Here is a 69,850-nt window from a genome sequence, read left to right on the forward strand (position 1 = left end):
AGTACAAGGGAACCACAATTCGACAATGGCCCGCCAAGGGAAACATATATGATCTTTTCTCTCATCACTTTTACTTCACAATTCACTTCACAACTCGAGCCAATGCTCTAGAGGTTCAATTATCACTTATACTTTCGCAATTCGCTATACAACTGGAGCCAACGCTCCTCAATATCCATAAGTCACGATTTCTTCCACATCATTGCACAACAAATAGAAATAATCACCAAGGCATGAATAATACAAGGAAGTCATGGAATTCACAATATAGGACCCACGGTCATGCTAGACACCAATGTATAGATACTCGTCACCATGCCTATACATCGTACTCGACAATTAGCAAGTAGCAAATAAGACTCTACTCCTATTCCCTCAAGCCAAAGTTTAGACCAAACACTTACCTCGAAAGCTCCAAACTCAACTAAGCCTCTAGTATAGCTTTACCCTTCCGGATTCACCTCATGACCGTTCGAATCTAGTCACAAATTACTCAAATGTATCAACAAATGCTAGTTTAAACCAATTTGAAGGCATAAGAATGAATTTTCCAAAGTTTTGCCCAAAAATTCCCAAAAATGCCCCCGGCCCACGTGGTCAAAACCCGAGGTTCGAACCAAAACCCAATTACCCATTCCCCCACGAACTTAGATATATAAGTTATTTTGGAATTGGACCCTCAAATTGAGGTCCAAAAACCCCCAAATTTTGAAACCCTAGTTCTACCCTAAATTCCCAAGTTCCCCCATTAAAACCTTTGTTTTGAAGTTTGAAATTATGCTTAAGGATGTTAAGGAGTATAGAAAATTAGTTAGAAATCACTTACCAATCGTTTTGAAGGAGAAGGATCTTTGGAAAATCGCCTCTTATGTTTTGGGTTTTGAAAAAGTGTAAAATGACTGAAAATCTCAGATTTATATACTTTGCTGAAGGACTGGGCGCGGACCGCGCAAAAATGCCCCCGCGGCCGCGCCGGAGGGAGGAGGGAAAACAACTCTCTGAACCTACCCAGCGCGGACCGCACGATTTTGGTACGCGCCCGCGCTGGCGTCTTGCACCTGGGGCCTTCTCTGAATCTCCCAGCGCGGACCGCACGAACTTGGTGCGCGGCCGCGCTGGTCAAACCAAGGCTGATGACCCCTCTGAATCTGGCCATGCGGTCCGCGCGGACTGCCCCGCGCCGCGCTGGGGCCTACAACACTTGCAACATCTGATACTTTAAGCCTAAGGCCTCCCAGGACCTACTCAAAAACTCACCCGAGCCCTCGGGGCTCCAACCCAAGCATACACACTAACTCAATAACATCTACGAACTCATCCGTGCGATCCAATCGCCAAACAACATCGTAATCATCAAATTAGGCCTCAAGACCCATGATTTCCTTCCAATTTTCATAAGACAACAAGTTTAGAGTTTTAGTCCAAAAAACGTCAAACGACATAACACATAATTCGGGGTTTCGAACCCTCAGAACCAAGTTTAAAAGTGTTACTTACCTCAATCCGGGCAAAACTCTACTCCAAAATGCCTTTGCCTCTCAAATCGGTCTCCACATTTAGCAAGTAGCAAATAACATCCTAATCCTATTCCCTCAAGCCAAAGTTAGAACAAACACTTACGTCGAATGCTCCAAACTCAACTCAATCCTCTAGTATAGCTTTACCCTTCGAATTCACCACCAAACCGCTCGAATCTAGTCACAAATTACTTGAGTGTATCAACAAAGGCTAATCTAATAAATTTGAATGCATGAAAAGTGAATTTCCCAAAGTTTATTCAAAAATCCCCAAAATGCCCCCGGGCCCACATGGTCAAAACCTGAGGTTCGAACCAAAACCCGACTACCCATTCCCCCATGAACTCAGATATATAAGTTATTTTGGAATTGGACCTCAAATTGAGGTCCAAAACCCCCAAATTTTGAAACCCTAGTTCTACCCTAAATTCCCAAATTCCCCCATTAAAATCTTTGTTTTGAAGTTGAAATTATGTTTAAAGATGTTAAGGAGTATAGAAAATCAGTTAGAAATCACTTACCAATCGTTTTGAAGGAGAAGGATCGTTTGGAAAATCGCCTCTTATGTTTTGGGTTTTGAAAAAGTGTAAAATGACTGAAAATCTCAGATTTATATACTTTGCTGAAGGACTGGCGCGGACCGCGCAAAAATGCCCCGCGGCCGCGCCGAGGGAGGGAGGGAAAACAACTCTCTGAACCTACCCAGCGCGGACCGCACGATTTTGGTACGCGGCCGCGCTGGTGTCTTGCACCTGGGGCCTTCTCTGAATCTCCCAGCGCGGACTGCACGAACTTGGTGCGTGGTCGCGCTAGTCAAACCAAGGCTGAGGGCCCCTCTGAATCTGGCCGCGCGGACCGCGCGGATTGCACCGCGGCCGCGTGGCTTCCAGCGCGGACCTCGCGGGAATGACCGCGGCCGCGCTGGGGCCTACAACACTGCAACATCTGATACTTTAAGCCTAAGGCCTCCCAGGACCTACTCAAAACTCACCCGAGCCCTCGGGGCTCCAACCCAAGCATACACACTAACTCAATAACATCCTACGAACTCATCCGTGCGATCCAATCGCCAAAACAACATCGTAATCATCAAATTAGGCCTCAAGACCCATGATTTCCTTCCAATTTTCATAAGACAACAAGTTTAGAGTTTTTAGTCCAAAACACGTCAAACGACGTCCAAATCTAACCAAACTTTACAGCAATTGCTTAAATCATATTTAAGACTTGTGCCGGGCGTCGGAACCAAAATACGAGCCCAACAACACAGTCTTCTAAACAAATAACACTTTCAAATTCTTTAATTATTTTCAGAAAATAATTTCACACAATAATTCATTTCTCGGACTTGGGACCTCGGAATCTGATTCCGGGCATACACCCAAGTCCCAAAATTTCCTACGGACCCTCCGGGACTGCCGAATCACGAGTCCGGGTCCGTTTGCCCAAGACGTTGACCAAAGTCAAACTCAATCAATTTAAACATCAAATTTTTTTTTTTTTTCACAAATTCACATTTAAACTTTCCGGTTACGCGCCCGGACTGCGCACACAAGTCGAGGCAACCCCCAAGTGAGGTTTCCAGGGCCTCAGAAGTACAAAGGGAGTAGGAATACAGGTGATGACCCCTTTGGGTCGTCACACAAGGATAAATTATCTCAAGTAAGAAGACTGGACGACTTCTTTTAGATAGTTGACGTCATAGTCTAAAAATGTTAGTAGATCGCAACAACAACATAAAAAAGAAAAAACGAAAAAAGTGATAACCAAATTGAAGAGGCCTAGTTGTATTAGTGAGTCTCTCACTAATGGGATCCTATGCGACGTGAATCCGAATATAGTCGTACTTCAATACGGGTACCGAATACCGGGTGAGAAACCAAAAAAAAAAAAAGTCTCTCATACAATAGTTGTGAGTTCAATTCTCGTTGCCCTCCCCTTCTTCTCCCTTCCTCTTCCTCTTCCTCTTCCTCTTCCACTCCCTAATCCCCATTGTAACGAAAATTTAAAAAAAAAATGAACTTTTTTTTTTTTAGACAAAATGAGTATTTAAAGAAGATATATTGTGTGTTTGTAAAGAAATACTGATAAGCACTTTTTATGTTAAAATGATTGAATGCCCTTAAAACTATCTAAAAGAAATATACAAATTTAGAAGAATCTTATTGAACACGACGAATTACGAAAATAAAAAAAGAGTTAGAACTTTTGATTTCGCGAATACAAAAAACAATTAAGAATAAGACAATAAGAAACTTGATCAAAGTAAAAATGCTTATAAGCTGAAAGCGATAAAGTAGGGGTGGTGACCAACTTATGACTTAACAATTTTGAGCTTATAAACACTTGGTTATAGGCACTTTTAGTGATTACCAAATGTATATATAAGCCAAAAAGTGTTTAGCTCATCAACATAATTTGCTTTATTGCACATCTATTCGTAATCCATTGCTGGTTGATTGGAAGGCGAAGTTCTTTCACCAGCCAAATATAGCACAGAGATAGCGTTGCTCAAGTGCCTGGAGAAGAACAAGAACTACGTCCAAACATATTGAAAACTTGAAAATCCAAGAAAAAGATATGAAAAACTTTAATAGGTTTCTTCGCCTCAAAGTTACTATTATTATATTTCTATGGTTAGCCACAAAAAATAGAAAGATTTCACTAATTATCTCTTTTTTGCAAGGGATAATATATTATGTTACCAAAATTTCCTGAATGCAGGAGTGTGGGCCTTTAAAATTCAGGCTAAAGATTACACTCCAACTGAGAATTCAACTCTCAAAACAGCAGCACTCTGGAACAAAAAACAAAAATATCAGCTTGGTCTTCTACTCCCAACAAAGGACAGGCTGTATCAAGCTACAAAGTCCCGGTTATCTTGAGAGGAGATGCTTCTTACATATTCAAGGCTTCACATATGACCCTCTTTTCGCACATATAGCTACGTACCTAGAGCTCATGGGTTATTTGAATCTGGAGTGCTGCATCAGTGCTTCGAAAAAAAGTAGCTATTGCTTGTTTCCTTTTAGCTAACCTGGTTTTCACTGGCCTTGTAATACAACATTTTCTGCACATAGAACATCATGTATCCTTGCGCAGCTCTCACAATGTTTTCGCTCACTTGAGTGATCCAAGCATCATCACATTTGTACCATTGATTACTTAACCTAAGATATGTTACGTAATGGCCAGCATCAAGTTTACCGGTATGGGTGATGACAGCAAATAGCTCAAACTCTGAGGACGATTCACAAGACGCATCTTGCTCGTCCCCATCAAAGGAGAAGATTCTATTTCCAAATCGACTCCTCAAGATAGATGAAGAAAGGTAAGGCGACATGTCCAAGGAAAAAGGAAACTGTAGGTAGTGATCAACCTTCCTTGACATTTTCTTAATCACAGAATGCTCAAACCTTTTGATATGGAAGCAAGAAACCAAAGGCAATTTTCTTATGGACATCTGTTTAAGAGATTCCTGTCTCACTTGACAATGTTGGCAGAAGAACTTCTGATCAGAACCCAATTTCTCAGGTCTTGTGAAATGATCTAAACATCCCATCAACGAAGAAATTCGACCGTTTTGGCTAAACTTTCCAGATTCTGCTTCCTTCTTGTGAGTATTATGAGACTTCTTTGATGTCATCTTTGAGGAACTCCCCTGGCTCAGTTCCAAGTCCAAGGAGATGTCTATACATGGATCATATGTAGTAGATGTGAAGCCACAAGCTGTACACATGACATCAGACCGCAAGACTCCAGAAAATACTCTATGAGCAATGCAACAGTCTCCGCTACCTGTGCCAAAGAAAAAGATCTGATAAAATGAGATCACAGCTGAAAAAACGCAGTGTACTCCTAATAAGTTACACAGTAACATACTTAATATGCACAGCTTAACGTGCTCCTCGACACACTTCATAACAAGCAAAAGTACAGTTATGCCATAAAGTTCTATGAACTATTGCATTACTAGACAAAACAACAATCTCCTATCAGGAATGGCAACCAACAGAATGAGTAGCTAAAAGCAACGGAGTACTATTGACATAAAAGTAAAAAACTCAGTAAGAAATGTATCCGCAACACATTTATTGCCTCAAAAGCTCTATTTATTCCATTTACACAAAAACATTCAGAATCATAGATAATGTGTATTCATTATTTAAATGCAATACCCAGGTGTTAACTAAATTTTGCAAACTCAGGGCAGATAGCCCTGTACCAATCTTCTAATTAAGAGGAATGAGAATAGGTGTGAACTCTCACAATTAAAGTACGTGTCACTTAAGTCAGAACCAAATCAGCATATTTACAATGGTAGAAATGAATTGTTGCTAAGGAGTTACCCCTCTAATGATTGCTCTGCTAAGAAATGCGAGGTACCGAGGAGCTAGACTCACAAGAATAATAAGGCACATAGGGGCTTATAGAAAGGAGTAAGCAAAAGGCTGTCAACCTAGTAACGAGTTCAAGCTTTCTTGAAGGTTGCGATCAGCTCACTCGAGAGTAATACCCTAAAACATGGTAAAAGTGCGAGTTAATATGAGAAACTATTGTACCAGAAGAAAACTCCTATGCTGAAATCAAAAAGACTAACCAAACTGAGACTTACTGGGGAGAGTAGGAAGAAATCTTTTTCCTTTTGAGAAACATCTCTAAGCCTGACAGCAAATATCAACTGGTAAATCGCCTATCGCAAAGAAAAGACCTAAACCATAACCTGCATTCAAATATTACTATTTTTTCTCAGTGACAATGGAAGTTGGGATTGCCATGAGAGATGAGATGCTAGAACAAAGATAAGCCCATCAAGTAGGCCCTGAGTGCCTTTAAGTCAGACGTTACTAGACATCACAAAGATGCTTGAACACACTATTCTGCTTCTGACATAAATTGCTTCTTCCACCCCCTCCCCACCAATAAAAAAAATTCAAAAAATTCACCTACTGAAGGACTTGACCTTTGCAAGTACCTGTACAAGTTTCAGTAATCCACTTATTTGAGGTATTTACAATACTAGCGTCCCTTGGCTATGTTGGATTTATGTTACTTTATTAAAAAATATATATAAACAATGTTGTCAATAATTTTCCCAGTACAACAACAAAAAAAACTAATCTCAATGATTGGTCTAATTCGGAAGAAAAGGGAAAAGGGAAAATAAGATACTAATATAGGCAAGGTGATGGGCGGAGAAAAGATGGGCAACTAATAGATACTCTAATGCAACAAACAAATTTACCTGGACTCAACGCCTTTCCCTTATCGTTCTGCATCCTTTCATGAATCCCATCAAGCACGGAAATGAAAAACTCATGAGCATCCTGCTGTTCATAACTTGCAAGATTTGATGCATGCTTCCACCAGCTGTTCCAAAGAAAGGTTTACATCCATCTGAATGAGATACAGCACAGACTGCAACTAGATACTCAAAAAAAAAAAAAGAAATCCACATCTAATAAAACAAATTACAAATGTATTATATCACAACCAAGTTATACACCACTGGCTAATTTCACCTCTATGAAGGGAAAAGGGTGGTACATAGAATCCCAATAGTAAAAAACTTAATCTTGTCTCTACATCATTTTCAAAGAAGGGCATAACCCAAGCTAAATTAAGGAATCTTTTACAAATGTATTGTTATCCTTATAAAAAAGAACTATATACAACTATGCCTCAATCCCAAGCAAATTGGGATCAGCTATATGAACCTCTCTCTCTCACTCACACACACACACACACACAAAAAACGCATGCGCATTATAACAAAGCCAAACATGATCTCAACAAACCAAGAAAACATGATCAAATGCAGACCTGTAGAGGAACTTTGCCGGACTAATAGGGGTCCGATCACCAGAGAAAACAGCAGAAAACATTGCATCCAAATCACAAGCCAAACACAACATTGTTGAGTTCTTATTCCCATTATCAATACTACTCCTTGTTATAACACTACTATTCTTTCGCTGGCAAAAATATCTGTTATGCTTATCACTTAGAAAATAATTCCTCAATGGTGGTGTATGAAGCAATGCTTGAAGAACTGAGCTCATAAAACACGTGTTCCCAAGATTGTTAAGGCCCCTCAAACCCCATTGTACTTCTGGGGTTGTTGAGTCATTGCCGAGCTGACTCGGCAACGGACTTGAATTCCCGACGATCAAGACTTGCTCTTTCACATCAGGCGTCCACGGCTTATACTCCACGCGCCTCCTCTTGCGCGTGTTCTCTGGCTGCGGCGGAGGGTCTTGTATTGATCCGATCACGGTAGCCTCCGTCTGCGCTAGTACTACGGCGGTGTCGAAGTCGCGATCGTACACCTGGTCCCTACACCCGCAGCAGAACAGCTCGGCCCGGTCGATGTCCACGGCGATGCTGTGCAGCGAGGGATCGGAAGCGTTCCCCGCCGGATGCGACGGGGCGTGCACACGGCAGAATACCGCGGCGCACGTGACGCAGGCGTACAACCGCGGCGGCGCCTGTCCGCACGCACCACATCTCACCAGCTCATTCGGCGGCTCGCGGCGGATGGACGCACGCCCCAATGGCTGGACCTTCACACAGCCCCGGAAATTGATAAACGGGTTCGGCCCAACTCTGGATCGGAGCTCCGACAAATGCTCGCATGCACCACTAGCGGTATAAACAGGCGACCCGTTTCTATTTTCGGATCCGGGTTGGATCTTACCGATTGACAAATGGATCTTAAGATTGTTCCTAGACATGGCAGTAGCTGGAAATGCAAGAAAAAAAAGGGAATAATTAGAGATTGAAGATAGTAATCTAAATCATATATGTAAATGCCAATCGGAAACTTCATGGATCAATTCGAACAAAATATCTACGAAATTTTCATAGTGGTATTAAGTTCAGATCTGAAGCCATTTTCAATACTAGGTTTCATTGATAGAAACAACAATGGAGGAGAAGATTTGTGGTGGAGGGGGGGGGGGGGGTAGGGGTTGGTTAAGGGTTGATTTTTGGTGGTATTTGTGAAGAGTTTTGATCCAAAAAGGAAGGAAGATATTTGGGTAAAACTTTATTTCTAGAAATGGATAGACAATTTTACTTTTGCTTCTTTTGGTGATGTTTTCTTTTATTTTAATTTTATTTGTCCTTTTTCTTTACTTCTTTTTTCATACAAAAAGTGTAAGTATTTAATTCATGTTATTTGTACGTAAATTTGTTTTATAAGGTTTCGATAATATTAAGGAAAGCAACTATCCTTTGCATATGTTTAGAGAACATCTGTGAGTACTAAATTCGATAATCTAAGTATGAATTATTATAGCTCTATAATTTCGAGTTTGAGAAGTATCATCAAAATGTTAGAGAAGGGCAAAGTGCCATAATAAAACTCTAAAATCCTATGAAAAAAAAAAAAATCCGATGCACTAAACTCTCGTTATATGCGGGGTTCGGGGAAGGTCCAGACCACAACGGTCTATTGTACGCAGTATTATCCTGTATTTCTCCAAGAGACTATTTTTACCGCTTGAACACATAATCTCCTGATCACATGGCAGCAACTTTAGCCAAGGCTCTCCTTCCCTCTGATCACAAAGTACAAATTACTTACAAAATAATTAATTTTCTTTTTGTCGATTTTTGTGGGCAAATATAATTTTATTGTTTATGGAACCAAAGGACCTACTAATCCAAATAATTTTATTGTCCTATCAAAGGATCCTTATATGAAGTGCATGTGGCTTCGTTACTAGGAAAATGTGTTGGACTTTAGAGGCATTGAGCTTCAAAGACTTTAAGCATTGGGCTTTAAAGTATAAGAGTGTGAATTAGAAATGGTGGAAAATGAAAATTTGAATGAAGTGAGCTTTGACTTGCACTTTGTCCCTCATTGGTGAGGGACAACTACATTTGTGTGCTTATATATAGAATCACTTCTTAAAGCTCTTAAAAGGAGTTGAAGAGAATGAACCCTCGTGCCGTCGTCGTCGCTCGGCTCGGCTTCGGCTTCGTCAAATGATCGATAAGATTATTTTTTGGACAAAATTTATTTAATTAATTATTTAATAATTAATTAAATGCCAGAACCCTGCTGCAGATTCAGAGGGCCACTCTGGCCGCGGTCCTGGCGTAACCGCGGCAGGCCGCGTAAACTTCTGAAAAGGCACCTTTTCCAGAACAAACATCACACCTCTTCCAATAATTGCCTATAAATTCTGAGGCATGGCTTCGTTTTTACTACACCAAAACATTACAGAACTTCCTTCTTTCTGAAAATACTGCATTCTAATTCGCAGTCTCTCTCTCTCAAATTCGTAAGTGTGATTTTGCTCCGTTCTTTAAGTTCGTTGGTATCCTGCAGTTTGTATTGCCACTGTTGCAGGAAGGTTTATTCCGTTTTATCCTGGGAGGATTTAATCCATTACCTTGGCAACGTGTGAGGGGGTTAAAACTCATTAAGGACGCACAAGCAAATTGTGGACTCGGAATATTTCTTAATCTTTACTGTTTTTCCAGTTTCTTTTATTCTTCTAACAGTTTTCTTATTTTGTGTTTTAACACAGTAACAACAACAAAAGGTCTTCTCCAGCTTGTTCAATGAGCCTAAAAAGCTATTCATATGTTTAACTTTCCTTTTGCATTACATATATTTTATATTTTATATGATGGTATTTCAATAAGCATAAATCTTTCTTTATTAAAGAACTTCCGACATGTACCAAAATTCACTTAGAAAGTTGGTCCGAATCATGACAATATGACATGATAGTTTTATGATTCTAAGAGTATGTCATTAAGGTGAAATTTTAAATTTTAAATTCGAATATAAGGAGTCTTATAATATATAAAAAGTACCATTTTCTTGAATTACACTAAAAAGGAAAGCATCAATCTTTCTTTTTTTTTTTTTTTAACTTTTAGAGAACTTCCGATGTATACCAAAAATCACTTAGAAATGTGGTTTGAAACATGATGATGATATGATTGTGTACGGGTAAATCGGGGGTAATGTCTACCCGATTTCTCGGTGAGAAAAGAGAAGAAGGGCACGGATGCACGAAATTGTAATCGAGGTTAGAGACTCTTCGTATCGAGGCCCAGGAAGAGTGAACGATGTGCTCGTCATCATGTATGGCGAAGTGACACGCCCCGGGCCAAGAATGAGTTATAAGACCTTGGGAAACATGGTAAATGGTTACGCACGACGGATAGAGGGCCGTGATATTCGCACCCAACCGGATATCACGGAACGGATTGCGCTCAATGTCGGTTATGGATCAGTAATTAACGAGAAAGGAAGATTTTTACCTTTTTTAGACTTACACCGGGGGTAAAATTCTCCTACTATATAAAGGGGAAGTTTTTCTTTTGTAACACACACTGTAGCACGCGAATCAAAGCAATACACGTTTATTTTCTGCCTTTTAGCTACTAATAAAGTTTCTATTCACTTATTCTGCTCTTTATTCACGACTAGGCTCGAACTGAAGGTCCAATCGAAAGCGAGGTCACTGTTCAGTCTAAGTTCAGGCTTGGCCATAACATCACAATTGGTTTGATCGCTTATTTCGTCTTTAATTGTTTTATCTAATATTCCTAATTATTTGTATTGAATCAAACCACGAATCCTTAAAATCGCGTATAAATTTAATTGTAATCCAATTTTTGGTGCAAACAATTTAACGCCCACCGTGGGACTAAGGATAATAGTGGTGATTTGATACGAATCTTCATAACACACCCTATTTTACGCTTGCTTTTTGAAGTCTTAATTTCAGGTCAGCCCAAAAATATCAAACTCTCAGTCTGCTCACTTGAACGTTGAGGCTGAGTCTGGCCATCACGGTGAAAATAATAATTTGGTGCCCAGCAATGAGGTGTCTCCTGCCGATCCCAACAGTGTACTAGTTGCCAATCCGATCAATGTTAACTCGCATGTGGCCATCAACGTCAATTTGCCAACTGATTCCAAAAATAGTATTCGCGGGCGAACCCGACCGACAACCCGAGAAGCGCCCAAAGGCGAAGGTGATGGGGTAAGCCTACGGCTAATCTTCGAAATATTGCAGGCTCAACATGCGGCGATAGCGCAGCTGCAGAATCAAAGCCACGCCCCAAACAGGGTTGAGCCCAAACAATCCTGGGAAAGCACTCGAAGAAACGGACAAATCACCGAGAGACCGGGTGAAGCTGAACACAGGGTCAATCCTAAGGTAATGAAAATGATTGAAGCATTGACAAAACGGGTGGAATTAGGTGAGAAGAAAATTGAGGCAAATGACAAGAAGGTGAAAATATACAATTCCGGGGTCGGTCAGATCCCGGGGGCTCCCCCGATATGGAAGGGGCCCGACTCCAAGAAGTTTATCCAGAAGCCTTTTTCTCCGAGCCCGGCACTAAAGCCGTTCCCGAAGAGGTTTTGTATGCCCGACATCCCCAAATATAATGGGACCACAGATCCAAATGAGCAAGTGACCTCCTACACGTGCGCAATAAAGGGGAACGACTTGGAAGACGATGAGATCGAATCGATGTTAGTGAAGAAGTTTGGGGAGACTTTGTCAAAGGAGCAATGATATGGTATCACAACTTGCCCTCAAATTCCATTGACCCGTTTGCTATGCTTGTAGATGCTTTCGTAAAAGCCCATGCCGGGGCCATCAAAGTCAAGACCGGAAAATCAGACCTTTTCAAAGTTAAACATGGGGACAACGAGATGCTCAGGGAGTTCGTGTCAAGGTTCCAGATGGAATGGATGGACCTACCTCCGGTTGTAGATGATTGGGCCGTTCATGCATTCACTCAGGGGATTAACCCCCGAAGTTCTGGCCTCTCAACTACTTAAACAAAATTTGGTGGAGTACCCGGGGGTAACTAGGGCTGACGTCCACAACAGGTACCAGTCAAAGATCGGGGTCGAGGACGACCAACTCGGGGCCCCTTCTGGACTTGTTTACCCCATCAGGGCTGACGATAGACCTAAGAGGGCCACTGATCAAGAGCCAAGACCGGTACGAGATCAGTATCAACCATACAGTGTGGACCAAAGAGGAAATGGATCTGGGCGTCATCCCATAAGGAACGAGAAGAGAATCAATCGACGGCCTGTGGCCGAGGCTTGATGAGAAAAAATAGGTTCAATGGGCTACTGGGGAGCAGGGAAGCACCGAGATTGTCGGAATACAACTTCAACGTGGACAGCGCCAGCATCTGTCGGCCATAGGACGCATTAAAGAGACCAAGTGGCCCCGACCTTTGCAGTCCGATCCTACCTAGAGAGATCCCAATTTGATGTGAAAATATCACGTCACTCATGGCCACAGGACCAAAGAATGCCAACAGTTAAGAGAAGAAGTTTCCCCGTTATTCAACAACGGACACCTCCGAGGATTCCTAAGTGATCGAGCCAAAAATCACTTCAGGAACAGGGATGCCAACAAACAGGTCGAACAAAGGAGCCTCAGCACGTGATCAACATGATCATCGGAGGAGTCGATGTCCCCCAAGGACCAACAATTAAACGTATTAAAGTATCCAACACGAGGGAAAAGCACACCCGGTATTATGTTCCGGAGGGAGCTATTTCGTTCAGCGATGAAGATGCCGAGGGCATCGTACAACCTCACAATTATACACTAGTAATATCCGTACTTTCGAAAAATCTTGATTTAAACGTGTGTTGATCGATCCAGGTAGCTCGGCCAATATCATCAGATCAAGGGTCGTACAACAATTGGGGTTGCAGGACCAAATTGTGCCAGCAGTCCGGGTGTTGAACGAATTTAACATGGCAAGTAAGACCACTAAAGGGGAAATAACCTTGCTAGTAAACACTGTTGGGATGGAGAAATAAAGTTCCACGTTATCGAGGGGGACATGAGGCCTAATGCTCTATTCGGAAGGCCGTGGGTTCACAACATAAGGGCGGACCCTCGACCTTGCACTAGACGTTGAAATTCCCCACACCTGGTGGAGTCAAGATGGTCTACAGAGAACAACATACCACAAAGGATATGTTCTCTGTTGACGAAGTAATCCTGATTTCCCCGATTTCGACATCAAGGAATGTGGAGCTGACCAGAAAGGAAGAAATTAAATAGCAATCACTGGTTCGACCTCGACCGAACCAGAGGAACGAGGAACAAACGAGTAGGATGATTATGATGTCACGAGATCATTCATAGCTCCTGATGACACTGATTCCACCAAATCGGCGGTTGAAGAGTTGGAGCAAGTCATATTAATCGAACACCTGCCGGATCGAAAGGTATAACTAGGCACAGGATTAACCCTTGGGCTCAGGAAAAAACTTGTTGATTTTCATAAAGCTAACGTCGATTGTTTCACTTGGTCCCATCTTGACATGACAGGTATCCCACCGGAGGTAACCACTCACAAGTCGAGTTTGGACCCGAAGTTCCATCCGGTTAAACAGAAGAGGAAGCCACAGTCCGAGGTCGAACATACGTTCATCAAGGATGAGGTATCCAAACTTCTTAAAATAGGATTCATCCGGGAAGTTAAATACCCTGACTGGCTAGCTAACATGGTGGTAGTGCCTAAAAAGGGAAATAAATTAAGAATGTGTGTGGATTACAAAGACCGAAACAAAGCATGCCGTAAGGATTCTTTCCCTTTGCTTAACATGATCGAATGATCGACGCAATGTCCGGGCACGAGATACTCAGCTTTCTCGATGCCTACTCCGGGTACAACCAAATTTGGATGGACCCGGACGACCAAGAAAAGACTTTTTTCATTACCAAATTCTGCACCTATTGTTATAACGTAATGTCGTTTGGCTTAAAGAACGCAGGTGCCACCTACCAATGCCTAGTAAATTGGATGTTCGAAGAACAAACAGGCAAATCGATGGAAGTTTATATTGACGATATGTTGTCAAGTCCCTACGAGCAGAAGACCATTTGAAACATTTGCAGGAAACCTTCGACATACTAAAGAAGTAAGACATGAAGCTAAACCCGGAGAAGTGCGCATTCGGAGTCGGATCAGGAAAATTCCTCGGGTTCATGGTATCGAATCGAGGAATCGAGATCAACCCCGACAAAATAAAGTCCATAGAGGATATCACCATGGTGGACAACATTAAGGCCGTTCAAAGACTGACCGAGTGTATAGCCACCTTGGGCCGGTTCATCTCGAGGTCCTTAGACAAGAGCCATCGATTCTTCTCGCTATTAAAGAAGAAGAATAACTTTTCCTGGACCCCAGAATGCCAGCAATTGGAAGAACTCAAATGGTACCTGTCGAGCCTCTCCCTGCTGGACACTTCGAAGGCAGACGAACAACTGTACCTCTACATGGCAATTTTCAAGGTGGCGGTAAGTGGAAAATTAGCGCTCCTTTGCTAAGCGCTTCCAGGAAGCTAAAGCCGTATTTTCAGTGCCATCCTATATGTGTCGTAACCTCTTACCCGTTGAGGAATATCATGTCTAAGCCCGAGCTCTCGGGCAGGTTGGCCAAATGGGCCGTGGAAATTAGCGGGTACGATATCGAGTACCGACAACCACCATAAAATATAAGATTTTGGTAGTCTTTGTGGCCAACTTTAGGCCGGCCTTAATACTCGAAGTCGAAATGGAACTAGTGCTTACAGGGACTACTTTGGGGATCTGGACCCTCTTCACGGACGGTGCCTCCAACACGAAGGGGTCCAGGCTCGGTGTCGTATTAAAACCACATACGAGAAATATAATTAGGTAGTCTATTAAAACTGTAAATTGATTAATAATGAGGCCGAGTATTAGACCATGATTGTAGGTCTAGAAATGGCTAAGAGCCTTGGGGTCAAAGTGATCGAAGCCAAGTGCGACTCCGTCCTCGTGGTAAATCAAGGTAACAGAACGTTCGAAGTAAAAGAAGAACGGATGCAGAGGTACTTGGACAAATTGCAGGTAACCTTACACCAAATCAGGGAATGGACCCTACAACATATACCATGAGATTAAAACAGTGAGGCCGATGCACTGGCTAACTTGGGGTCGTTGGTCGATTCCAATGTATTCAGCTCGGGAGTAGTAATGCAACTGATGATTCGCTGATAGAAGAAGGCCATGCCGAAGTGAACTCAACGAGATTAACTTGGGATTGGAGAAACAAATATATAGACTACTTGAAGACAGGAAAATTGCCTTCGGATCCCAAAGAATCGAGAACCCTGCGCACTAAAGCCTCCAGATTTAGCTTGGTCGAAGGGGCATTGTTCAAGAGGTCTTTCTTTGGCCCACTAGTCAGATGCTTGGGACCAAGGGAGACCAAATACGCTATGAGAGGAGTTTACGAGGGCACTTGCGGGACCATTAGGGGGCAGAATCTTTGGTTCGGAAGCTAATCAGGTTAGACTACTACTAGATCGAAATGGAAAAGGATGCGAAAGACTTCATGCGGAAGTGCGACGAGTTACAAAGACACGCCCCGATGATCCATCAATCGGGAGAAATGCTCCACTCGGTCCTGTCTCCGTGGCCATTTATGAAGTGGGGAATGGATATCGTCAATCACCTGCCACGGGCACCCGATAAAACTCAACTCATACTATTCATGACCGATTATTTTTCCAAATAGGTTGAGGCTCTAGCATTTGAAAAGGTCCGAGAGAAAGAAGACATTGACTTCATCTGGGATCACATAATATGTTGATTTGGGATACTGGCCGAGATTGTTTGCGACAGCAAAAAATAATTCGTCGGCAGCAAGTAAGTAAGTTTCTCGAAGATCACAAGATCAAGAAGATACTATCAACGCCTTACCACCCTAGTGGGAACGGGCAGTTGGAATCAACGAAGAAGACTATACTCCAAAACCTGAAAAAGTGGTTGACCGGTTCAAAAGGAAAATGGAAAGAGATTTTGCCCGAAGTCCTGTGGGCATACCGTACGACTTCGAAATCAAGCACTGGGCCACACTGTTTTCTCTGGTCTACGGAGCTAAAGCCTTAATACCAGTCGAGGTGGGGGAACCGAGCCTCAGATTCCAATATGCTATTGAAGAGTCAAACGGTGAGGCCATGATCACGAGCCTGGAAATGTTGGACAAAAGGCAGGAAGTCGCTATGGTCCGGTTGGCTGCCCAGAAGCAGCAAGTAGAAAGATACTAAAATCGAAGAACCAACCTCCAACATTTTCAAGTCGGGGACTTGGTATTGAGAAGGGTAACACTACACACTAGGAACCCGAACGAAGAAAAACTAGGCTCGAATTGGGAAGCGGCGTATCGAGTTGTCAGAATAACCGAGAAAGGCTCATATAAACTCGAACGCGGAAATGGTGTACAACTACCAAACAACTAGAATGTGACACACTTAAAGCGGTACTACTGCTAAGGTACAGACTCAAGTCCCTTTTAATTGTGTTATAAATCGGACTAACGTATGCAGGTAATCGGCCAAGGACGGATGTGGCTATTAGGTCTGAAAGCACGTGTTTTACTCTTTTCCCCTTGAACCGATTTTTTCCCGTAGTGGGTTTTTCGTCAAGGTTTTTAATGAGGCAACAGTAAAATGTGTTACCTTAGATTTGAATAGTGGTCTCAAATCGGAATCGATGAGTGTTTGTATCAGATCAACAGTATTCAAGCCCTACGAGTTCGACCTTGGATACTGGGGGCCATTACCCCCGGATTAAGATCTTTAGCAAGGGAAAAGAAAATTTTATGTGCTAAAAACTAAGGCTTGGTGGTTAGGATTCATTGTAAGGGTCAAACGGCTATATGAACCGTGCCCACATAGTCCACTCTAGCCTCAACACAAGTTTTTATGCGCCTTCGATCATGTACCTTGCATATTAAGCAATGAAAGAAATTTCTACTTTCCTTACACTTTGTTACTGTGCATTTTGCTTCTTAGATCCTAGATCCTAAAAGCCCACGGGCTACCCCTACTAGGGGACTGTCAAGCCCACGGGCTGCCCCTACTCGGGGACTGTCGCCCGATGAAAATTTGGACGACCGGGATACCAAATCTCGGAGGCACCAAACCCACTAGGCGGTTCCTGAATATGAAAGGCTACGACCACCCTAAAAACGGCTTGGAGATGTCCGAAGTCTGTAACCAGAAAGTAAGCCCCTTACGAAAAATCGAAACCCATTTAAAGGTTACCCTCGACAAAAATATCATCTAAAAACACTTCAGCGTCTTAAAACCTTCGGTTTTACCGAGGATTCGAAACCATAAGTAACCCAAAGTTGCATCGAAGTTGGAATCCATTCGGAAGTTCGAAAAACGGATGCTCTAGAGTTGCATATGATTTTATGCTAAGGCATTAAAAACAATATGCAAATAGAAAATTGCAAGTAGATGCTGGAAAAGTAAAGACGCAGTATTCCCGAAAAGGGAAAAATTGTATATACTCCAAAATATATTTACAAAGGCACGATAGAATGGCCTCAAAATAAACAAAAAAATACACAAGGAAATATTGAAAAGAACTAAGGCATTTACGCTTGGTCTTCACCGTGGCCCGACTAGTCGCCAGAACCGTCGGAGCCCTCGGAACGCTCGGAGCCTTCGAGACCCTCAGGCTCGTAGAGCTCCTTTGCCTCGGCCTCGAGTCTCCTGGCTTTCTCAATCTCGGCCGATAGGTCGAAACCTCGGGCATGGATCTCTTCGAGGATCTCTCTCCGGGATAGTCGCTTTATGCACTCAGACTTCGTCTTTAAGCGGGTCTCGGCTACCACCATATCGTCCTTGTACTGGGCCAACATTTCCTCGATGTCAGAAGAGGTTGCACCCAATTTGGATCTCAGTGCGGCATTTCTTGCCCGAGGGCGTCCCGTTTCGTAACGGCCGAGCTCAGCTATGACCGGAGATCATCATTTAGCCGAGACCACTTATCGGCTCTGTCCTTCGCCACCTAGAGTTGGTTCTCGACCGATGCCAGCTCCGCTTTTGCAACTTCTTTCTCCGAAGCCATCATGTCCATCCTGCCCTTTCACACCTCGGTCGTGGCCTTGACCTAATCCATCTCATCCCGAACTTGGTCAATTAGGTCTATCTTCTTTTGGACCTACGAAGTTGTGTTATTAGTCACCACAACTAGCTGCTTGTTTTTAGCCTCAAAGATCTTTACCTTCTTAACCATGTCGGCGTATTCCTGCTTCAAGGTCGAGGCCTCCTTCTGGGCATTTTCTAGCTCGGCCTGAAAAATCGGGAGGTCCTTGAGGGCCTCATCCTGCTGCTCACTAAGAGCCCTGTACATGTCCTTTTTCCGGACCTGCTCTTTGAGCTCGAACTCAAGCTGGCTGATATCTAAGCGGGACCGGAGGAAGCTTTTGTGATGAAGCACTAAAGCCTGAAAAAACAATGAAGTTAAATAGAGCACATCAAAAACCAAGTAAGAATCACAAAGTGGTATAAAAGGGCCGACGCCTTACTCGATTCAGCGCCTATTGCGCCTCGTTGAAGAGGCTCGACGTGCCCACCTCGTTCATCTTCGCCTGGTCTTCCTTAGTAAATGGAGGTAGCTGACTATGCCCACCGGAGTAGATAGGACCCGAGCGTCCTCCGGGATTGTAAGAACAACTGTTCTCTTACGCTCGGGGTTCGCGCTTGGAGCAGGAAATTGCTTCACTGTTTCGGGCTCGAACTCGGCTCGCCCGCTCCCGATGGCACATCCTTTTTTGGGACCTCCAGGTGACCAAGCTCGAAAATCTCTAGTGCGGCCATATCCATGATATCGAAGAATGTGTTGAAAGTGTCGTCTGAACCCTGCGCCATCTCACTTGACTTTTCTTTGCCTGCATGGTCCTCTTCAAGCATGGACTCAGTGTAGGAGGGTGTCTCCATGATGTCAATGACACCAGCTGCCTCCTTCGGGTAGGAGCGGCTTCCCGGGGGGCCACAGCCTCCGTCCCTCCCTCTCGTTCCCGATTTAAAGGGGGATCGACCTCATGATCTTTTTCCTTGGTCGCCGCCTGCTCCCCCTCGTTAAGGGTCGACCCATGAGAAATAAAAAGGTAGTCGTCCTCGAGCTCATCCCTGAGCCGGTAGAGGGAATCAGAGTTTGATACCCTGGACTTGGTGCTCTTCTTGGTTTTTCGGACCCAGATGGTCACTTTCTTCTTCTTCGCCTCGGCATCTGGGGAACCCGAGGACTTTATTTACTTCTTCTCCTCCTCCTTTACAGTAGCCCCGGGCTGTCCCAAAGCGGAGGGTTCGACAAGCGAGGACAGATCCTCGTCCTCATCTAACGTCCTTAGTTCGGTGGTCTTGGGAAAACCTGTAAGAAAAGAGAAGGCATAGCAATGTGTAAGCTTAAAGTTTAAAAGAAGTTATTCGGGGAAGAACCTCACTATGGGAACGGGCCTCTCATTTGCCCTTCGAGAGCTTGCGCCATGCGCGCTCGGAATATGTCATCTGTTTGTAGATCCCCTAAATCCACTCCTTGAAGCAGGGAACTACATTAGGAACTTGGGCAACAGCTGCACGGCGACAAACATGGGCGATGAGAGAAAGAACAAAAAGAAATGACAAATACTCGAGAAGGAAAGTACTTACCGAAAACGTTCCACTTCTCGGAGAACGGCAGGAACTCGGAAGGGATGTGGTCTTCGATTTTCACCCGAACGAACCTTCCCTGCCATCCTCGATCTGGTCCTCGTCGATGCTCGAGAATGGAGCCTTGCTTGCTCGGCAGACGAGCTTGATCAGCCCCCCTCGGAAGATTTGGGGACTTTATAGGCAAAGTAGGTGGCCGAGGGTGAACTGAGGGGCTTCCATATTCACAAAATAACGTATGAGGATCACGATCCTCCAAAAGGACGGGTGGATTTGCCCAAGGCACACCTCGTACATTTTACAGAAAGCAATGACTATGGGGTCCATCGGGGCGAGCGTGAAGGGGTAAGTGCAAACACTTAAATACCCTTTCATGTGAGTAGTGATGTTTCATTGGGCCCGGGACGACCACATCCTTACCCTCCCAGTTACAGTCCGCTCGAACTACGGGCAGAGTTTCCTCAGTAACAGAGCATATGTATCTCCATGCTCCCTCGCCTCGGTCATGTTGACTAGAGGCTTTCTCGACGTGGAAGTCGTTCCCGATAGAGCAGCCCGCAGGTACAAAGCTCTTCATGGGGGGCTCTTGAGCCACCTTGGGAACGGAAACCTCGGCATTTGTGGATGGGTGAGACGATGAAGGAGCAGCCTGCTGAGGCACTAATTGGAGGTTTTTGCCATCGTAATCTGGGAAATATGAAGTTTTGAAGAAAAATATGAGGTTTGAAGAAAAATATGAAGGTTTGAAGAAAAATATGAAGATTTGAAGATGGTATGAAGGTATGAAGGTCTGGGTTGAAGATCCGAAGAAAATGTATAAGGATTGAAGATGAAGATATGAAGGTTCAAGGAGCAATGTATGAACATTTGGAGGAGTTAAAAGCAATTAGAGAGTTCGAGGGTAAATTCTAGAATCGGAAAGTGGAAAAAGTGAAAAAGGGTCGAAGCTTTTATAGAGGGAAAAAAGTCAATGCGCAACATTTCGCATTCGATGACAGTCAACTGGTGACTGACACGTGTCCGACATTAAAATGATGCGACTGATGAGACGTTTTAATTTATCCGTCATCTCTTTTGTGACGTACGATGGAAGGAACCAGGGTTCATCTGTCGCTTCCCATCGTTTCGATAAACGTACTCTGCGAAAATGAGGGGACTATCTGTGTACGGGTAAAATCGGGGGTAATGTCTACCCCGATTTTCCGGTGAGAAAACGGAAGAAGGGCACGGATGTATGAGATTGTAATCGAGGTTAGAGACTCTTCGTATCAGGGCCCAGGAAGAGTGAACGATGTGCTCGTCATCCGGTATGGCGAAGTAACACGTCCTGGGCCAAGAATGAGTTCTAAGACCTCGGGAAACACAGTAAACGGTTACACACGATGGTTATGGGGCGTGATATACGCACCCAACCAGATATCACGGTGCGGATCGCGCTCGATGTTGGTTATGGATCAGTAATTAACGAGAAAGGAATTTTTTACCTTTTTTAGACTTACACTAGGGGTAAAACTCCCCTACTATATAAAGGGAAAAATTTTCTTTTGTAACACGCGAATTAAAGCAATACAAGTTTATTTTCTGCCTTTTAGCTACTGATAAAGTTCTTGTTCACTTATCCTGTTCTTCATTCACAACTGGGCTCGAACCGATGGTCCAATCGAGGGTGAGGTCACTGTTCAGTCTAAGTTCAGGCTTGGCCATAACATCCCAGTTTGTTTGATCGCTTATTTCGTCTTTAATTTATTTATTTAATATTCCTGATTATTTGTGTTGAATCAAACCATGAATCTTTAAAACCGCGTATAAATTTAATTGTTATCCAATTTTAGTATAAACATGATATTTCTATGGTTATAAGAGTAGATTATTAAGATAAAATAGAAAATTTCAAATTAAAGAGTCTTATAATATATTAAAAAATACAATTTTCTTGAATTACACCAAAAAGGAAAACATATCATCTAAAATGGTGATAGAGAGTATTTCTTTTACCTTGTTTCTCCCCAAGAAATCAATAATTGTTCCTTGCATTCTTTCATGTGTGACTCAAACTTTCAAGTGACTAGAACAGGAGGCAACTCACCAACTAAGCAAGCCTAAGCCATACAAATACTATTAGATGAATAATTAAGTTAAGAAATTACCAGCTATGCTCCTCTATAAGCAGCTTATTTAAAAATTGATCAATTCATAAAATATTATTAATAATAGTCAAATACTATTAATATTAGCCAATTAGTTATTGTAGCAAAAAAAAAAGGTTAAACTTTTGCTTTTATCTGAGTGGGTGTTATTAAAATAGATTGGGTACATCTTAAGAAGTTTGAACCTCAGTTCTTGGGATGATTTGGTGGAGTTTTGAGATGGTTTGAATTGAAAATTTAAAGTAGAAGATGAACATGGAAAAAGATGATATATGCATCACACCATGTATCATTTGTGTATGACATGTATTATATGTGTATCGCATGCATATCCATGTATACATGTGTGTGAGATACATACTGAAAGTACAAGAGGGGGGGGGGGGGTGAATTGTAGCCTTTCTAAATTTCTAGTCGACTACTCTTCAGACCTAGTCGACTTATGTGGAGATAGCCTACACAGAACTGTTAGTTCTTTCGATTTAAACAAGTATTAATTGTTAGTTTCAAGGTTTCACGTATTAATTTTGATGATAACAAACCAACATAATTATTAATCAAAGAACATTACTTGTGGTAATCTTATTTTTGTACAGGTATTTGGTGGAGATCATGGTAATCTTAATTTACTATGAAGTTGAAGAATAAAGCATTTACTACGGATGCTATTGAAGATATATTGGGATGATTTTGCTTATTATATGGAAAGAAGAATCTTCTAGCTATCAAGGGCAAGGATTCAGAAAATCCAGAAAGGAAAATATTCCATAATTACCTTCAAGATTCAAACATTTGAATTGAATTTAAAATGTGAAATGGCTTACTGCACTTCTAGTAGAAATCTCTACTGAAGGAAAGATTTTTTCAATATCATGGAAGGAAGCTTGCTAGAATCATGGAGAAGTTTCATTATTTTGTGGAAGAAAAATACTACATGAAAAAGATACTACAAGACCAAGGAAGAATATATTTTCTATGGAAAGAAAATATACTATGGATGTAGTACAATCTATACTATGAAAAGAGATTATTTTCCAAGATCAAGAAAGGAATATTTTCAATATAATAGGAGAAGAATATATTTTCTATATCTATATTATGGAAGATTATTTTTCAAGATCAAGAAAGGAGTATTTCCAAAAGGAGTTCAAAGATGCTACTAGTATTTATGGGAAAATATTCTTACTACATTTGCCCTTTGGTATGGAAAGAAAATAATGTATGGAAATAAGTTTGAGTTCCATATAAAGAATGACTATTGCTCTTATGGAAATTCATGAATAATGAATCAAGACTATGGAAGAAAATGCACGTGGAGATGGAGTTATGAAATGCAAAGTTCTGTAAAGAAGATCAACCAAGAAAGAGAAAATATTCTACTATCATAAAAGAAAAAGAATCCTCTACACAAGGATTCTTATGCTGGTACTCAATGAAGAATTACATATTCAAGAAAGGAAAGTGGAGACAATTAGGATCTGTCCAAGTACATGAAGTCAAACAAGGAAGGAAATCAATATTGCAAAGATGCCCATATCCATTTTCAAAGGAGTGCCAAGTCAACATACTATCCATATTCATACAAGTGCTGGAGCTGCAAATTATGGAAACAAATAAATGAGCAACGGTCAAATCCCTTGGGTTATGCAATAGCCATAACAAGTTGAGATGGCTATAAATATACAAGCTCGATGAAGGAAGAAAATACGCAACCTTCTATACAATTATCTATCCAACTACAAGTTCTTTATTCTACTCTTAACAAGCATTGTAATTCACTTTAGTAGATTTACTGTGTACCCAAAAGAGAGAAGAGAGACAAAAAAATATTGGAGAGACAGTGTGTCCTAGAGGTTGTGTCATTGTTCGTTTCTTTGGTGAGCGAGTAAAAACCAAAGGGTCGTTGTTGGTGAGCGAGTGAAAACCAACCCTGTCAACGTTGGTGATCACTGAAAATCACAAAGGTTGTACTCAATTCAATTTACAAGGAGCTCCAAAAGATAACACTCTTGCAACCCGAGAGGACTGGATTAGGATACCACATTGGTTCCGAACCAGTATAAAATTCCTGGTGTCATTTACTTTATCGCTCTCGTATTATATTCTTTTCCTTTACTGTTTATTGTGATTAACACTTGTTTAAATTGAAAGGACTAACAGTTCTGTGCAGGCTGTCTCCGCATAAGTCGACTAGGTCTGAAGAGTAGTCGACTAGAAATTTAAAAAAGGCTACAATTACCCCCCCTCTTGTACTTTCATTAATCACACTAGACAGTAAAGGAACAGAATATAATACGAGAGAGATAAAGTAAATGACACCAGGAATTTTATACTGGTTCGGAACCAATGTGGTATCCTAATCCAGTCCTCTTGGGTTGCAAGAGTGTTATCTTTTAGAGCTCTTTGTAAATTGTATTGAGTACAACCTTTGTGATTTTCAGCGATCACCACCAACGCCGACAGGGTTGGTTTTCACTAGCTCACCAACAACGACCCTTTGGTTTTTACTCGCTCACCAAAGAAACGAACAATAACACAACCTCTAGGACACACTGCCTCTCCAATATTTTTCTGTCTCTCTTCTCTCTTTTGGGTACACAGTAAATTTACTAAAGTGAATTACAATGCTTGTTAAGAGTAGAATAAAGAACTTGTAGTTAGATAGACAATTGTATAGAAGGCTGCGTACTTTCTTCCTTCATAGAGCTCGTATATTTATACCCCTTTCAACTTGTTCTGGCAATTGCTTAATCCAAGGGAATTTTGAAGATTGGAATTGGATTTTTGAAGATTATTCCAATCTTCCTTGTAGCTGTTAGATGATTGCTTCCTTGAATCTTGGGGTAATAACTTCTTTCAGATCTCTAGACCGTTGCTTGGATATCTCCTGCCAATGTAAGCTTTCCTTTTGAGATGGACCATTTTAATTAAGGATCTTTTGCATTCTTTGGAATACCTTAAATGCCTCTTGATTGCTGCTCCATTGTACTTCCTTAATTAGCAAAGACGCGATCCATTACTACCTTCACTTCCTTGTGCAATATTTTTTATATTCAATAAGCCTTCTTTTCATCCTCTGTGATTCTCTTCTTTGTTCTTGGAGATATAATTTCTTACTATAATATTGTAGTAAGAATATTCCATACGCAGTAGATCTTGTCCAAAACTTTAGGAAGCATTCTTCCATAATTCTCCAATGTTCCTTTAGTAGGTCTTGAAAAATAATCTCTTTCCATAAAATAGATTGTACTACATCCATAATATATTTTCTTTCCATAGAAAATATATTCTTACTTGTCCTTGTAGTATCTTTTCCATATAGTATCTTCTTTCCACAAAATAATAGATCTTCTCCATGATTTTAGCAACTTTCCTTTCAAGTTGTTGAAAAGCTTTCCATCCATAATTTTCATAGATTCTTCTTCTGATATTGTAGTAAGCCATTCAATATTTGAAATTTCACTTTCAAATATTATTCCTTCTAGATTAAATCTCTGAAAATAATCTTCCTTGATGAATTCTTCACATGATATTCTCTTTCCCATATTTGTTTGGATCTTTACTAGCATTTTCTTTCCTGTACAAGAATAAGATTACCACAAGTAAATATTCTTTGATTAATAATTATTTGGGTTTGTTATCATCAAAATACGTGAAACCTTGAAGCTAACACATACATGATACATTTTTGATACATGTGTCGTAGAAGAATCTTTTAAATTCGATTTTAACTACGAATTTTGATACCAAACGAGTCCAAATCACCTCCAATCTTGCTCAAATTTTGTATATTGCCTCATCTATATGTTTTCAACAAATTCCAACCATACCTATTTAAAAAAAAAATCCTTTTTTGCTCTATTTTTTAAATATTTATATCATTGATAATGAACTTTGACTCCAAACTAGTCTAACTCACCTTCAAACTTCATCAAATTTTGTATATTGCCTCATCTATGTGTTTTCAATGAATTGCAAGAATACCCATTGAAAAAATCTCTTTTTACCTATGTTTTTTGAATGTTGTTAATCATTGATAATTTTTGGTAGCATGACTAAAATCGCTAGTTGTCGGTAAATAGTGTCTTTTTTTGGTATATTGTAGTAAGATATATGTAGAAATGACACCAGGTAGCCACTCTAAAGGGCTGCTATTTAGGAATTAACAGTGCATCCTGAATTTCAGTTTTTCAGTTCAAATTTTCAGGACAAAAATGTTCTGAATCGTCCGGAAGTTAAGATTTTCAGTTTAAAAATTCAGGAGAAAATAAGTAGTGGTTAATCTCTAAACAGCATCCCTAATAATGGTTATATGTGCACTTGCCCCAAGATATGATTGCTTGTTGTTTATAATGATGTTCTTTTCTTTAGTTTCTTTTTTCCCCGTATAAAGGAGGAGGATTGTGATAAACTGACAGGAAGTGTAAAATTAGACAATTCATGATAAATCTCATTTGAGCCTATGCAAATTTCCAAATAGGGTTCAACTTATACAATGAAGGTGCATGATAAACGGGCAAAAATGCATATTTTTCGGTGTACTTTCATCTCATAACTTGTGTGATTACACTAGGTTACATGATTGTAGTGAATTATGCTCATTACGTGCATTCTTAATGTGATCAAAAGAAGTTGATTCGAGACCAAAAGACAAAATAAGGACTTTGCTCGTTCACTCTCGCGTGCACACGAGAGAGTGAACGAGCTACCTGAGGAAAAGCTTGAGAAAAAACAGCGGATTATGGTAAAAAGGCATGGAAGTGCACGAGAGACCTAGAAGGAAAGAAAAAGAGAAGAACTTCGCTCGTCCACTCTCGCGTGTGCACGGGAAAGTGAAGGAACTATCCTAAAAAGGTTATTTCGAAGTGGGCTTGTATTATTTTGCCCCCATGCTAACCCTATCCCATATAAATAGTCTTTAAGCTCACTTTTAAGAGGAAAGGGACGTTTTTAGAGAGGATTATCAACCGAAGGAGGCAAGAACACAGTAGGAGCAGGGCGGAGAATTCTTCTACGAGTTTTTCACTTCCTTCTTCCTATTTTCATTATTGGTTATGAATTCTGGTATTGTAGTTGTGCATACTATTATGAATAACTAATTCGTTATCTAGGGTTTTGATGGAACCTTTTGTAGGATGAATTCTTATTATGTTTTTAAATAATTGAGCCGTTGGATTTCTCTGTTTGCTCAACTACGTATTTATTGTTGTTGATTGAATGACCATAAATTAACTGTGGCTATTTAGTGTGTATATTGCTCGAGAGAGAGAGTACGCATTTAGGTAGTTGTTGAACAACATCACTCCTAACGTATGTGAGAGGTCAATACGGAGGGTTTAAAGGTGGGGTTAGGGATAACAAAACCTTGGTGCCATCATTGTGAGCGGTGAATTAGTGCCAGCTAGCATAGTTCGAGAGAATATATCTAGTAAATTATGGTAGTTGCTCGAGAGAGAGAGAGCTACGACACCCAAAGTACTCACGGTCGGTAGAGAATACGTAGGCGAAATTACAGAAGACGTAGCGGGAAGGATTCCGACAATTGGGGAAATCATAACTCTAGACCTCCTTAGTCTTGTCTAAAATTTCATCCTTGTTAGTTGATAATTTTACTGCTTTATAATAGTTGTTAGTTAATTAGTTAGAAACAAACATTATAATCTTTATAACCAGGAAATTGTTTGGACTTGTGTTTCTTAGCAATATTGAACAATTGTAGCTAAGCCTTAGTTCTCTGTGGGATTCGACTCCGGACTTGTTGACCGGATTATATTTACAGCGACCGCTTATCCTTTTTAGAACTAGAGTTGTGCGTGATCAGTTTACAAACTCGACTATATACAATGGTCGACTATGCTAGGGTGGGAGCTAATGTGTATGTTAAAATTCTGACTCCGTCTCTAAATTTTGCCACTGGAAAAGAGGCAAAGGACCATGCATGACCGCATGGGTAAAGGCAGCTTATGCACAAATCACACAAGAATGTGTCCATAATTAGCCTATAAACAACCATGTCAATTTGAGAAGAATTTCAAGGTCACCAAAGTTTACTTGTCATTTTTTCCAAAATTGGAATGACTAAAGTTCCTTTTAAATATATTAATTAAAAAAGAAAAGAGAGGAGATCCAGCTGCAAGGGTTTCAGTATAATAACATGTAAACAATCAGACTTTTATCCACCAACAAATATCATTTTCAACTCTTGAGAGTAACCGAATGACAGAAGTAGTATTTTGCATTGTTTTATTTGATTCAACATCATCAAAATACATATTTTATTACTTGAATAGGAAAGACTCATATCTAGTTGGCCCACAAATATCTTTGTCTAAATCCCTTTCTTGCAAATTGGGTCATTTTGGTGTGCACACTTCTTTCACACAATTTACACTAACAATATATGTAGCTTAAGCAACTACAATTACAACAATAACAGATATGCCTCAACCCCAAGCAAGTTGGAGTCGACTGTATGAATGCCCACTACTTGAGCAATTACAAGTAGAGTGAGTACTTTACAAAGTGCACAAAGTAGGTAATATTATGCGTTCTCGGTTCAATTATTCGTTGATAACACATGAAATGAGCCAAAAAGCAATTCTTTGGATAAGCATATTAGATGCTCCTATAGAAAGTCTGGTCCTGAAAAACATTGTGCATCACCAGTCATTGTTCATCACAAACAAACCTCACTAGGTAGTCTACGAATTCCGTAGCAGTAAAATCATCCTCTGCAGAAGTTGAAGCTCTGATCAACAGCAGAAACTTAGTCAAGGAAGAATCATGTTCATAAACTTTCTCTTGGCAAATGCTAACCACCATTTGTTAGGAGTTCCATTATGTCGATAAGCAACACTTAATAATCTCCCACTAGTTTCCTCCCTTATTTGCCTCAGATAATTCCTGAATAGTTCTGAGTTCAAATGTGACAAGCCAAACAAAAAGATTAGAAACCATCAGTCTAAGAGCCATACAAATACAATGGAAAAGAAGAAAAAGAACAAGATCACAAAAAGAGTAAATGTTGTCTATATTTGAGGTATACAGTTTTCTGAGGAGATAGAACAAACGCAAAATGCCATCTTGATGCCTATTAAAGCAAAAGAGGAACAAAAGTAAGAGACATTATAACAAGAACAATCATTTTGGAAGTCAGTTGCCAAACATTGCAAAAGTGTCACCAACAGAGGTGCTACAACATTTCAATATACCCTAACAGGAGAAAAAGAATAGGAAATTCATGATAAAGGATGTGCCTAATAATTCCACTATACAATCAAACTATATGCTTCGAAACAGGCGTGACAGCATAAATGGGCAATATAGCACATCAACTTTCACATAGAAAGTAAAATAAAGCGGTTTGCAGTTATTCTAACAAGAATTTTACAGTTACATTAAGCTGAAAAGAGTAAGGGAAAAAAGGAAAGAAAAAAGGTATATGAGAAAAAGAAAAAAAATTGCCATTTACTTACTAAACCCGATCAACCTGTCAACTTCAGAGACCCTAAGCTGGAAAGACACAGCAACTCTTTCCTCCCATCAGATTCCTCCTCCAAAATAACATTAGTTCGTATACTTTTGGAACAATTTAGGGGCATAGGAGGAGATTGAAAAGCTAGACATAGATGCATAGAACGACCCAAGCGATCTCCAAATTGTTAGCAACAATTTTCTGACAGACTGCTAATGATCAGCTCATAAGATGACAACTATTCACTGTCTCCTATGATCACAATGGTTATTGGCAAGTAAATTTAAGTCAGGTGTTCTTTCTCTTTTTCAAAAAAAGCCATTGAGGGGCTATGAGTTGCCACTAACACCCATACTTAGGTTCTAATTCCGCCGAAGTACTTTTTCAAGGAGCGCCATAGTTGACAGGGTTTGGAGCCAATACTACTACACAGAGTAGTGTATTGGTAGTCCAATTTTTCTTTTATAACAGAATACAATTTTATTAGAACAACACCCAAGCGGGACTTGACCTGTATACAAAGTGTAAAAGAACTCAAGGTATTTAACTCCTTTAATCCAACTTCTACTAAATTAGTCGTGGAACCATCCTAGCATGGAAAACAGAGATACAAGCCCATAACTCTCAATTAGTGGTTGTACAAAGACAAACAAACCTTCCATCAAGACCAGAATGGAACCTTCTGTTAAAATTAGAGAGTTCAGATAGGAGGAATTAAAATGGTTTAGGAGAAGATTGACAGGAGAGAAAAAGACAAGGTTTGCTGTGTGGTTTCAGATTGGAGGCTGCACAGGAAAGAGGACAATGGACTAAAATAAAGGTTGCATTTTTGACAGGTCTGGATATCCAATGCTCGGGAAAATTGATAAAGCACATCAAACTCACAGAGATAATGGAGTTCCCAAAAGTCTTTTGTTTTGCTCTTTCCTTTTTCCGAAATTGACACCAGGAAGTGTTTTCGCTCCATCAACCGACATTGACTTATTAAGAAAGAGATTGCTGATCCCAAGTTTTATTACCCTATTAAGTGTTAAGAAAGTCTTCTAGCTCGTATAATCTTTCTCCACTTAGAATCAGATGCAATGTTGTAAAAAGTTAGGATTCAAGCATTCAAATGTAGTGTAATTGGAAATTCCAGAAGAATTAAGTTGGCAAAATTAGACTTGGATATAATAACTGAAAAACTATAAGCTATGAACTTGTTTGTTTTCATTTTAAAACCTCAAAAGACAAAATGGAAGCAAAATAGCGAACTCAAAATCAACCGAAATCATGTATTGGTGGTTTATTCACATAGAAAAAAGAGGGTTTCTTAGTTCATCAAACAGTCTACCTGCTTCTTTCTTAGATTGGGCAGCAGTAAATAAGCCCGGGAAGGGAAAACCTGACTCTCCAGGTACAGGAACTGTTTCCAAACCTAGGTTGATGATAGCCTTGGTTCCTTCAGCTAAAGTTCTGCAGCCTTCAAGTCTCTTTAGAGCGATGTTGATATACAATGTCAAATAGATAAGTAGCTTGTCAGATGAGCTTTTAATATCAAAGTTTTTGAAGAAGACATTTGCTCGGAAGAATGTGATTGCTTCATCGACAATATCAGTTGTATCTGCTCAAAAATAAGATAAGCATCAAACCGTAAGAATGTATAGACATTGCCATTGGAAAGATAAGACTCACGACTAACCTTGTTCTGAAACTGGAGCAGGTCCCTTTATATGGCTTTTCAGAGGTAATAAAGGGCATCCACAAGCTTTACTAACTCCTTCCTCATCAACAAAACTGGAGTGATAAACCTGCAATTGAATCAAGATCAGGTTTCAGCATTAAATGGGGCTGACTGTTTGGGGTTAAGACACCCTGTAAAATAAAAAGAATAGAGTGGATTAAATGCAAAGGAGATATACATTGAAGTTGAACACAGAAAATTCATAGTGAACACAAATAGAGAGCTCATATGGCCCCGGATATCACAGAGCATATTACAGAAGATCACGAACGGTCAAAAGGAACGTCTACCCAAAATTGATAAAAATCTTCGTGAGGTTGTAATCCTCTGTGTTTGGATTAAACGTTGGAATTACTATCAAGCTTGAATCTTGACGGTAATTCTTTCTTTTATAAATCCTTATATCTTTGGTTCTTTCTTGTCGTTCTTCGGGGATGATTGATTTCATATATCATCTATTACCATAGACGTTCAGAGCCTGGGATTCTTCCTGTTCTTCAATTCCCGTTTGGACTTTCTATCATGTTATTTTCATTACACACTTAATTAGGTATTATTCCACTTTTGTGTATCTGAATCGTATCAGGTCCACTGCCTCTAAATCGCTTATCCTGTTGTTTACCACCACTTGACTATACACTTTTGAAGGTAGTACAAATCAAAGAAAACACCGCCAATCGATCCCGCGTAGTCGATCAGTAACAGATCCTCATTGCCAAGATATGGTGGAAACATGATAATACTATTTGTCAATTATTTATTTGTTTCTTTCTCTTTGAAACCAAAGTCTACATAATGAATAACAGTGGAATGAAAAACATATGAAATGTAAGCCACTTAGCTCACTTAGTGCACCATACCATGAAAAAGGTGCAAGTTTAACTACCAAAGTAAAAGAGAACAGTGATTTTCATCATGCATGGCCTTAATCACACTATCAACTGTCAAAGAGATAATTGTCGTCAATGTAATGTAGATATTTAAAACAAAGCTTGCTTCCATACCATATTCCTTGCTGGAATTCTTGTTTAGTACCAGCAGAGGGGAATTTACACTCTCTAGTCAAAGAGGCAAATAAACCAATCTGCAGATGCACACATCAAGCATCAGATATGAACTAATAATTGAAATACTACTAACACGACTCCTAAATTAAAAGGATGTGAATTGAAGATTCACTTCAACTACTAACATGACTCCTAAATGAAGAGGATGTGAATTGAAAATTCACGTCACCTAGATCAGATAACTGCTCCATCGTTCCAATTTATGTGGCAAAGTTTGACTCGACATGGAGTGGAAGGGAAAAAGAAAACTTTTGAAACTCGTAGCGTTAAACCTGCCATGACATTACTATGGCTATAAAAGCATGCCATTAGAAGGAAAAAAAACGACATCTAAAGTTAATTATTTCCTAATATAGAAAGTACCAGTGGTCAAGGGTATTCAAAATATCTTAAGCATCACATATGCCTCTCGTTTGCTTACATTTGCACCCAAGAGTGTGGGGCCTAGTGGTCAATGAAGTGGCTTGAGAACCATGAGGTCTCATGTGCTATCACACCCCTTTTTTACCTCATTAAGAAGATAAAAGTATTTTTGAGAGCAAAAGAGTTTTCAGTTGTGAAAGTGACCAAATATTGTATTCAAAGGGATTTCTCCAGAGTCGCCACTTGACATTAGATTTCGGTGTGCCAAGTCACCATTTAAATATATCCGCTAAAAAACACACTTGAGTCCAAAACTAGTATGCAAGCAGAAAATTCTGGGTAAGGAGGTTCATGTGACTCGGGGAGAAGGTATTCCCCAAGTCCCACAAAAATAATGATTGCATATTTGATCAAGTTAGCTTTAAAGAATACTCGAATTGAGACCACGCAAACAAAATTACACAAAATAAAAGGCTTCAAGATTGTCCCCACCTAATAAAAGAAAGAAAAAGAATAGAATAAATCTAAACTATCCTACACAACACTTCCTTGAAGTTGCTCGTCCTTGGCCTGCAAAAATAATTAACTATGGGACAACCTTTCACCTTATCCAATTCAAACATGCATCACGTCCTAGATTTGCCTACCCATGTGTGACGGCCTAGTACATGCTCCAAGTGATTTTAAACAATTAAAGTAACGCAATAAAATATGTTAAACCCAATTTTACTTTCATTTAGTATCCAGCACCTCATGACTTATGTCAAACGCTTCGTTCTTCTCTTTTAAAAACTTTCAAACCTATCCAACTACATGTTCGATCCAGTAATGTAAGGAACGAACAACTTAGCAGATAACGAACTATGGAAACGCAGCAAACGTGAGTAATTAAACCCAAATAACAAGGAAAAATAAAACAAACATGATGTGGCATATATTCCAACTCTTAACAGCATGTATTCCACTCAAATCTCCATTCAAGAAATCAGATTTGCAAAACTATTCAATATACGTACTAGTTCAACTAACGAATCACAATCAACATAATAGCTACAAAGATCAACCAAAGCAAGATTTGAAATATAATTAGAACAGAAACTACTTACATTTAAAAGATCAAGTTAAGAATGGACCTTAGAGTAGCAAAATCGGATTTCCTTCGATGCTTTAAAAATATACATGGACCTCTAAGCAAAAACCGAACAGATCTGAGAGCCGCTGATTGAAATACGAACAAAATTAACACAGAGGAACCACCGACCAGAAAACAAAGGTACGACCAGACAACCTCGAATGGGAAACCCCACTGACTCAATTGTTTCTGCTCAAATCGGAGCGACTGAATCTCAAACTCAACGAGTTCTGACTCAACTGATAGAACCCTTTTCCAACTGGAGAAGTTTTGTTACTCGTGTTTTGACTCATTCTATCCGTATCTTTTTCGTGCTAGCTACGAGAGAATATATGAAATAAACATAGTTCAGCAAATCATCAATGTTGCATAGAAACAGGAATGCTAAACTGATCATTCACACAACTTCAACTATAATGGCACTCTATCTTTTTTCGTTACACGTCAAAAAGTCATTAGTCACCACAAGAACACGAAATTAACACCAGCATTTCCGATTTTAGTTTTGTCCATTAAATTCCATAATCAAACCCCCAGTTTTCAAGAGGATTAACTTTTAACCTACTGAATTCTAAGATCAATTACACAGTTTCAAGCATTTTGAAAAAAAAAAAAAAAGAAGTTGTAATCACAGCTGTTATTAACAAGTATCATCGCACATTCAACAATTCCCACAACAACAGTAAAAAACGCAATTAATTAAACGTGAAATTATGATCATAGCAAAGGAGGTAAAAAAAATGCAACATTGAAAAATAAAGAAAAAAGAGCTTCGAGGGCATAATCGTTATTTTACTCACAGATTTGGGAGAAGAGAGAGGTAATTTCACCGGGCGAAATACTGAAAGCTTTTGCGATCGAAAGGAAGGGGTTAAGTTTTCTGGTGAAGAAGAAGAGAAGTAATGAGAATCAAAAGAATTGGCTATAATTGCAAATTGGTAATGGTAGTTGGAGACGGGCTTAGCGATAGCAGCTATTTTTTAAAATAGCATGTGCTAGCTAGCTTTTTGACTAGTATTTGAAAAATAGCCAATATTTGCAAAATAAATGAGAAATAGCCACTATTTAATGTAGAGATAAAACCTGAATCAAAATATCATTAATTCAAGCTAATGCGCATAAAACTCTAGCATATTATATTTACGAATTCCAATAGATTATGCTGGAATTTCATTTGTCAAGGGGCACCCACCTGGTGTCAAGTGGGTTCACTTGAACCCGCTTCGTCGAAAAATTATACTGTGTATATTGATAAATTATATTTAAAAGAGTAAAATTACAGTACAAAATATAATTTGAACCCACTTTAACATAGACAGTCCATTATCGAAGTGGTCGAGCGGGTTCAAAATTTGCGAGGGGTGCTATGATCGAATCCCGTTTGGGGGGTTTACCAATTAATTCTTTTAATCTGTGCTTGGACTGGAGTTGTGTGCCACGTAAAGCTAAGACATTCTTTATCTCAAATTAAACATCATCTTGCCCTTCAAATTTAGTCCTTTGTAATTTTACTATTACACTTTACTTCTTTTTCTGTTCTCTTTTACCTGCAAATAACAACTTCCTATTAATAATAAGGAAAACTTTAGAATTAATTAAATATCTTAGAGTTAATAAGTGTTTGTTAAATTAGAATTTTTGATGTAAAAATTGTTAAATTAAATAGATATTTCTTAAAATAGAGATAGATAATCTTTTTTGACCTTCATAAAATATTTTTAGGTTTATTAAAATTATAGAGTGCCAACTTTAAAGTGACTTCATTTTGAGATTGTATTAAGAACAAAAAAGGTTAATAAAATGATCAAACCCTACTTGTCATACCCAATATCACTTATACTATTAGACACGTTCATTTTTTACCGAACCCGCTTGCGTAAAATCCTGATTCCGCCACTGATTGCAACCTTGCATCTATTTGTAATGCACTTCGTATGTACAGAGTTGGCGGAGAGAGAAATAGAAATTAAAATTTAAAAGCTCGAAAGAGGTTCAAACTTCATACACAAAAAAATATTCTTCATTTTCCATCAAAACATACGTCACATTAGTAAAGCAAAAGAGTCACGAGTTTTATGTACAAGTTGTGGGCAAATATTCATCCCATGTTGTAAAATCCTTGAAAACTAGTTAGAAGGTGATTACACTTATTTTTGTGTTTAATTTCTTCTAATAAAAGGAGAACACGTTTGTACCTTCCATATACTATCATTACCAACTCTTTCGCATCTGGTAAGATGTAAATTTTAACGAACGATAATTTTTAATGCCTCCTAAATGCGATAGGTTTATATTCTTTGAGCCTCAATTTTTTCGGAGTATTGCTTTTTGGTTAATTACTAAAAAAAATAATATTGAAACTTTATCTTTAATGGATACTCTTCCAACTTATCATGGTATAATTATGATTCTTGTTATGAATAGAATTCTATTTGAAGTGAATATCTATCTTGTAGAGAGTTTTACTTTGTGACTAAGTCATTTTTCCCCTATGAATAGAGGGGTCTTACCCCTATTGTAAATCACCCCAAAATTCAATAAGAATTCCATCTCTCTTTTCTCTGCAATTTGTTCTTCTACTTTTATTGTTTCATTACACGTTATCAACACGATTCTACCGTCTCAAGAAGATTAAGACCATTGGAAGCAAACTTGGATCAAAGTTCAATTATAAAAATATTTGTTTAGTTGATTCATGTACAACACATACAATATTCAAAGAGAAGAAATATTTCTCTCATTTAAGTATGTGTAAGGCAGATGTTACTACAATATCTGGTAGTAGTAAATTAATTAAAGGCTCTGGAAGAGCTACTATAACTCTGCCTAAGAGAACAATACTTATCATAGAGAATGCAATGTTCTCCTCCAAGTCCAAGAGGAACTTGTTGAGTTTTAAAGATAACCGTCGAAATGGATATCATATTGAGACAATAGATGAGAATAATCTTGAATATCTCATCATTACCAAGAATGTCTCTGGCCAAAAGAGGGTTATTGAGAAGTTCTCATCTTTATCTTGTGGCCTGTATTGGACAAGAATTAATGCAATTGAGGCACATTATACTGTAAACCAAAAGGTTACTGATTCCAATACTTTTGTACTTTGGCATGATCGATTGGGACACCCTGGATCAATTATGATGAGACGAATTATAGAAAACTCAAATGGGCATACATTAAAGAATTCTAAGATTCTTTTAAATAATGAATTTTCTTGCACTTCTTGTTATCAAGGCAAGTTAATTATAAGACCATCACCAACAAAGGTTGGGATTGAGTCCCCTGCGTTTTTAGAACGTATACAAGGGGACATTTGTAGACCTATTCACCCACCTAGTGGGTCGTTTAGATATTTCATGGTCTTAATAGATGCATCTTCTAGATGGTCTCATGTGTGCCTATGGTCATCACGCAACCTCGCGTTTGCAAAATTAATGGCACAAATAATTCAATTACGGGCACAATTCCCCGATAATCCAATTAAGTCTATTAGACTTGATAATGCTGCTAAGTTTTCATCCCAAGCATTTAATGATTATTGCTTATCAATTGGGATAAAAGTGGAACATCCTGTAGCTCATGTTCACACTCAAAATGGTCTTGCAGAGTCTTTAATTAAACGTCTGAAATTGATAGCAAGACCGTTACTCATGAAAATGAGGCTGCCCACTTCTGTTTGGGGGCACGCCATTTTGCATGCAGCAATGCTAGTTCGTCTCAGACCGATAAATTATCATAAATATTCCCCGTTGCAATTAGTTTTGGGTCATGAACCTAATATATCCCATTTAAGAATTTTTGGATGCGCAGTATATGTGCCTGTAGCACCGCCATATCGCACCAAAATGGGTCCCCAAAGAAGGTTAGGAATATATGTTGGGTTTGAATCGCCCTCTATTATTCGCTACCTCGAAACATTAACGGGAGATTTGTTTACTGCACGATTTGCAGACTGTCGATTCGATAAGACACTTTTTCCAAAATTAGGGGGAGAAGTTGGTGAAACCAAACGGGAAATTTTGTGGAAAAATCTATCATTATCTCATCTTGATCCACGTGCCTCTATTTGTGAAAAAGAGGTGCAAAAGATTATCCATTTACGGAGAATAGCAAATCAAATGCCAGGCGCATTTACGGATTTGAAAAGGATAACAAAATCACATATCCCGGCAGAGAATGTTCCAATCCGTATTGATGTCCCTGTTGGACAATCTTCTAGTGTCATAGCTAATGAGTCAAAAGCACGCCTAAAACATGGCAGACCATTAGGTTCCAAAGATCGAAATCCTAGAAAAAGGAAAATAAATGATCAAAATGACACTACGAAAGAATCTTATGAAGAAATCTATGATTTAATAAATTCTGAGATTCATGAGGAATCCACTGAGCCCGAGACTCAAGAAAATAAGGAACTATCAATAAATCCAATCGATATTGAGACAAATTTGAATAGAGTGGATATAGTGGTGGATTATGTCTTTGCATACAACGTTGCATCTAGCATTATGCAAGAAAGTGAGGATCTTGAACCTCAATCTGTTGGAGAATGTCAACAAAGACGTGATTGGCCAAAATGGCAAGAAGCAATCCAATCAGAGTTGAATTCACTTGCAAAACGTAAAGTTTTTGGGTCTGTAGTCCAAACACCTAATGATGTTAAGCCTGTTGGCTATAAATGGGTCTTTGTACGCAAGAGGAATGAGAAAAATGAGGTACAAAGATATAAGGCACGCCTTGTTGCACAAGGATTTTCACAAAGGCCTGGTGTCGATTATGAAGAGACATATTCACCCGTTATGGATGCTATAACGTTCCGTTATCTCATTAGTTTTGCTGTCCATGAAAAGCTTGACATGCATTTAATGGATGTGGTTACTGCCTACCTTTATGGCTCACTTGATAATGAGATATACATGAAAATTCCCGATGGATTTAAAATGCCAAACGCACATAATTCAAAGTCCCGGGAAATGTTTTCAATCAAATTGCAAAGATCCTTGTATGGTCTAAAGCAATCAGGACGAATGTGTTATAATCGTCTTAGTGAGTATTTATTAAAGGAAGACTATATAAATGATGCCATTTGCCCATGTGTTTTTATAAAGAAAACAACATCGGAATTTATTGTACTTGCCGTATATGTTGATGACATAAACCTTATTGGAACTCCTATAGAACTCCAAAAGGCAATTGATTATTTAAAGAAGGAATTCGAGATGAAAGATCTCGGAAAGACAAAATTATGTCTTGGTTTGAAAATTGAACATTTGGCAAACGGAATATTTATTCATCAATCTACCTACATAGAAGGTATTGAAACGGTTTTACATGGATGGAACACATCCATTAAGTACTCCGATGGTTGTTCGATCACTTGATGTGAATATGGATCTATTCCGACCTCAAGAAGAGAATGAAGAGCTACTTGGTCCTGAAGTACCATATCTTAGTGCAATTGGTGCACTAATGTATCTTGCTAACACTACAAGGCCTGACATAACTTTTTCAGTTAATGTCTTAGCAAGATATAGCTCTGCTCCTACAAGGAGACATTGGAATGGAATCAAACACATATTACGGTATCTAAAAGGAACTACTGATATGGGCTTATTTTATGGCAATAATTGCAGTCCTGATCTTGTTGGTTATGCCGATGCTGGGTATTTATCCGATCCACACAAGGCTCGATCTCAAACAGGTTATGTGTTTACCTGTGGAGGCACTGCCATATCTTGGCGATCGACTAAGCAATCAATTGTGGCTACTTCATCTAATCATGCTGAGATAATTGCTATTCATGAAGCAAGTCGAGAATGTGTGTGGTTGAGGTCTATAATACATCTTATTCGAGACAAATGTGGTTTGAAATGTGACAAACTACCCACGATTTTGTATGAAGACAATGCAGCATGCATAGCTCAATTGAAGGGAGGATTCGTAAAAGGAGATAGGACAAAGCACATTTCACCAAAGTTATTTTTCACACATGAGCTTCAAAAGAATGGTGATATCAATGTGCAACAGATTCGTTCAAGTGATAATATGACTGATTTGTTCACAAAATCTCTACCGACGTCAACCTTCAAGAAGCTAGTGTACAAGATCGGGATGTGAAGGCTCAAGGATGTGAATTGATGCTCTCATCAGGGGGAGTTAATGCGCGTTGCACTCTTTTTCCCTTACAAGGTTTTGTCCCACTAGGTTTTCCTTGCGAGGTTTTTAACGAGGCAACCAAAAAGGCGTATTATTAGATATGTGTACTCTTTTTCCTTTTCTAGAATTTTTTTCCCATTGGGTTTTATTTTAGTTAAGGCTTTAATGAGGCACATTACTTATTGAGTAGACATTCAAGGGGGAGTGTTATGAATAGAATTCTATTTGGAGTGAATGTCTATCTTGTAGAGAGTTTTACTTTGTGACTAAGTCATTTTTCCCCTATAAATAGAGGGGTCTTACCCCATTATAAATCACCCCAAAATTCAATAAGAATTCCCTCTCTCTCTTTTCTCTGCAATATTGTTCTTCTACTTTTATTGTTTCATTACAATTCTAAAGTTATTTAGAATAGACTAGTTGAAATACCAATTTTCATAATTCAACAAACAATACTGATAACTTAATGCCTAGAGAAAAGGAATAATTCCAGAAATGATGCTGGTATAAAAAACCTTTGATAATGATATTATCGTGGAAAAGAATCTTATTTATGTTTTTCTTTTAATTTGTGGTCCTCATTGTCTTAAGAATAATCCATCAGATTTTTTTTTTTTTTTGGGATCAGTTTAACTTGCTAACGAATTTGGGGGCTTTTTGGATTACTTAGTTGATTTTGAATTGGATATACATAAATACAAACAAATTTAATAAATTCAAAGGGAAGGTTTTCTTCTATTTTTTTAAAGTCTATTAAGCTGTTAAGCTAGGAGGATATAAAATGTAGTTACAACCCCGTTCTAATAAGACGTAAAACATAGAGACTAGGCCCCCATTTGTACATAGTTTTTTTTTTTCAAAAAAAAAAAAAAGAATTTTAAAAATGTGATTGTCCATGAAATTTTGCAAGTTTTTGAAAATGAGTTTTTCACAAACCAAAAAGTGGTTGGTTTCGACTACTTTTTCAAAACTATCTGAAAAACTTTTCCCCCTCTCACAAAACTGTAATATTTTTTAAAGTGAAATGTATGTCCAAAAATAATTTCAAATATTTCAACTTAACTCCAAATACCCCTTTTTTTTTCTTCAAAATTATCATTTTTATGTCCGTCTAGTAGATATTCTTGATTTTGGATCGGAAAGCAATGACCAAAAACACTTCAACTGGTTATATGAAGAAAAATATTATTTTATTATAACTCTCTGAAAGCTCACTACAATTCTTTATTTCCTCCAGAGATCTCTACTCCATAAAATAAGCTAACAATACTTCTATATTGTATAAAACCTATTTTAACTAGAAACAAGAATGCTTATTCCTATATTTATTCTACTGCAAATCATATTTAGACATGAATTAAATAAACCAAATCCTAAATAACTAAGGGTTCCTACTACAACTTTGAATTAGTTTTCCAACATTCTCCCGTAATTCAAAGTTGTATGCGTCTGACTTATTTGTATTGTTGTCTTGAAGCACTTTTCTCCAAATTCTACTTTTGTGAAGCACATGTCTCCGTCCCTCATTGACGCACTTTATCACCAACATCCAATTTTGTTGAAGCACCTATCTCCAACTCCCGTTGATGCACTTTGTGACCAACACCCTATTTAGTGAAGCACATGTCTCCAACTCCCGTTGATGCACTTTATCACCAACCGTTGATGCACTTTGTCATCAACACCCAATTTTGTTGAAGCACCTGTATTCAACACCCGTTGATGCACTTTGTCACCAACACTCAATTTTATTGAAGCATGTAAGCAACTTCCAACTTTTTTAAACAGTTCTCCAACTTTTAGAGAAGTGTTTCTTTCTCTTATGCAATATTTGTTTGCACCTCTATAAAGTTGCTTTTTTTTTTCTTGAATCTATCTTGGAAGTTTGCATCTAATAGTCTAATTCTGTTGACAGCTATCTATGATTTTGCCAACATATTTTTTGGCCAGACGGGCGGCACACTTTGGCTAGCGAAGCTACTTGACTCTCTCCCATGATCGTAGAAACTCTGATACCAATATGAAGGAAAATATTATTTTATTATAACTCTCTAAAAGATCTCTACAATTCTTTATTTCCTCCACAGATCTCTACTCGATAAAATAAGCTAACAATACTCCTATATTGTATGAAACCTATTTTAACTAGAAACAGGAAAGCCTATTCCTATATTTATTCTACTGCAAATCATATTTAGACATGAATTAAATAAACCAAATCCTAAATAACTAGGTTTCCTACTACAACTTTAAATTAGTTTTCCAACATCTCTCTGTCTCTCTCAAATTTATGTTGTGCTAACATCTTTCTTCTTCAAGAAAACTGAAAATTTTAGGTAAAAATAACTAAATATTTTTATAAGAACCTTTACCCCCGAATTAATGTTAACCAGCATAGAAAATCCAAGCTAGTCATGAAAACATTAAAGGAGAAGAAAAAAAAAGATATGAGGTTCTTGGAATGATCTTCCAAAACATAGGGGATTTAGAATAATTATTTACCCTCAAAATCGGATATCAATTGAATTTGTAAGTGGTTTTAAGGATACGCCGATTAATTTGACACAAAATAATAAACTGGGTTAGATTGAACAAGTAAAGATAAAATGAATTCAAACCACGCTAAGAGGATGACTTTAGCCATAGGGAAATATTCACCCTCGATCCGGGCTTGCAATGACCAGCAGTGATGAACAAGAAAAAGAGCTAATAACATAGAAAAATAATTAATATATTGCCTTGAAATGCGTGTTACAATGTGTGTTATGAATCATCAGACCCCCTTTATATAGTATGAGAGCCCCACTCTAGGTACAATTCTTATAAAAGGTAAAAATCTTCTGATTAACTGATTGTCGGTTCTCTATCGATACGCGCCGAGATCCCCGCCGTGATATCTGGCCGGTCATGGATATCACGACCTTCTGTTCGCCGTGGTTGATTACCTGACAACGTTCTTCGAAGTCATTCAAGGCTAGGCCGGATCCCTAACCATGACCCCTATACTCTCGAGGGTGGGCGCCATGTCCCCGGACTCCGAATCAATGAGACCTTTGCCTCGGTTTCGGCCCCTTGTTATCATGTCTCAAGCTTAGCTTATCATGTCGGGGACCGGGGTGTACCATGAGCCCAGTTTTATCCGTATACAGATAGTCCCCTTGTTTCTCGGAGAGTAAATGACGAGCAACAACATAAGCTTCCGATTACTACTTCGATACGTCGTGACAGAAATGACAAAACATTAGAAATGTCTCGTCAGTCATGTCATAATGGCATTAAATGCATGTCAGCTTCCGGTCGGCTATCCCTGGATGTGAAACATCGTTGAACTCTTATAAATACCCCTTCCTTCGTTCATTTTTCGCTTTACACCAAATCTTCTACCTTCGTACCTTCAAAATTTCAATACTCTTCCAGCGTTTTTACCTCCGTTACTCATGGTCCTTCAATACTTTGCAAGAACTTTTACTCATCTCCTACTCAAGCCAACAAGTCTAATCCTTCAACTTCCTGTCTTTCTTCATCTTTTCCAGATTTTTCTCTATTTTTACTTTCTAAAGGAATGGCAAAACTTCCAAAACCGTTCCCCAGGAAGAAGCTCCTTCTACTTCGCGGTCGGCTGCTGAGGTCGAGGAGACTGCTTCGGGCGTGGCCATTGATGAACCAACACCCGACCCCCTTTGAAAATGTTCATCCCAGGGTGATGCTCGATCAATGACAATTTTAAGGTCGAAAAGCCTTCCTCCGTACAGGGTCGGTGTAAGGAGGTCTCGAGATACATCTGCTCGATTACCGAAGAGGTCCTCCCGACAATCCATAAAGACTGCAACGGGACGATAAAAACATAGTGGTCCCTGACCCCGAGGAGGCCATTACCACCCATGTCGAGGGATATCTGAGTGTTTACACTTATCCCTGTACATTGGGACTAGTGGACCCGGTCATTATAGATTTCTGCAAGAGATACGAGGTGTGCCTCGGTCAGATTCGTCCTTCCCTGTGGAGGATTGTGATCCTCCTTCAATTTTTGTGAACAAAATTGAGTCCTGCCGGTTCACTGTGGATCACCTACTCTGTTTGTACAGTCCCCGAATATTCCAAGGGGGGCTGATAAAGCTCGTGCGCCGGGCCAGTAAAGCCCCATTCTCAAGTATCGATGAGGATCGGGATCGAGGCTGGCTAGGCCGTTTTGTTCGAGTGAGGACCTTAGGCTTGATTCCGGTTCAATGCAGGCCAACCCCGAGAAGTGGAATACGTCACATAAGTAGAACCTTCCTTCGACTGTTGATTTTACGTTTACTTCTCTTTTCCTTATTGGTACTCGTGGTGGTGCAGCCGTCACATTGGTCCCAAATATTGTCCCTCGACTCAAGGAGTGGGTCGAAGGTATCGTTTCACAAATGCCCTAATTTGAGCGCTCGTGGCGCAAACTTTTGAAGGGCCGCTGGGAGGCCCGTTCCCATGATAAGATTCGTTCCCTGAGTAGGTTGCGTTAGGACTCTTCTTTAATCATCAAGTCCTTATTTCCTTTACTCTCTTTTGCAGGTTTGCCTAAGGATGTCGAGCTTAGGCCTCTAGTCGGTGGCGAGGATATCCTGCCGAGTCTCCTGCTCCGAGGCAGAACAGATAGAAGAAAATAAAGAGGGCTCCGAGTTCCCCGAGCTCGGAGAAAAAGAAAACGCGAAGAAGGCTGGTGCATAAGCTAAAGGAGCATACCAGCTCTTGAGTGTTTGACTCGGACTCACTCCTCTGACTCAGCGACGAGCCCGAGGAGGACGATCTTTTTCTCCCACGAGCCGTCTGTTCCCGAGGAACGAGCGACAATCGAGGGGGAAATTCCTGAGGCTAATCCCTCTCAAGTTTGAGAGGCCGATGCAGCAGTGAGGGATGAGAACATTCAAGACACCGATTCTGCCCCGCCTGGTGTCATAGATATAACGGGATCGCCTTCGTTGACGGAATTGATGTTTGATGAAGCTCGAACGATGAAGGAGCGATCGAATGAGGGGGTCTATGGAGTTGACGATCCCCTCCAAAGCTTTTTTGACGGCGTGGATTCCACCGCAACGGAGGATGTCACTTGATTAGGTGACTTAGAGGTACCGCAGAAAAGTTCATCCTCGGGGGCAGGCGGCCCTAATTCGAGCCTGAGACTGGTCAACCGATTCCCTGCCCCGAGTGCGGATCCTGGTCGAAAAATTTCAATTAGCATCACCGTTCCGGATGATGTCTGGGTTCTTTCCGTCCCTGTTGGGGTGGCTTGTTACCTCTAGTGCTTGGTAACCAAAGAAGACTAGGCAAAAATGAACGAATTGGATGCCCCATGCCTGTTTAACGAAGCACAACAGGCGCTGAATCGGGTAAGGTGTTACAAATGTTTTTCATTTTTCAGTTTTAGTCCTTGGTGATCCTAATATTTCTCCTCATATTTGCAGGCCTCGGTGCTTCACCATGAAACCTTCCTCCAGTATCGGGATGAGCTGAGCCAACTCGAGGCCGAAGTCAAAAGAGCTTGCCGAGAAGAGTGACATGTTCAAACTTCTCAAGGAGCAACGTGAAAGAGAGGCTAAGAGCCTTCGAGCCGAGTTGGATGCGACTCAAAAAGAACACGCCAACCTGGTGGAACAGGTAAACATCTTTGAAGTTAGTGACGATGACCTAGACACGATGACTAATGGTCAGAACCTGCAGGTCCAATAGAAGATTGATCGGATCGACCAACTCCGGGCCGAGATGGTTGTAATCAAGGTCGAGGCCGAAGAGTGAAAGGGAAAGATGGATCGCTTGGCATCAGAAAAGGAGACTGCTCGGGCGCAATTGGTCTCGGCGGAGGCTCAACTTCGAGCGATGAGGGCGAAAGCTGAGGGCCTGTCCCAAAAAATCGAGGAGCTCCAATCTTAACTGGGCTCGGCTGTTTCCGATTGGGATACCCTCGCCAAGGAGATTAAAGCGGCTGATCTCGTCCAAGTCACACCTCTATTTGAGGTTATGAAACGGTCGATGCAATAGTAATACCCAAGAGTCGGGGTCAAATTCCACAGGGAGCTATATGTGGGATTTAGGAGTATAGATTGGAGTGTATGAGTATGAACTATCCCAATTTACACTTCCACAAAAAGGTGTTTGTTCTATGTTTATTTTAATCTAAGATTGCACGATTAAGAATTGAAACTAAGAAATTGTTTTTGTTGTTGTTTTTTAAATGATATAAAAAGCCTGGGGCTATGACCTTCACCTAGGTGTTCTAAACGGTTGTAAACTTTAAAGCCTATTTTATTGGTCGGGATGTATTATAGCTATCAACACTTGAGAATCCACTCAATACCTCTCGGCCAGAGAGTGATTTTGCCCAATTTGGCTTTCTCAAGTCCAAATGGGTATTGAACAAAACGGTTGATACAAAGCTCAAGTCGGGTTTACTATCTCTAGATTCAACCCTTTAATTGGGACTATCAATCTCTTGATTTATCTAATTTCTTGTTAGCCAAGTTTTCCTAGACTAAGTCTCTCTTTCTCAAGTAGAGACCAAGTCAAATAGCATGAACTAATGTTTGCAACCATTAATTCTACAATTAAAAGCAAGAACAAGGCTAAATAATAAACACCCAACCGTAAACAAGCAATAAATCAGAAACCCATTAAGATTATACTCTAGGGTTGGGGCACAACCCTTGTGAAAATCTAACTACTCATGCTTAAGATAGAAAAAATAGAAGAAGAAATGATAATTAAACCCATATTAATAATTAAACTAATGAAATTTATATTAAAAAAGCTCAAAATAGCAAAAACTACTAAAGAGAGTAAAGAAAACCGTCTACTGTAGCTGCTGATGTCAAAACTTGACCTAAAAAAGTGAAACTCTTCTATTTATACAGAGTTGGAATTTTCGACAAAAGTGCCCTTTTGGAGGTTCTGGGCCGCACAATTCTATGTGCGGTCCGCACTTTGCTTCAGCCTGACAGGTTTAGAAACTTGCGGCCACATAATTCTGAACTGCGGTCCTACTTCTCTCTTTCTGCAGTCCGCACATTTCTGAGTTCGGCCGCACATTGCTCTTTTACGGACCACACAAATGTGTCTGCGGCCGTACAATAATTGTACGGTCCATACTTCTATTGAACTTGATAGGCTGGTTCTCTGAACATTTTCTCTTGCCCAGTTTCTGCGGCTGCACATTTCATGTGCCGGCAGCACTTTGCACAGGTCTCTTGTTGGCCCAAGTTCAGGTGAAGTTTTGAAGAATGACAAATGAACTCAGTCATGGACTAGGTCCATCATGTGAGACACAGTGTTTATCAACCTATACATGTGAGATACACGTGAAGGAGATAAGTCTCAAGGATAAAGCATCAATATCTCCTGAACTGATCGAAAAGGTTGCATATTGGATGAGGAAAGAAAGTATCCTCATGGGAAGAGGACACAATCCAGATAAAGGATAGGGTTGGAGTTTGTATTGTTCAAGGACTCAACTTCGATGGAAGATCAGCAATTGAGTCTCAATCAAACTCTGATTACTAACTCATTAAATAACAGTAATTGTTCTCTTTTACAGGTATTGCACAAACGCAGAAGTGAAACTAAATTGAGAGCAAAAGAACGAGGCAATTTTGCAAGCAATTTATGTGAGATTCAAGTGTGCATTCCTGAAGCTACTTGGACAAGATAGAAGAACCAATTCCATTGTGCTTATTCTTATTCTAGTCCAATTATAGTAGGTGGTTTAAAGTTGTACCTTTCTAGCTTTTGTAGAAGCAATTGTAATAGGTACTTTGAGTATTCAAGTTATAGGCTAACTTGAAGGTGTCTCAACAGTTGGGGCTGTGTGCCACACTGGATTAGAGTTTAATCCTTAGGTTTACAAGAGTTTTGTAAATGTTGTTTTGGCTCAGTGATTTTAGTGGAAGTTTGGGAAAATCCTACTGAGTAGTAGGTCGTGGTTTTTTCACCTTTTGAGCCAGGTGTTCTCCACGTAAAAATCTCTGTTTCTTTATTTTACGTACTCTTAATTCCGCAAACAGTAGTAGTAAGTACACCTAGAAGAACCAGGTTCTTCTAGAGCGAAAATTGGGTACCACACAAATCACCCCCCCTCTTGTGTGGTATTGACGTTTACAACATCAATTGGTATCAGAGCAGGTTATCCTTGAAGAGGCTAACACCTTAGGAGAAGATCAACATGAGTGCACCACCTGGGAACTGGGAAGGGCAATCCACTGCTAGGCCTCCACTTTTCAATGGTCAGTACTAATCTTGGTGGAAGAACAGGATGAGAGATCACATCATAGGGGAAGACTATGAACTCTGGGACATAGTCACTAATGGTCCCCTAGCAACCACAAAGAAGAATGCTGAAGGAGTTGATGTGCCAAAGACAAGGGCTGACTGTACTGCTGAAGACCTGAGGAAGTGGGAGAAAAATGCTAAGGCCAAGAAATGGCTTGTGTGTGGACTAGGTCCAGATGAGTACAGTAGGATCCAAAGCTGTACTACTGCTAAGGAGATATGGGACACCTTGCAAGTGGCCCATGAAGGAACACCTCAAGTGAAAAGATCAAGAGGATCACTACTGTATTCTCAATATGAGAATTTTACTATGAAGGAAGGAGAAACTATCCAGGAGATGTATACTAGGTTCACTACACTGACAAATGAACTTAAGTCTCTTGGAAGGGTTACTCTTGAAGAAGACAAGGTTGAGAAAATTCTAACAAGGGTTCTGCCAGTCACATGGGAAAGCAAAATCACTGCTATTCAGGAATCCAGGAATATTGCTACTCTCAGACTGGATGAACTGATTGGAAATCTGACTGCTTATGAAATAAGAAGGCAAACCATGAAGATGGATACCCCCAAGAAGGAGAGAAGCTTAGCTCTCAGAATTGCTGAATGTTTAGATCTGGAAGATGATGAGATGGCTATGATCACTAGAGATTTCAAAAAGTACCTGATGAGAGGAAAGGGTTCTTCAAGAGGTACAACATTCGACAAGACAAGAGCTCCTGAGAAACAGACCAATGAGGGTTGCTACAAGTGTGGTAAGACTGATCACATGATCAAGAACTGCCCTCAATGGGAAATTGAGTGGAAGAAAGAAAGAGCTGAACGAAGGAACAGGAAGAAGGAACAGGTGCAACCAAAAAGAAACAAAGGTTCAACCAAGCTATGGTTGCTGCTTGGGGAGAAACCTCATATGAAAACTCGGAAGATGAAGCTGAAGAAGAGCAAGCACTGATGGCCATCGGAGAATCAGATGATGAACAAGAGGTAAGTATTCTTCATCTCAAAGACAAGATTAAATTCTTGTCTAAAGAAAGGTTGGCTGAACTATTACTAGACTTCATTGATGAGTCTGAAATAATTAACAATGAGAAGGAAGTTCTGTCTAGGGAATGTGTGATCCTAAAAGCAAAATGCAAAAGTCTAGAGTCTAGGGCAAATGAGAGTGATAACAAAAATGCTGAGTTGAAGAACCAGGTTCTTGAACTTGACAACAGTGTCCTAGAACTTATGTCTGAAAACTTAAAACTGAAACTAGGAACAGGAAAGAAGAAAGCTGATCACACATATCTCACTCTAGAAGAAAATTTGGGAAAAATAAAAGATGAATTGTATAAGAAAGATGAATTCATCAAAGTCTTAAAGGAAGATCTAGGGAAGGTGAAACATGAACTAGACAGAACTTGCAAGTGGAACAAGGCTTCTGATGCACTCTCTTGGTTGCAAGAGCATCACAGTAGCAACAAGAGAGGACTTGGCTATGGGACTCAAGCACCAAAATGGGACCCTAAAAGCAAGTACCTCACACTTCCTGAAAACAAAATATGCACATATTGTGGCAAGACTGGTCATTACAAAAATGAATGTGATGCAAAAGTAAAGGCCAGTCAAAAGAACACAACCTTTGTTCAAGAAAAGGGTAAGCTGCCTGGATGGGCAAGAAGGAATTTGATTCACCCTTTTGCTTATAGAAAGGGACCCAAACTAGTTTGGGTTCCTAAGACTAACCCTTGATTTCCTTTTGCAGGTCCAAGTGAAAGGGAGGGGCCAAATATGGTATATGGATAGTGGCTGCTCAAAACATATGACTGGGAACAAGGACCAGTTCCTTTCACTTGAGGACTTAAAAGGAGGTAATGTCTCCTTTGGTAATGGAAAGAAAGGTGAGATCATTGGGGTTGGAAAGGTAGGCAAAACAGATTCTCATTCCATAGAGAATGTCTACCTGATAGATGGCTTGACATATAGCCTAATAAGTGTGTCACAATTGTGTGACAGAGGTAACCTTGTGGCTTTTACCTCCACCAAATGCTTTGTGATTAACCTTATCACTGACAAGATTGTTTTGCAGGGAAAAAGAGTTAACAATATTTACATTGTAGATTTGTCCACTCTTTCAGAAAATGAACTCACTTGTTTAAGTGTGTTGGTTAATGATCCCCTCATGTGGCACAAAAGACTTGGTCATGCAAGTCTAAATCAGCTCAACAAATTAGTCTCTAAAGACTTGGTGATAGGTCTACCTAATATCAAGTTCAAGGAAGACAAAGTTTATGAGGCATGTGGCAAGGGGGAAGCAGGTAAGGTCATCCTTCAAAAGCAAGAAAATGGTAAGTACAACCAAGTCGTTGGAACTGGTCCATATGGATCTATGTGGTCCAATGAGAACCATGAGCAGAGGTGGAAAGAAATATGTAATGGTGCTAGTTGATGATTATTCTAGATTTACCTGGGTTCTATTTCTAACCTCCAAAGATGAAGCATTTGACATGTTCTCTGCATTTGTTAGAAAAACTCAGAAACAATTAGGAAATCAACTTGCCTCCATTAGGTCTGATCATGGAACTGAATTTGAAAATTCCAAGTTTGTTGAGTTCTGTGATGAAAATGGTATAGATCATAACTTCTCTGCCCCTAGGACCCCTCAACAAAATGGAGTAGTTGAAAGAAAGAATAGAACCCTTGAGGATATGGCTAGAACCATGCTACTTTCTAGTAAATTGCCTCACAGCTTCTGGGCAGAGGCTGTAAACACTGCATGTTACATAATAAATAGATGCATGACCAGACCTCTGGTAGAGAAGACTCCCTATGAGTTACTTAAAGGGAGAAAACCAAACATATCCCATCTTAGGGCATTTGGTTGCAAGTGCTATGTGCACAATAATGGAAAAGACTCCCTAGGAAAGTTTGATCCCAAAAGTGATGAGGGAGTATTCTTGGGATATTCTTCACATAGCAAAGCATATAAAGTGTTTAATAAAAGAACTTTGTGTGTAGAAGAAAGTGTGCATGTAGTATTTGATGAAACTAACATTCTTTCTGAGAGACAGGAACATGAAGATGAAGCCATTGGATTGGTAAAAGACTTGACTGAAGCATCAGCTCAGGTCAAAGTGGCACCAACAGAAGGAACAGGTGATGGAACAGGTTCTTCCATACAGGGCAACCTGACAGGGGGAAGAAATCAAAGTGGAATTGAAATAAATTCCTTGAAGGAACCTGTTCATGATCCTGTTCTTCAGCAAATGGCAGAAACATCTAGCAGAAGCCAGTTGGTTGTGAAACCTCACAAATATCAAAATTCTCATCCCATTGAGAACATTCTCACTGATCCAACATCTGGATTTAAAACCAGATCACAATTAAAGAATCTGTGTGCTTTTGATGCTTTTTCTATCTATCATTAAACCTAAAAATGTTGTTGAGGCTTTGCAGGATGCAGATTGGGTGAATGCAATGCAAGATGAGCTTAACCAGTTTGAAAGGAGCCAAGTTTGGCACCTAGTACCAAGACCCAAGGACACATCAATCATTGGTACAAAATGGGTCTTCAGGAACAAACTTGATGAAGATGGAACAGCTATAAGGAACAAGGCAAGATTGGTGGTCCAAGGTTACAGCCAGGAGGAGGGCATAGACTATGATGAGACTTTTGCTCCAGTTGCAAGACTAGAGGCAATCAGACTTCTCATAGACTTTGCGGCACATATGGAATTCACTCTTCATCAGATGGATGTCAAAAGTGCCTTCCTAAATGGCTACCTAAAAGAAGAAGTGTTTGTGAAACAACCTCCAGGGTTTGAGAGTAAGGAATGTCCTGAGCATGTGTACAAGCTGGACAAGGCTCTCTATGGACTCAAGCAGGCCCCAAGAGCATGGTATGAACGACTATCAAAATTCCTGCTGGAGCATGGTTACAAGAGAGGTAAAATAGATAGTACCTTATTCTTAAGGGAAAAAGGTAAGGATCTCCTTGTTGTGTAAATTTATGTTGATGACATAATCTTTGGGGCCACCACTGACAAGCTAAGTAAGGACTTTGCAAAATTAATGGGGAGTGAGTTTAAAATGAGCATGATGGGTGAGCTTAATTTCTTCTTAGGCTTACAGATCAAACAAAGTCCAAATGGAACCATGATCCATCAACAGAAGTATACAAAAGAGCTAATCAAAAAGTTTAAAATGGAGGAATCTAAAGAAATAGACACACCCATTGAAACTGCCACTAAATTAGATGTTGATGAACCTGGTTCATCAGTTGATCAAAAGTTGTATAGAGGTATGATTGGTTCACTCTTGTGTCACGACCCGGATTTCCCACCCTTGGGAGTCGTGATGGCGCCTACTCGTAGAAGCTAGGCAAGCCAAACTTAATTACTTTTCGCTTAAAAATATAATTTCCTCTTTTTAACAATTTATGGCGACAATATAAAACAACAAAATTAAATAATAGCGGAAGTCTTAATTATAGAAACTGAATAAAAACACGAAATAGTCAATATAAGCCTCTACCCAAGACTGGTGTCACAATACTCACGAACTGCTAAGAAATACTAAATACAAATGTCTGAAAGAACACATAAACTGTTTGTCTCGAATACAAGGAGGCAACAGACTAAAAAAAGAGAGAATAAGGGAGACGCCGGGCCTGCGGACGCCTGCAAGGCTACCTCGGGTCTCGTTGGACTGAAGGCCTGCTCCCGTACTAATGCTGCTGCTGCTCGAAACCTGGACCTGTGCAAATAGCACAGAGTGTAGCATCAGCACAACCGACCCCATGTGCTGGTAAGTGTCTAGCCTAACCCCGGCGAAGTAGTGACGAGGCTAGACTGGACTACCACATAAACCTGTACAATTATATATATACAGCGGAATCGAAAATACAAGACAAGTAAACAATATGGGAGGGGGGAGCATGCTGTGGGGAGATAACAATATTAATAGTAAATCCAGAATAACAATCTAAGGGCAGCTTGGAATTTACAGCGGACAAGAAACAAATACCCAAATAAACAGTATCAATAATTGTTGCGGCGCGCAACCCGATCCCAATATATAACAACACTGTTGCGGCGTGCAACCCGATCAATAAATATCATCATTGCGGGGTGCAACCCGATCTATAAATATCATTGTTGCGGCGTGCAACCCGATCCATATCATTTAACATTGTTGCGGCGCGCAACCCGATCCACAAATATCATTCAATGCACGGCATCACCCTTCGTGCTTTAACACTCTTCCTCACCCAATCAACAATCACAGACAAAGGGGCAAGGGAATTAACAGTTTATAATAGAAATCCCGGCAAGGGAACACAGTTAAACAATAAATCCCGGCAAGGGAGCAACTCAGTAACTCATTCTCTTCTTACACTTTCATCTCAAAATTTACATTATCACTTGAGCCAATGCTCCAAAGATTTACTTATCTCATATAACTCACAATTTGTATTTCAACTCGAGCCAACGCTCCACGAAATTAAATATCACAATTTCCTTTCCCATACCCTTTACAACATATAGAAGTCATCAATCAAACATGGAAGTTATAACCAAAACAAAAATATCCGCAACATAAGGACTCACGGTCATGCTAGACACCAATGTATAGAAACTTGTCACCAAGCCTATACATCGTACTCGATCAATTAGCAAGTAGCAAACAAGACTCAACTCCTATTCCCTCAAGCTAGGGTTAAACCAAACACTTACCTCGACTTCCACGGCAAATCAATCCACAACAACCGCTTTCCCTCTCGAATTCGGCTCCAACTCAATCAAATCTATACAATAATGACTTCATAATATCAATATATGCTAAAAAAATCAAACCCAATGTCTAATTATAGGTTTCCAAGCTTTCTTCCCAAAAATTCCAAAATCGCCCCCGGGCCCGCTTGGTCAAAACACGAGGTTTGGACCAAAATCAAATCCCCCATTCACCCACGAGCCCGAATATATAATTTATTCTCAAATTCGACCCCAAAACGAGGTCTAAATCAAGAAAAGGTAAAAAGCCCTAGTTCCGCCCATTTCCCCCAATTTCTACCCTAAATTACATGATTTAAGCTTAGGAATTCAATAAATAATGATGGAAAATGAAGAAAACGAGTTGGGATTTACTAACCCAAGAGGTCTTGATGAAAGAAGCTTCAATGGATGCCTAAGGACCTTGGAGAAGAAGAAACTCGGATGTGCGACTACATTGTTCTGAAACTTAAAAATATAACTGGGCAAAATTGTCCTTCGCGTTCGCGACAGGAGGGTCGCGTTCGCGAAGGGTAGGAGCTGACAAGCCATCACGTTCGCGAGAGAAAGAGTGCGAATGCGAAGAGGAATATACTGGGGGTCCAAGATTTGGCCTACGCGAACGCGTGAGGCCTTATGCGAACGCGATGAGTGAGGACAATAAGCTTACGCGATCGCAAGATATGGTATGCGAACGCGAAGGAGGAAAATCTGGGGCTTCGCGAACGCGTGAGCTTGTTCGCGAACGCGAAGAAGAGGGGGCGCTAAGGCAACGCGTACGCGCGATAGAGGGTGCGAATGCGAAGAAGAAAAGGTCTGTGCACCTGTTGCAGATTTTTCTGCAATTTTGCTAAGTCCAAAACCACCCCGGAAACACTCCCGAGCCCTCGGGGCTCCTAACCAAACACATACACTAACTCAACAACATCCTACGAACTTAACTGTGCTATCAAATCGCCAAAATAACATCAAAAACAATGAATCAAACCTCAAAACCAATAGTTTTTCTTCAAACTTCATAAACTTTCAAATTTAGAACTTATAGTCCGAAACACGTCAAACGACGTCCAATTTCAACCAAACTTCACAGAAATATCTTAAATCACATATAAGACCTGTACCGGGCGCCGAAACCAAAAGACGGGCCCGATACCAACACGTTCTAATCAATTTTTTTCATTTCAATTTTCCTTAATAATTTCAGAAAAACAATTTTACTCAAAAATTCATTTCTCGGGCTTGGGACCCCGGAATTCGATTCCGGGCATACGCCCGAGTCCCATATTTTTCTACGGACCCTCCGGGACCGTCAAATTATGGGTCCGGGTCCGTTTACCCTAAATATTGACCAAAGTCAAACTTATTCATTTTAATACCAAATTTTAGCATTTTTCACAGAATTTCACATTTAGGCTTTCCGGCTACGCGCCCAGACTGCGCATGCAAATTGAGGCGACAAAAAATGAGGTTTTCAAGGCCTCGGAAGCACGGAATGAATAGGAAAATAGGTGATGATCCTTTTGGGTCGTCACATCTTGTATCTCACTGCTAGCAGACCTGACATTATTTTCAGTGTAGGACTTTGTGCTCGTTTTCAGGCAAATCCAAAAGAGTCTCACTTTACTGCTGTCAAGAGCTGGTAGATTTTGGAATTGAAGTGGGATGTATTCCAATATTCTGTGATAACACTAGTTCTATAAGTATGACAAAGAACCCTATTCATCATAAGAGGACTAAGCACATAGATGTTAGACACCACTTCTTAAGAGATAACTATGAGAAAGGATTGATTTCAATAGAATTCTATGCTACTGATAAACAAATAGCTGACATCTTTACTAAAGCACTGAGTAGAGAAAACTTTGAGAGGAACATGTTGGAATTAAGGATGATTAAGATCACCTAATAGGTCCAGTTCAGAATGCACAATGAAAAAAAAACAAAATGAAAAAAAAATTTGGTTAGGAGTTCCAACTATTGTGTAAATATCTAGATCAATTCTTACTCAGTTTCATACTTTAATCAGTATACTCCTGTGACATGTGTATATATGACTCACTGATCTCTTACAAAGTTTTTTCTATTATGACATTTGAGGCATGTTCAAGAGAGTTCTACTTGAAGAACCTGGTTCATCAGTATATGCTTATGAGAAAGTTCAGGTATGTTTTCTATACGTTGCACAATTAGAAAGATTAATTTTTCAATCATGAGCAGAAGTCCTACATTCATCAAATTCCCAGAAATTCTATCCGTTGAGCATTGAACCAGTTTCATTCTCCTAGAACTCTAAAGAAAACGGGATTTTTGCCTAAAATCTAGCGTCGCTTATTATCCACTAAGAGCCCGGAATTCTAAAGTGATTAGACTTCTAATTGACTCCTGCAAAAAGCTGTCGTTACTGCAATTACTTCTAATCATCTTTAAATACACCACACCTTTTCTTCTTTAGTCCATAACCGTCAAAACTCTTCTCAAGTTCTGATCACCCTTCTTCTCTCCAAAATTCCCAAACTTTTCAAGAAACAATCCACCATGTCTAACCCCCAAGATAATCCTGGCACACCCCCACCAGCATCTCCCTCGAACACATCCTCATCTACTCCTCCTATTGAAAACCCAAAACCTAGGTTTCGTAGGCAGAAAATGATAGCTAGAAAAACTGTAGCTTCTGGAGCTTTAAGGAAAGCTCTAAGTGAGAAATTGAAGGCTAGCCAGAGGAAGGAAAGTCATGCTCAAAAATCTGACTCAAGCTCTAAGTCTGATGATTTTATTTCTGCAAGCGAAGGTGAAGAACATGGGTCTTCAGACACTGAAAATGTTCAAGAAAACCTTGGTGAGGTAAATACTTGTTTGGTATTCTCTGATGTGGTTGAAAAGGTTGAAAATAGATTTGTCTTGGTTGGTCCTGTTAAAGATGTACAGGGGGCTGATTCTAGTAGAAGAGGAGGTAAAAAGAAAGAAAAAGAGAGAGAGGGAGTCAGTAGTAATGTGAGGGGAAATAAGAAAGAAAAAGTATTGGCTATCTGTGGAGGTGTTGAGAGTGTACAACAAGTTAGGGGGAAGTAGTTCTCAGGAGGCGGCTGAAGGGTTTGTTAATTTAAGCAAGCAACAAAATGAACCGGGTTNAAGAAAAAGTATTGGCTATTTGTGGAGGTGTTGAAGAAGGTGGTAACAACTCAGGAGGAAATAGTTCTGGGGAGGCGGCTGAAGGGCTAGTAAATTTAAGCAAGCATCAAGATGAACCTGGTGCTTCTACTGAGGAAACTTTGGCAGAACTTCTGAAGAAGGTTGGGGCCAGTTATGATACAAAGAAGCGCAAGGCTTCCACACAAAAGGCTCCAATTGCTTCCAAGCCAACAAAGAAAAATAAAGTGTCATCTCCAAAGTTTACTGTCCCTTCAGTACCAAAGGGAAGAGTTACTAGAAGCAAGGTGAAGCAAAGTGAAGCAGAATTGCAGAAAGTTCTGGAAGAGAGCAGGAAGAAAAAGAGGGTAAAATGAAAGGCTAAGGTTGTGGAGAGTGTTGAGGTTGCAGAAGAAGAAGAAGAGGAGATAGAACTGGTCCATCAGGAAAGAGGTACAACTGAAGAGGTTCCCACACCCAAACCAAAAGGTTCCAAGACTTCTTCCAAGAAGTCTTCCTCAGTACCTGTACCTGCTGAATCTTCTTTAGCCAAAAGAACTAGGTCTGCTGTGAAGGGTAAACAAAAGAAAATTGTTGATGAAGATGTAGAGTGGAGTGGTGGTGAAGAAGAAGAGGAATCTGAGAAAGACCAAGATAGGTTTGCCATCTTTGGCAGGAGAAAAATTTTTGAAAGGAAGGTTGTTGAAAGACCTGGATGAGCCAGGTATGAGAAGATTGATGGATGCTCTTACTGCACAAGGGTGGAAGGACATGGTCCTTGAGATGGATGGGAGGCTGGCTAGGAATGAATTGATTGAGTTTATGGCCAATGCCACTGTGGAAAATGGGGTAGTCTCCAGCCTGGTGAAGGGTGTAAAAGTGAAGTTTGATGCAATCAAACTGGGTGAGATTCTGGGCATACCTAGTGAAGGGTATGATGATTACACAAGGCAAAGGTGGCCGTGTCTGGAATCTCTCCCCACTGCTCTTCAAATTACTAGGAATTTTTGTGAAGCTGCAAATGCTGAAGATGTACCTGAAGCCAGATTTGTTCAGAAGAGTGAGATGAGACCTGAGCACAAGGTCTTGTTTGAATTTGTTAACAAATGTCTGCTGCCTAGATAGGAAAGGAGGCATACTGCCAACTATATGGACCTGGTGCTTATGGAATGCCTTGTGAGAGGAAAGCAGATAAATTGGCCTGCTTTTATTGTCAAACTACTGGACAGGGTCATTAATGGATCCAAGGCACATGCAACTCCATATGGGTTCATACTCACAACTGTGCTGGACAGGCTAAGGGTGCCTTTGAAGAAATGGGAGATGGCATCAAGCAAGGAACATTTTGGTGTTAGATACTTATTGGCTTGTGACTATCCTGTCAATGCCACCCCAGTTGAACCTGGTTCATCTCTGAAGACACCAGTGAATAGCAAGGTTAGGGCTTTTGTTCAAGAGTGTGGGACTAAGGATGCTGAAATTGCTAGGCTTCAGGTTCGTGTTGCTGATTTGGAAGCTGAAACAGATGGCCTTCGAGCTGAGCTAGCAAAAGAAAAGGAGAAAAGTGAAGGAATGCTTCAGAATATGCTCAACCTTCTCCAAACCCAGCCCTCTAGTTCCTCCAAGCCTTAGGTCCTCCAGTTCTTGTTAACCTATCTAGAACCCCTAGTGACCCAGATTCGGGACTTTTTCTATTTTTGTTGCTCATGTTTGGAAGTTTTTCTTTCTTTTTGTGGTCTGTTTGTGGAAACATATCCTAATCAATGACAATTTGCTTTTTCTCTTGTTCTATGAAGATTCTGATCTTAATAGTTAGTTTTGTTTGTTGGTTGTTGATTAATTGAACCATGTTTTCACTTGCAGTTGCCCCAGTGGCTATGAGTAATTATTAAAATCTGGGATTCACATTATTTGCAACTTTTCGATGATGCCAAAAGGGGGAAGAGATATTGTGCTTTACTTGTTATTCTGAATAATGTGATATTTATAACCTGATTAAACCTGGTCCTTGATGATAAGTTAAAATTTCTAAGTTAAGTGTTGATGATTAAGCTGAGTTCCACAGGTTCTCTGATCAGTAAAAGCACAGAGTTTGTCATCATCAAAAAGGGGGAATTTGTTGGCCCAAGTTCAGGTGAAGTTTTGAAGAATGACAAATGAACTCAGTCATGGACTAGGTCCATCATGTGAGACACAGTGTTTATCAACCTATACATGTGAGATACACGTGAAGGAGATAAGTCTCAAGGATAAAGCAGCAATATCTCCTGAACTGATCGAAAAGGTTGCATATTGGATGAGGAAAGAAAGTATCCTCATGGGAAGAGGACACAATCCGGATAAAGGATAAGGTTGGAGTTTGTATTGTTCAAGGACTCAACTTCGATGGAAGATCAGCAATTGAGTCTCAATCAAACTATGATTACTAACTCATTAAATAACAGTAATTGTTCTCATTTACAGGTATTGCACAAACGCAGAAGTGAAACTAAATTGAGAGCAAAAGAGCGAGGCAATTTTGCAAGCAACTTATGTGAGATTCAAGTGTGCATTCCTGCAGCTACTTGGACAAGATAGAAGAACCAATTTCATTGTGTTTATTCTTATTCTAGTCCAATTGTAGTAGGTGGTTTAAAGTTGTACCTTTCCAGCTTTTGTAGAAGCAATTGTAATAGGTACTTTGAGTATTCAAGTTATAGGCTAACTTGAAGGTGTCGCAACAGTTGAGGTTGTGTGCCACACTAGGATTAGAGTTTAATCCTTAGGTTTACAAGAGTTTTGTAAATGCTGTTTTGGCTCAATGATTTTAGTGGAAGTTTGGGAAAATCCTACTGAGTAGTAGGTCGTGGTTTTTTCACCTTTTGAGCCAGGTATTTTCCACGTAAAAATCTCTGTGTTCTTTATTTAATGTACTCTTAATTTTGCAAACAGTAGTAGTAAGTACACCTAGAAGAACCAGGTTCTTCTAGAGCAAAAATTAGGTACCACACAAATCACCCCCCCCCCTCTTGTGTGGTATTGACGTTTACAACATCATCTCTGATATGAGTTTCTTCACAATCTGCGGCTGCAGATGATAATTTGCGGTTCGCACTTTGAGCTTCTGTGCTTATTTTTGTCCTTGAGTTCAGATCACTCCTTGTTGAGTTGGATTTCATCTTGGGGCTTATTTTCTAATATTCCTGCAATCAAGCATATTTCATCAGTTTTCGGGAACGCTATTAAACGCTTTTGGACTAAAACGAAAGCATTAAACGCATACCCCGAGGACGAAGAAGACTCCGAGGGATCCGGAGGCTAAGAAGACCCCGATGGTCCCGGTGATGAGGCGGGATTCGATGATGACCAGGCCGTTTAGGTGCCTTGTAAAATTTTCTTTCGTTTTTGTACTTTTGTTGAGGTTGTTCGGCCTTTTGTAAAGATATCTCTGTGTGTGTGTGTGTGTGTGTGTGTGTATATATATAAGGCTCTTTTCCCTTCGATAATTTTTGATCTTGTTTCATTTTTCGCTTTTCACAATTGCAAAGATTTTGAATGCCTTAGCACGTAATAATTAGGTCTTGCCGGAGGTTCAAACAAGGCTTGTTCTTAATATTCTTTCGCTCAAGATTCGTGGTGGTCCGGTATGACCGGAAGCTTCCCTTGAAGTATTTACTTAGGATTTTTTAGGTTATAATTTTTTGCCAAAGGTGGCCTTTGAACCGATTTAGAAATTTTGAAGGCCTTATGTTTTGGTTACGGATCTCGGACATCTCCGAGCCATGCTAAGATGGCCGTAGCCTTTTGAGTTTGGATATTGCCAAGTAGGCTTGCTACCCCAAGCTTCGATACCTGAGCCGTCTGGGCTTGCCTAGGACGACAGTCCCCGAATAGGGCGGTCGTAGCCTCTAAGTTTGGGCATTGCCTAATATACTTTGTGCCCCCGGGCTTCGATAGCCTGGGCCATCCGAACTTGCCTTGGACGACAATCCCCGAGTGAGAGTGATCCCTTAGGCCCGAATAGAGGTCGTTCGGCCCTTGGGCTCGATGTCTTAAGGGAACAGAATGTAGCAACAAAGTATTTATCTACAAGGTAAAAACTTCCTTTCATTTCTTTGCGCAATATACAAAGTTTCAAACGTGTTTAAGCCTTTTGCTATGGCTTGGGTGGCCTATGCGGGCATGGTTCATTTGACCGTTTGGACCTTACAGTAAATCCTATCCACCGAGCCTAGCCTGTTCGAGCACAAAGTTTATTTCCTTGCTAAAATCACTGTCCAAGGGTGATGCCCCTCAGTATTCGAGGCCGAACTTTGGAGAAGCCTCGGATACTGTTGATGTAATCTTTGACACCGGTTCATAGTCAGTCTTTAATTCTAAGTTAGCACGATCCACTGTTGCCTCGTTAAAAACTTTGCCGGAAAACCCATTCGGGACAAAACCGGTTCAAGGGAAAAAGAGTGCAATGCGTGCGTTCAGGCCTAAAAGTTGTATTGTTCCTTGATGGTTACCTGCAAGTGTTAGTCCAATATGTAAAAAAAGAAACAAGTGGGGTCCGTGCCTTAGTAGTAGTATCGTTTCAAGTGAGTTACGTTCCAGTTGTTCGGTAGTCCCTCACATTTCATTACTCCAAGTTTGTACGATCCTTTTTCGGTGATCTCGATAATTTGATATAGACCTTCCCAGTTCGGCCTTTCCTTCGTTCGGGTTCCTGGTGCTTAGTGTGACCTTCCTTAACACCAAGTCCCCGACATTGAAGTGTTGAAGGTTGGCTCTCTGATTGTAATACCTTTCGATCCGTTATTTTTGGGCAGCCAACCGGACAAGGGCAGCCTCGCGCCTTTTGTCTAAAAGTTCCACGCTCATACTCATGGCCTCGTCGTTTGACTCTTTTGTGGCATATCAGAACCTAAGACTCGGTTCTCCCACTTCGACCGATATTAGAGATTTGGCACTGTAGACTGATGAAAATGGGGTGGCCCCGGTACTGGATTTTGAGGCCATACGATATGCCCAAAGGACTTTAGGCAAAATTTCTTTCCATTTTCCTTTGGCGTCGGTCAACCTCTTCTTGAGGCTTTGGAGTATGGTTTTATTTGTGGACTCCACTTGCCCCTTCCCGCTAGGGTGATAGGGTGTCGATAGGATTCTTTTGACCTTATGGTCCTCGAAAAACTTGCTCACTTTGCTGCCGATGTACTGTTTCCTATTGCCGCACATGATCTCGGCCGACATTCTGAACCGGCATATTATGTGGTCCTAGATGAAATCAATAACTTCCTTCTTCCTGACTTTCTCAAACGCCTAGGCTTCCACCCATTTAGAAAAATAGTCAGTCATAAATAATATAAATTGAGCCTTACCGGGTGCCCATGGTAGGGGACCAACGATATCCATTCCCCATTTCATGAATGGCCAAGATGACAAGACCAAGTGTAGTAGCTCCTCGAGCTGATGAATCATTGGAGCATGCTTCTGAAACTCGTCGCATTTTCGCATGAACTCCTTTGCATCCTTTTCCATGTCTATCCAGTAGTAACCCGCTCGGATTACCTTTCGGACCAGCGATTCGGCGCCCGAATGATTTCTGCCGGTGCCTTCGTGGACTTCCCTCAAAACATACTCAGTATCTCTCGATCCTAGACATATGGCGAGTGGGGCATCGAATGTTCTCCTGAATAGGGTACCGTCTCACACGCAGAGCCCTTGATTCTTTAGGACCCGAGGATAACTTTTCGGTCTTCAGGTAGTCTATATATTTATTTCTCCAGTCCCAGGTTAAGCTTGTTGAGTTTATCTCGGCGTGACCTTCTTCCACTACCGATCACATAAGTTGTACGACCGTCCCCGAGTTGAATTCATCGTCATTCACTGGCGATCCCAAATTAGCAAGGGCATCAACCTCGCTATTCTGTTCTCGAGGTACATGCTGCAGAGTCCACTCCTTGAATCGATGTAGGGTTACCTGCAGCTTATCCAGGTATCTTTGCATTTGTTCTTCCCTGACTTCGAACGTCCCATTGACTTGGTTCACCACAAGGAGGGAGTCGCATTTAACTTCGATCACATCTTCCCCTAGGCTTTTAGCCAGTTCGAGACCTGAAATCATGGCCTCATACTCGACCTCGTTGTTAGTCAATTTTACAGTCCTAATATACTGTCTAACTACATTTCCTGTTGGTGGCTTCAACACGATGCCAAGTCCAGACCCCTTCGCGTTCGAGGCACCGTCCATAAAGAGGGTCCAGATTTTTGAGGAAGTCCCCGAGTTCAACAACAATTCTCTTTCGACCTAGGGTGTTAGGTCCGACGTAAAGTCGGCCACTAATTCTGCCAAAATTTGAGATATGATGGTGGTCCGGGGTCGATATTCGATATCGTACCCACTGATTTCCACGGCCCATTTGGCCAGTCATCCCGAGAGTTCGAGTTTATGCATTATGTTCCTCAATGGGTAAGTAGTTACAACACATATGGGGTGGCATTGGAAGTATGGTTTTAGCTTCCTAGAGGCGCTTAGCAAAGCGAGCGCCAATTTTTCTAGGTGAGGATACCTAGTTTCGGCCTCGCCTAGAGTTCTGCTAACATAATAGATAGGAAATTGTGTACCTTCTTCTTTCCGGACCAGGACTCCACTTCCCGCCACCTTGGATACTACCAAGTATAGGTACAACTGTTCGCCTACCTTTGGAGTGTGAATCAAAGGTGGGCTCGAGAGGTACCGTTTGAGTTCCTCCTAGGCTTGTTGGCACTCCGGAGACCATGAGAAGTTATTCTTCTTCTTCAATTGTGAGAAGAACCGATGGCTCTTGTCGAAGGACATCGAGATGAATAGACCCAAAGCGGCTATGCGCACGGTTAACCTTTGTACGGCCTTGACGTTGTCCACCATGGTAATGTCCTCTATGGCCTTGATTTTATCAGGATTGATCTCGATTCCCCGATTGGACACTATGAATCCGAGAAATTTTCCGGATCCAATTCCAATGCACATTTTTCTGGGTTCAGCTTAATATTGTATTTCTTCAATATGTCGAAGGTTTCCTGCAAATGCTTCAAATGGTCCTCTGCTCGCATGGACTTAACCAATATATCGTCAATATAAATCTCCATTGATTTTCCTATCTGTTTTTCGAACATCCGATTTACTAGTCGGTTCTAAGTGGCACCGGCATTTTTTAGTCAGAATGGCATTACGTTATAGCAGTAGGTGCCGTACTTAGTGATAAAGGACGTTTTTTCCTGATCGCCCGATTCCATCCGAATTTGGTTGTACCCGGAATAAGCGTCGAGAAAACTAAGGATCTCGTAGCTGGCCGTCGCGTCGATCATGCGATCGATGTTGGGCAAAGGGAATGAGTCCTTGGGATAGGCTTTATTTAAGTCTTTATAATCTACACACATTCTCAATTTATTTCCCTTTTTAAGGATTACCACTATGTTCGCTAACCAATCCGGGTATTTGACCTCCCAAATGGACCCTATTTTAAGGAGTTTAGATACCTCGTCCTTGATGAAAGCGTGCTTGACTTCGGACTAGGGCCTCCTTTTCTGCTTGACCGAGTGGAACTTCGAGTCCAAGCTCAGCTTATGAGTGGTTATTTCCGGGGGGATCCCTGTCATATAAAGGTGGGACCAATCAAAACAATCTACGTTAGTTATAAGGAATTTTGTGAGTTTTTTCCCAAGCTCGGGACTTAACCCCGTGCCCGGGTATATATTTCGATCGGGCAAATGCTCGATCAACGTGACCTGTTCCAGTTCTTTGACCGTCGATTTGGTGGCGTCGGAGTCATCGGGGGCTATAAAGGACCTGGGAACCCCGTAGTCATCATCTTCTTCAGTCCGCTGCTTCTCTGGTTGGGTCGGGGCCGGTGTTGGTAATTTCTATATAGCTTCTTCCTAGGCGATCGGACCCGAACCTTTTGTCGTTGTAAGTGCAGATATCAGGATCACCTCTTCGACTACGAACATTTCCTTTGCGGCTGGTTGTTCTCCGTAGATTGTTTTAATCCCTTTTGGCGTTGGGAATTTGAACACTTGGTGCAGAGTCGAGGGTACTGCCCTCATGTTGTGGATCCATGGCCTCCCGAACAGAGCATTGTACCTCATTATCTCCTTCGATTACATAGAACTTAGCTTCCTGAATGGTTCTAGAAGCATTCACCGGTAATCTTAGTGGTCTCACATGCCATGTTGAATTCTTTTAGAACTCGGACTGCAGGCACGATTCGATCTTGTAGACCGAGCTATTCTACGACCCTTGATCTGATGATGTTGGCCGAGCTCTCTGGATCAATTAACACACACTTAACTCGAGATCTATTTATGAGTACGAATATTACCAGTGCATCGTTGTGAGGTTGCATGATCCTTTCAGTATCCTCGTCGTTGAAAGACAAGGTTCCCTCCGACATGTAATCCCGAGTCCATTTTTCCTTTGTGATGGATACTTTGATGCGCTTTAGCATCGGCCCCTGGGGAACATCGACCCCACCGATGATCATGTTAATGTGTTCCTGCTCGATCTGTTTATTAGATTCGTTATTCCTGAAATGATTCTTGGCTCAATCGCTCGGGAACTCTCGTAGATGTCCGTTGTTGAATAGCCGGGCTGCTTCCTCTCTTAACTGTCGGCAATCCTCCGTTCGGTGGCCGTGAGTGCCATGATATTTGCACAATAGGTTAGGATCCCTTTGGGCCGTATCGGACTGTAGAGGTCGAGGCCATTTGGTGTCTTTGATGCGTTCGATGGCGGATACGATGGCGGCGACGTCGATGTTAAAGTTGTACTCCGAAAGCCTTGGCGCTTCCTTAGGCCCGATGGGCCTGTCAAAACTATTTTTGCTCATGACTCCTCGGTTGTTCTGACCTCGATCACTCCTCCTTTCACTTCTCACGGGGTTTCCCACAGATCCGTAACCTCTTCGGTCCCCATTTTATGGTTGATAACGATCCCTGCTTGATCTCGGTTCATGATCAATAACTCTCTTGACGCTGTCGACGGCTCTGACGGGATAAACGGACCTGGAAGGGGCCCCAAGTTGATCATCTTCGACCCTGATTTTTGATTGATACCGGTTATGCACGTCGGCCCAAGTAACAGCTAGATATTCTATCTGATTTTGTTTCAACTGTTGTGAAGCCAACAAGCTTCAAACATTGAGTCCCTGGGTGAAGGCCTGAACGGCTCAATCGTCCGCGACCAGAGGCAGGTCCATCCGTTCCATTTGAATCGGGACACGAATTCTCTGAGCATCTCATTGTCCCTCTGGTTTACTTTGAAAAGGTCTGACTTCTTGGTCTCGACCTTGATAGCCCCGGCATGTGCTTTCACTAAGGAGTATGCAAGCATAGTAAACGAGTCAATAGAATTAGGAGGTAGGTTGTTATACCATATCATAGATCCCTTTGACAGAGTTTCCCCAAACTTTTCAGCAGGACAGACTCGATCTCATCATCCTCCAATTCATTCCCTTTAATGGCGCATGTGTAGGAGGTCACATGCTCATTTAAGTCGGCCGTTTCGTTGAACTTAGGAATCTCGGTCATGCGGAACTTCTTAGGGATCGACTTCGGAGTTGCGTACGGAGGGAAAGGTGATTGAACAAACTTCTTGGAATCCAGGCCTTTTAATATCGGCAGTACTCCTGGTATTTGATCAACCCTGGAATTGTAGGTTTTCACTTTTTTGTCATTGGCTTTGATTACCCGTTTTGTCAGCTCCTCGAGCATTTTTATGATCTCGGGGTTGGTTCCCGATTCATTTTCATTCGATTTCTCCGTGATCGGTTCATTTCTGCGTGTGACTTCCCAGGACGGCTGGGGCTCAATTCTGCTCGGGGCGCGGCTTTGGTTCTGGAGCTGGGTTATTGCTTCCTGTTGAGCCTATAGCATTTCGAAAATCACTCGCAAGTTGATCCCATCATCTTCGCCGCTGTACGTATTTTGTGCAACCGACCGGACTTCCCTACGGATATTGTTCTCAGGATCGGTAGGCAAATTTGCATTGATGGCCACATTCGAGCTAGCGTCGATCGGGTCCGAGGCTGGAACTCCGTTGAGGTCGACGGGGAGCACCTCGTTAGCGGGTGCTACATTGTTGTTCTCGCCATGGTGGCCGGATTCAGCATCTACGTTTAGAGGGGCCGACTGGGAGTTCGACATTTCAAACTTTATCCTGAAATCAAAGATACTCCAAAGAACAAGTGTAAAATAGAGTGTGTTGTATAAGTTTGTATCAAATAGTCACTATTATCCTTAGCCCCACGGTGGGCCGAAACTGTTTACCCTCAAAATCGAATAATAATTGAATTTGTAAGTGATTTTAAGAATACACGGACTAATATAACACAAAGAAATAAACGGGATTAGATTGAACAAGTAAAGATAAAATGAATTCAAACCACGTTAAGAGGATGACTTTAGCCTTAATGAAATATTCACCCCTAATCCGGGCCTGCAATGACCAGTAGTGATGAATACGAAAAAAGAGCTAATAACAGAGAAAAATAATTATATGATGTCTTAGAATGCGTGTTACAATGTGTGTTATGAATCATCAGACCCCTTTTATATAGTAGGAAAGCCCCACTCTAGGTACAATTCTTATAAAAGGTAAAAATCTTCTGATTAATTGATTGTCGGTTCCTTATCGATACGTGCCGAGACCCCCCCCCCCCCCCCATCCCCCGTGATATCCGTGACCGGATATCACGGCCTTCTGTTGGTCGTGGTTGATTACCTGACAACATTCTTCGAAGTCATTCAAGGCTAGGACTGATCCCGAACCATGACCCCGATACTCTCGAGGGTGGGCGTCATGCCCCTGGACTCCGAATCGATGAGACATTTGCCTCGGTTTCGGCCCTTGTTATCATATCGGGGACCGGGGTGTACCACGAGCCCGATTTTACCCGTATACAATAATATTTACAAACTAGTGTGAGGTAGCTATATATGAAGTTATGAACAAACTTTAGGGCTAAACAACACAATTAGTGAAGAAGACTAACAGATTAAGACTTTTTAAATGACAGTGAAATCCAATTCTTGAAAATATCTCAGAATTAGATTCCAGCATTAGTGGTCCACACCGCCAGCAAATTTGTATCCTATTTGTTGCCCTTATGATTTGTTAATGACCTATCCTCCATGTGCAAACAATAAAAATGACCATAACTTAACATTGACAAAATAATTGAAAATGACTACTTATATTTAAACAAAATCCAACCTCGTTTAATATATAGGCCATCCTGGTCCCTCCACGTGGCACCACCACACGTGTCGGACAACGACAAGTTACCTATCATTGAATTATCAGAACACAGCTTGTCACATATAAAGATTTTCTCACATCTGACTTAACTACCAACCATCTGTTTTTATAAGTGTGTAATTTAGACCAACTTGTGTGTATTTCAATTATTTCATCAGATACTTATTATTTTTTATTAATATAATAAACGAGTAACTCAACCCATCAAAACATAAAAAAGGGAAGCTCGATACACTAAGCTTTCGCTATGCACGGGGTTCGGGGAAGGATCGGACCAAAAGGGTCTACTATACGCAACCTTACCCTGCATTTCTGCAAGAGACTGTTTCCACGTCTTGAACCCGTGACCTCCTGGTCACATGACATCAATTTTACCAGCTAGACCAAAACATAAAAAAGGGCAGCCCGTTGCACTAAGCTCCCGCTATGCGTGGAGTCCGGAGAAGGTTCGGACCACAAAGGTTTATTGTACACAACGTTACCCGTCAAGACATAGACACCTAAAAAGAAATCAACTAACTATTTCACTACTAAGTATAGTTAGTAGTGATATTGAAAGTCATTCAGATATTATCAGGGGTGGCAATTTGAGCCCAAACTCATTCAACCCACCCAGAGATTAATGGGTTAGACTACAAACATTTTAGGGGATAAATTCAAAAATAGCCAGATTTACAAGTGGTCGTTCAAAAATAGCCCAGTTTCAAAAGTAATTGAAATTTAGCCACTTTTCATGTAAAGATAAATTTGAGCGAAAACACTGTTCAAAACCCGGAAAATACGCCAGTATATTATGCTGGAGTAAGTATACTTGAACTCCAGCATATTATACTGGAGTTCCAGGATAAGTATGCTGGAACTCCAGCATAATATGATGGAGTTCCACAGCATAAGTACATTAGAACTCCAGCATAATATACTGGAGTTACAGCAAAGTATACCGGTCCAGTATAATATGCTGGAAGTTCATACACAAGTGCTCGAATCTCCAGTATATTATACTGGAACTTTCCGTGTGTTGGAGTTCCAGCATAATATGGTGAAAGTTCATACACAGGTGCACCGAACTCCAGTATATTATGCTGGACCGCTCTCTGTTGCAGCAAAATAGTGGCTATTTTTCATTGACTTGGTAAACGCTGGCTATTTTTTAATAACCAGTCCGAAAACTGGCTAGACCTTGCTATTTTTACACATTTTAGCTCATGGGACTATTTGGGCTTAGTCCAAATTAATCCATTATTTTTTATAGCCCATTCTGGCGTTTACCTTCTTTTTTTTATTTATTGTATTTTCAATTTTCTGTTTTTTTTGTTTTTCTGCAACACCACCCCCCCCCCCCCCCCCGTAGTTTAATTT

The 69,850-nt window shown here is 40.5% G+C and overlaps 2 protein-coding genes across 4 annotated transcripts; both read right to left on the reverse strand.

Moving 5' to 3' along the window:
• Window positions 4,169-8,520, reverse strand: LOC109234430 (ubiquitin carboxyl-terminal hydrolase 22-like). The gene is made up of 3 exons (XM_019400414.1): window positions 7,341-8,520; window positions 6,763-6,887; window positions 4,169-5,315 (listed from the first exon to the last, which is right to left on the reverse strand). The coding sequence occupies exons 1-3, from the start codon at window positions 8,249-8,251 to the stop codon at window positions 4,546-4,548; spliced, it is 1,806 nt and encodes a 601-aa protein (XP_019255959.1). The 5' UTR covers window positions 8,252-8,520; the 3' UTR covers window positions 4,169-4,545.
• Window positions 28,384-34,869, reverse strand: LOC109234431 (actin-related protein 2/3 complex subunit 3). Of its 3 annotated transcripts, none has more exons than XM_019400416.1 (6): window positions 34,714-34,796; window positions 32,588-32,690; window positions 32,356-32,435; window positions 31,310-31,418; window positions 30,962-31,231; window positions 28,384-29,067 (listed from the first exon to the last, which is right to left on the reverse strand). In XM_019400416.1, the coding sequence occupies exons 3-6, from the start codon at window positions 32,356-32,358 to the stop codon at window positions 28,925-28,927; spliced, it is 525 nt and encodes a 174-aa protein (XP_019255961.1). In that variant the 5' UTR covers window positions 32,359-32,435; window positions 32,588-32,690; window positions 34,714-34,796; the 3' UTR covers window positions 28,384-28,924. The 3 variants fall into 3 exon arrangements, with proteins under 3 accessions (XP_019255961.1, XP_019255963.1, XP_019255960.1); XM_019400418.1 differs by lacking the exon at window positions 32,588-32,690 and adding an exon at window positions 33,888-33,999; XM_019400415.1 differs by lacking the exon at window positions 32,588-32,690 and having other exon boundaries at window positions 34,714-34,869.

Source organism: Nicotiana attenuata, chromosome 11, assembly GCF_001879085.1.
Source record: "Nicotiana attenuata strain UT chromosome 11, NIATTr2, whole genome shotgun sequence".
NCBI classification, from domain to species: Eukaryota; Viridiplantae; Streptophyta; class Magnoliopsida; order Solanales; family Solanaceae; genus Nicotiana; species Nicotiana attenuata.

Coding starts and splice junctions, on each gene's coding strand:
- LOC109234431 (XM_019400415.1), bottom strand. Junction 31,232..31,309: donor TGCTCCAGTTTCAGAACAAG/GTTAGTCGTGAG, acceptor ATTTTTGAGCAG/ATACAACTGATATTGTCGAT. Junction 29,068..30,961: donor CCAATCTAAGAAAGAAGCAG/GTAGACTGTTTG, acceptor ATTTGAACTCAG/AACTATTCAGGAATTATCTG.
- LOC109234430 (XM_019400414.1), bottom strand. CDS start 8,251: ATGTCTAGGAACAATCTTAAGATCCATTTGTCAATCGGTAAGATCCAA. Junction 6,888..7,340: donor CCGGCAAAGTTCCTCTACAG/GTCTGCATTTGA, acceptor TCTTTGGAACAG/CTGGTGGAAGCATGCATCAA. Junction 5,316..6,762: donor GGGAAAGGCGTTGAGTCCAG/GTAAATTTGTTT, acceptor TCTTTGGCACAG/GTAGCGGAGACTGTTGCATT.